The 72,089-nt window shown below is 42.8% G+C and overlaps 1 protein-coding gene and 1 long non-coding RNA gene across 2 annotated transcripts in view; one reads left to right on the top strand and one right to left on the bottom strand.

Moving 5' to 3' along the window:
- Positions 1-31,636: 31,636 nt before the first annotated feature.
- On the top strand, positions 31,637-47,832 carry LOC121526359. Its single transcript, XR_005993313.1, has 4 exons — positions 31,637-31,708; positions 31,926-32,004; positions 35,640-35,734; positions 47,704-47,832. It is a non-coding gene; the product is annotated as an uncharacterized LOC121526359 (long non-coding RNA).
- Positions 47,833-70,475: 22,643 nt separating this feature from the next.
- Positions 70,476-72,089, bottom strand: part of clmpb (CXADR like membrane protein b) — a 156,521-nt gene continuing 154,907 nt past the window's right edge. Inside the window, exon 7 of the mRNA XM_041799429.1 lies at positions 70,476-71,999. Within this exon, the coding sequence (XP_041655363.1) occupies positions 71,663-71,999 (337 nt within the window). The 3' untranslated portion in view covers positions 70,476-71,662. The remainder of the gene's footprint in view (positions 72,000-72,089) is intronic.

The following is a 72,089-nucleotide window of genomic DNA, read 5'->3' as shown; positions in this document are numbered from 1 at the left end:
AACCGGCTCACGCACACCAGAAGTCTCGCGTGATCTCGTTGTCTCAAGAGAGAAGAGGCAAGAGTCAACTGCCAGCTGGCGATGCCTGCCGCCAACTAGCGGTCAGGGGGTGAAATTACACCACAAACTACTGCACCAACAAAGTGAATAATTAGCTAATTAATAAAATATCGATCCTGCATTTTAAAATATCGCTACAATATCACACCAGGAAGTACTGCGATATTTCAGTGTATGATTTTTTGTCCCACCCCTACTGTCGACGAACATTTTTGGTCATAGTTTTAGTCAATAAAATTAACACTGCTCTGAAAACAGGGAAATATTTGCTCCAGTAAGTTTCAAGATTAGGATTTGGTTTCTCACTACGGCTGAGAAATGCATAAAAGAAGCATCGATTCTGTTGTAGTGTGGTTAAAGAAATCAGGTTTCAGCTTCAAACAGCTACTGTAAGATTAGATAAAACAGAGCACAAGAGGGCTCTGCAGTCTGGCTACAAATAAAGGAAACATCCGCCTATTAAATCATGTTATAAAAGATCATATAGAGCACATTCAGACATGTGAATAATGGGTGTTCTCCTCAGGCAAACATTTTTCATTTTGTTCTAGTCAGTGCACCAGGTTAGTTAACCACTCGTTTATAAATCCTTGGATGCATGTCTGAGGATTCAGCGTAAATATTTTAGTTTGGTCATACATTATATTTTTAGGAAAATCCTCTTTTACTTTGCCTCTCATGAATTTCAACACTACAAAGTAGAGTCCGACCGATATGGGATTTTTGGGGCCAGTGCCGATACCGATATTGGGGCTAAAAAAAGCCAATATCTGATATATTGGCCAATAACTGATATATTGGCTGATATATGATACATGATAGGATATATTAAAACACTGTATAATAATCTTATATAACGGTGGACATGTGAATTAACAGGTGCATTTTTCTGTGTGTATTTCAAAGAGGATGTAACTTAGTCAACCTTGAAATACTGTAATACGCTCTTTAAAACGTACTTAAAGAAACTAGCATGCTCTCCTTGACGTGCCCTAACAGCGTGTTTCTGCAAGGACGTTATTTTCATTGGGTACTAAAGTGTAGTGTTATATTGTTTTATACAGTCACAGCTTGCCATGGAGTAAAAAAAATGCAGTTTCTCTCGCCGTTTCTCTGGTCGTAGTCCTCTTCTCTGCTGCAGCCGGGTGACTGAGTGTGTCTGAGGGGGAGGGGCCAGGCGCTCGGGCTGAGTTCAGCAGCAAAAAAGTTAATTTATGGGCTACATATCGGCCGACGTCGATTAATGTGTGATACGCTGTAATCGGCCCGATCAATCGGTTGGGCTCTACTATAGAGGTTTAGTATGTGTTCAGACTCGTTCTAATGTAATGGTTGTAAATCAACAGCGACTAAATCCACCAGCTCTGGGTGTCCAGGAAGTGTTTTTGGCTTTGTAGTAATGAAACAGGTTCATTAGATATTTATAATTTCATCAAACAGGGAAAATTCTGGAGGCCTTCCAACTCTGATCCAGAGCAGAAGGTCAAACCTAGAGTCTGAGAAGGAGCCACTTTAGACCTCTGAGCTCATGCATCAACCTCTCAGTCACACTCATGGTTCTGTACCTGAAAAAGGTTCACCTTAAAGGTCAAAGGGACAGTGAGACCCACAGGGACCACCACTGATCTGACGGGCCACTTCGTCTGGGAGACAGGAAACCACAGCTCCATAATCTATAGCTAGAGGTATTACTTTCAGTACTGGCAGCAGAGAGGAGAGGGACCTGGGGACCTCCTGGGGATGGGATCACACATCGATCTTCATTCAGAGCAGGTCAGAGAACACTAACCAGCACGTTCAGAAGAAAGCTACAGGATGACAGTATCAGCTCACTGTGTTGGTGTAAGATCCAGCGGCTTCCTCCAGAGGGAGGAAGACTTATCCCTGTCAGTAACGTCTCCGTTCACATGTTGTGTGTTTCTTAGCTGCTTGTTCTTACGCTCATAGACAGCAGTGTCTTCTCTGTTTTAAGTCCTTGAGACAAACTGGATTGCCTCCATGAGTCCCATCTGATTCGTGCATTTTCATTCATGCTATCACAAGGTCAGAACCAGCCGTAAAAAGAGTGTATGGGCGTTTATCAATCACAGATTCTGCTAGTAAAAGCCAAGACTGCTAATTTGAGTTTGGCTTTTTGGTACAATCAGGCTTAAAAACATCACCCTCCTGCTGTGAGTAGGAGCTAGAGGACAGCAGAAGGACACAGACCGAGGGCCCAGAGAGAGGAGGTGAGTGATTTATCACACAGACACTCAGCGATTGTTTCTGATGTTAACTTCCCTACATTCAAACATGGCAGCTAGATGATGGTGGGGCGCTGTGATCTCTTTTCTAAGGAAATTAAACAATACGTTTCCAGCAGCGTCTGCTTCTTGAGAGAAGTCCAACACATTGTTTTAGGAGCATGAGTATCTAAATGAAAGACTGGCACACAGCCAACAGGTCAACTGATGTAATCCTGAGACTTAAAGCACTCCACAATCCTCATGCTCCCTGACTCTGTGTGTTTTAGACATTTCTAAGAGCCATCTAGAAGACATATGTTTGAGGTGTAACTATCATGAATGAGAGTGGCTGTCTGGACTCTGATGTCCCATTCATGAGCCTTATCCCAGTTTAGAATCCCAGTCTCTGATCACAGCATTTTATCTGCCCAGGTCCCAGTGATGTTTATTTTCCACAACACACATCTGCAGACGTTTTAAAATCTGAGCAGAAAGAGGCCATCCATTTAAACTGCAGGCTTAGTGCCAAAGCCAACACTGAACTACAGACGTGATATATGCTCCACCATGGTGGAAACCAGCTTCCTGTGGTCTGATGTAAATCCTGGTACACTGCAGGGTTCCAAACACTAATCCAATCCAATCCACTTTATTTATATAGCACCTTTTATAAACTGAACATTTCCAAAGTGCTGCACAGAACATAATTTAAAAACAAAATATTTGTTCTACCAGTGCTCAAGATAAACCAGTAAAAGCAAGAGAATATATTAAAACAATAGATGGCAGCTAAAAACAATAAATATAAATACAAAATATAAAAAAGGTAAAAACTATAGAAATAAATAAAATAATAAAAGACACGGGACCACACAACTCACACGGTGTTAAAAGCTAAAGGGTAAAAATGGGTCTTAAGGAGGGACTTAGAACACTCCACTATGGGGGCTTGTGCTGCCCTCTAGGGGCATTTAATCTCATAGCAGTTCTGTATGTATTTAGGCTGTGCCTTTTTTGGGCTTTCACAGCCACCGTAGTTCAACTCTGAGTGAAGCAGGAGGACAGTGTGGCACACTGGAGTCAGCTTGACACAGAAGTTTAATTTCACTTTACATAGTGTGGAAAATATATGCCTTTTATTGCTAACAATAACCGCAATTGTGGCGCTAATTTTCGTTAGCTTGTAAGTAGGATTTCCCATTATGTGTTAGCATTAAGCTAATGGACTTTTTTTTTTTTTTTTACCTTGCTTTAAATGAATGCAGATGTCATGCTAGTTTACTTAGCATCATGTTAAGACGTGCTGTACGGTTTGGTTTAGTGAAAATGTTGATTTGGGTCTGTATAGTGACAAAGTACGTTGTCTTTATTTTACACTTTTACAGAAGAAAAGAAAGAAATTGCCTTTGTGTTTGAAGTCTGAATAAACGTCCAAATCAGGAAGAAACGGTCTCTCATTTACAAAGATCTGTTTAGCTATCTGCTGAACTGAACCGGAACGTTTAGGGAGGCCAGAATAGGGCTGTTCGGACGTGGGGGGGCAGAGCGTTCCAGAGTTTAGGGCCGACCACAGAAAACTGGTTTTAAGTCTCGTCTTAGGCACCATGAGCTGGAGCTGGTCCTCGAACCTCAAAGCACACGCTGGTGTATAAATTTGGATGAGGTCTGGGATGTACTGTGGGGCCGTCCATTCAAAGCTTAAAATCAGTTCTAAAATGAACAGGAAGCCAGTGCAAAGACGCAAGAACTGGGGTGACATGTTCACGTTTTTTTGGTTCCTGTTAAAAGTCGTGCCGCAGAGTTCTGGACTAACTGTAAGCGGGAAAGTGCGTTATGCGAGATGCCGGTATAAAGCGCATTACAGTAGTCCAGGCGTGAAGAAATAAAAGCGTGCACAACTTGCTCAGAGTGCTTAAAAGATAAAAACGGCTTAACTTTTGATAAAAGACGGAGGTGAAAAAAGCCCGATTTAACGACTGTGCTGATCTGTTTGTTGAGTTTAAAATCACCGTCCATGGTGACACCAGGTTGGTGGCAAAGGGTTGAACATTGTCTCTGAAGGGGCCCAGGTCCATAAGGGGATCAGTGGATCCAAACAACACAGGTTCTGTTTTCCCCTCATTTAAACAAGGAAATTTTTGGCCAGCCAAGCCTTGACGTCACCTAGGCAGTTCAACGAGGGCATCTGGGGGCCTTTGGCACTCTTGGAGATGGGCAAATAAATCGGACAGTCATCAGCATAAAAATGGTAAGAGATGCTGTGTTTCTAAAAATTGGTAAATTGAAAAAAGGACTGGGCCAAGAATTGAACCCTGGGGGACTCCACAGGGGAGAGAGGCAGCGGACGAGGTAGAGTCCCCCAGCCTGACAGTTCAGGATCTCCCCGATTGGTAAGACCTAAACCAATCTAATACGGTCCCCCTGACACCCACACAGTCTTCAAGGCGGTTTAAAAGAGTTGCATGGTCGACTGTGTCGAAAGCAGCAGTCAGGTCTAAAAGCACTAAAACTACCAGAATGGGTCATTAAAAACCTTTAAAAGGGCAGACTCAGTTCTATGCTGGGCCTTATAGCCTGACTGGAAACTTTCTAAAATACCACAAACTTCACTCCCAACAGTCTCACTGTAATGACGCAACGTTGGTTTCCAGGATGTGGCTAACAGTGCTGGCGCTGCCGGCCTTCGATCCTTCCTGCAGGTCCATGCGGAGCTGAATCATCAGTCAGTGCTCTGGGTACGAGACTAACCCGACACAGCCTACAGACAACTTCATCACTGTTTTCAAAACAGAATCACACTGGGCTGTTCCTCAAGATGCTGAAGCAGCTGGCCGCTGTTTCTATCAGATTAAAGATCACTGTGGCAGTGAGGCAGTAGTCATGCAGAGCAACTGCAGTGGCCACTAGTGGCAGGCGGCTGCATTACAGTTTAGACAGTGTTTGGTTAGGACTGTGGGCCTAAATCTGGTCTGGATGACAAAGGGGGCTCCAGATTTAACAGTCAGCTTTATCCTTGGAGCAAAGCATAGCAAATGTTGCAAGAGAACGTTGACAATGTAAAGTTGACTATGAGTCTACAACAAACAATATTTTTTAATATTTGTGTATATGTGCAGTGGGGGTCAGGGGGTATTTTGGCTGCTAAAGGGGGCTGTGCAGGAAAAGTTTGGGAACCACTGAAGTAGACTGTTCATCACGGACTCCAGAAATGTCAGCATTAAGATGCTCTGTCCCATCTTCACCTTCAGATTTTAATAGATCTGTCACAACCAAAAGACCAACTAATTTCTTTGTTGCTCTTTTGCCGCCATATTTGTTTGCCGGTGGGTCTGTCGGCTGAAGCCTCACCTGAGGAGGTAGTCAGCAGCCGTCAGCAAACAGGAAAAAGGTGCAGACATACGACAGTATCTAGTCTTTTGGAGTAGAAAACTTGGCTTTTTGGGTTAAAGCTTGTCCTGGTTTCTAAAATCAGGGTAGGATGTTTCCACACCCAAACACAAAACAGGGCATGTCAAAAACCGGATCAAAACTACAGCCAGACCAAAACCCCTGTCAAAGCACTGTCTTATTTCTTTGAGGTTAACACTCTCTATATACCTGAAACAGCCAACGGGTCAAATTTACCTGTCAGTGAAGTGCCTTGATTTTCATTAATATCACCGATCAAGGACCGTTAGTTAACGCTGACACTGAACAGCTGATTAACCACAGATAGAAAACTAGATCACTGTTGGAAGATGATCCGTCACAGAAAATCATCTTTGGACGGGTGCTAATCCTGAAACTTCATCATCACCGGAATCTTCTTCATTAAAAACACCAGGATTACCTTTAGACATTTAAAAATAGTAAATGGCTTTTCCCCCTGTTGTATCCATGTTGAAGGTTGATCTATGACCAGTGTTACTCAACCCTGAGCCAAAAGAGCCAAACTGTTGAAAAATACTTTTGCAGGAGCCATTATATATGAGGTAAAAAGTGGCAAAAATGGGTAAGAAGTGCCAAAAAAATGAGTAAGAGGTGGCAAAAATGGGCAAAACATAGGAAAAAAGGTGGTATTTAATGGCAAAAGGTAGCTTAAATGGGCAAAAAGTGGCAACAAAAAACAGTGAAAAGGCGCAAAAATGGGACAAAAGTGGAAAGTAATGGCGAAAAGGTGGCAAAAAGAAGTTGCAAAATGGGAAAAAGGGGGTATTTTATGGCAAACGTTAGCCTATTTGGACCAAGAGTGCCAAAAAATGGTAAGAAAAAAAATGAGATAAAAATGGAAAAAATGGGCAAAAAATGTCAAAATAGGGCAAAAATGGGGAAAAAGTGTCACAAAGGAGTTGCAAAATGGCCAAAAATATTGGAAAAAGGAGTGTTTAATGGCAAAAGATAGCTCAAATGGATTAGAAATAGCAAAAAGTTTCTCTCTCTTTTTTTAGGTTTTCTGGGGGAATAATATTTAAAATTAAGAAGTAAAAGAGCCACAAATAATCCGCCTATAGACTATTGATTAGGCGTTGTTGCATAGAGAGAAGATATTTCCACTGCACCGTCTGTTTATTGCCAGTTTGAAATAAAGAGTGGGAAAATCAAGGCTTTCTTATGGGGTAAATTTGACCTGCATGGCGGTTCTAGATATAAACGTCCATGAAGAAAATTTGGGTTTAGGTAAATATTTAATTTTATGACACCATGCTATTTGACAAGCTTTTAGGAAAAGTCAAATACTGACACATCGAGTAAGATGCAATTAAAGAACAGTCTTGGGTAAATTTGACCCACTGGCAGTTCCAGTTTTAAACAACTGTGTGCATGCCCCGACTGCAGCCGGAGAATAACTGACAGGACATTAGGTACACGTGTAATCATCCTTGCAATCCAAGGCTGGTTCTACCATCAGACAAAACACAGCTCAATGTTCTGAGTGATAAACTCCGGGTCCAAAGCCAGTGGTAAGTTAACATCCACAGGGACGTATTGCATATGGAGGTCTGGGTTGAAAGTGCAGGTGGGTGCTGATTAGGATTAAAGAGGTGACCTTAGGTTACCTGAGAGGAACCAATCAGCACTACTAGACAACTCTGACCAGGTGCTGATGTGAGACTACACTTCTGTCCTCTCATCCCTCTTGGCACTGCCTTTTATCTTTTACACATCCTCTCAGAGATTAGTACTTTCATTCAAGCACATTCAAGACAAACAGAGCAGCAGAATGAATGTTTGAGCTTTCAGCCTTTCTGCTAGGAGCTGGCATACGTTACCTCAGCGAGTGCAGAGAGTGCCGGTCTCTGGGTGAGAGTCAAAGATCATTCTGCCAGTGCCATCTGTCAAGCAGGTTGGCTACAAAGGAAGTAGGATCAAGAGCCCCTCTAGCTTCTTCCTGTGCGCCTCTCTCGCTTCACAACCGTCCTCTGTTACGTTAGAGTAGAGAGAGCCGTACTCCACACGCGGGGGGAATCCTCCGTTAGACTGGAGCCGGTCTGTTGTGAGTTTAAATCCCCAGTGAGAAGATGCACCTCCCTTTCAGGTGGATCGCGCCTTGCTCCGACTGTCTGCCAGCACACACATCCCTCTCTTTCTGCTTCTTCTGTCTCCTTCCTGATCCCGCTCCTCTTGTACTCTCGCTCGCTCACTCTCTGGCATGCATTCTTATCCACCGTGGCTCAGGCAGCCACAAACACACACCCTCGACACACAAATGTATGAAAATAACGCTGACAGAAAACAGGAAAGCTGTTTAAAAACTGCCTTTTCAGAGGATCTCAGTGGCATTTCTACTCACAAAGAAGGGTCAGAAAAAGTCAGCTTTTTAAATAGTTCCTATTTTTGTCAGATTAAACTGGATTAGAATCTTTCTCTGAGGAAGACACGTCTCTCACACATTCATCTAGAAGTGGGTGGGTTTCAAACAGAATAGAGGATGCCTCTGCTGTGATGTAAAAATGGATTTAATGAATAAAATAAATCGTCCAGCATGAGTCACCGTACAGTAAGACTGCACTTGCAAATCCCCATTTCCTCAGGATCCCACAAAAATAGGTTGCATTCTATGTGTATGTGCTTGAGTGCATAAAGCTACCATACGCGCAGCTGGGTAGTCTCTGGAGATGTTCTATTTTAGGCTTTATGTCGTAATGACAACAGAAGAAAGAGGACAGCGAGCAGCTATGACGAGAATACCCCTTTAAACCGCCTCTCTACAACCCCCTGCCTCCATCTTCACAGTGAAAATCGCCGTGCCTTATTTAAGGGGAGCGAAGGTTGCAAGGACAGAGACATAGAGCACATCACCAAATAGCAATTAGAAGTTTTCAGGGTGAGCAGATAGAAGACTGCTGCAGGAGTTTCACTGTGAGCAATCAGAAGGGAGAGAATGTCTGATAAATGATAAAACAGTGAAAGAGATTAAAAACAGACAATAATAGACAAACAGCACACTATATAGGGGTTAAAATCTTAAATCTAAAGAAAGTGATGGGAGAGTCTGATTAGGCCGTCATTAAAAAAGCCTTGACATTCTTCCAAGAATTAAAGCAGCACAAACAATTCACTGTGATTAGAAACTGAAGCATGGCAGCTCTAATCTGTGGCTTAGCCCAACGTTTTGAAGTCTACTAGGAAATGGAAATCACCTGCCTGCCCTTTTTTTCTGTTCTTGCCAACAGGCAGCAACAGAGCAGCAATAGGAAGTTTAAACAGTGCTCTTAGGAGAACCAATCACTGTTAAAACTCAAAATAGAAACATAAATATATAAACTGGGCTTTAAACTAAGGTTGAGCATTACTCAGAATGTGCAAAAATTAAAAACCACATTCCCAGTTAACCTAACAAACTCCTAACCTTGCAAAGCAGATGGATTCGCCCGTTTCCGTGTTTCTCACTGGTGAATCCATCTTGCAAAGCTCCCGTCTGAACCGTTTGGGCCCGGTTGAGGCCCATTTATGCTCAACATTAAAATACGAATCCAGATATGGACAGAGCCTTCTGTCTGTGCTCCGCGTTCATTTCATCCATATTTCTGCAGGTTTCCATAAAACTTAGAGCAGTACCACTGGAAACCTTGGGGGCAGTGTTGCTGTCACTACCCGATACGAAGCTCTAGTGAGACACGAAGAAGAAATAACAAGTTGTACAAGTTGGTTAGAAATGCTGCCTCCGTTTTTGTGTTTTATGCAGAGGTACATCATCAGTACCTCCTCCACAGTCGCCATGTTTGTTTTTGAGTTTGTTGTTGTCATAAACTTCTGACTCTGGGCTGCCCCCTGGTGGATGTATTGGTTAACATCCACGTCAACATAAAGGACGCATGGAAGTACATGAGCAGTGACGGTAACATGGTTTGAAAAGGACGTATACATTTATATGTAAAGGGAGTGTAAACGGGCCTTTAGAATGTGACAGGACCAATCAGCAACGAGGGGCAGTACTTTAAGGCGCGGCAGAGTCGTGACGTAAACAAGCAGCAACAAGAGGCCGGTGCAGTTATGGAGGAAGAGATTAGCGTGGATGCTGCCAAAGCGCCAGTTTTATCAGAACTTGACATTTCTTCATTAAAAGAGAGCAATAGCAAAAGTCGTGTACTGACATGTCTACAGCCGCCGTTATTCCTCTGTAGCTGCACACGCGCACCTTGGTCGCAGCTACGTCAGGTGTTTTGTTGCTCCGATTGGTCCGTAAAGATGTGACAGAACGGGGTGTGTGCTTAGCCCCCTGCTGTACTCACTCTACACCCACGACTGCTTGGCCACATCAGACAACATCATAGTCTGCTGTGGTGGGTCTCATCTCAAACGATGGCGAGAGGGCGTACATGAGAGACATCTTCCGCCTGGAGGACTGGAGTCAGCTCGACAGCCTCCAGCTGGACGTCAGCAAAACTAAAGAACTGACGATGGACTTCAGCTGGAAGTTGCAGAGGAGCTACGCCATCAATGGGACACCGATGCAGAGAGTGGACAGCTGCAGATACCACGGGGTCAACATCTCAGAGGACCTGACAGCATCATCACCTGGATGGGAAGCAGCTCCAATCAGGACTTCCTGGCCATGAGGAGGGTGGTCCGCTCAGCTGAGCGCATCATCAGAACCACCCTCCCCAACCTGCACGACATTTACACCAAACACTGCAGTACCAGGGCCACCAAAATCCTTAAAGAGCCCACTCACACCTGCAATTAACTGCTCCCACTGTTTCCTTCAGGGAGACGCTACCGCTGCCTGAAGGCTATAAAATGGAGAGGATGAGGAGGAGCTTCTTTCCTCAGGCCATCCACATCCTCAACAAACCCTGAGCTTCAGACTTCCTAGGACATTCCAGCTCACTGCACATTTACACTGAGTCACATAGTTACTGTTTTCATTTTTGATTGGTTTCTGTTTCTGTTTATTTTGCTGATATCAGATTTTTTTTTATTGTTGTCCTTTGTTTTGTAGGCTGTAAACATCTGGAGTAGGTACACAAATCATTTCACTGCACATTGTAGCATGTATGATTGTGTTTGTGACAAATAAAGCTAATTTGATTTGAACTCTAAACAGCGTTTATATCTCTCCTCATTCATTCTCATTGATTCAGAGGAAGCAGAAGCCAGTGGCTGCTGAGTCCAAACCTGCTCTACTCTCCATGCATTTCATAACTTAAAGTGTGTCTTAGTTAATCCAACATACTTACTATAATACTCAAAGGAGCCTGTATTCAACGCTCACAGCAGCATTATGTAGTCCAGTTTTTGAAGGCCTTTTTTACTGTATTCAATTTTCCAGAAATTATGAAACATGTTTCCCACTTCATTAGTCAAACAGAAGACTGAGCTTTGATCAAACACACACACACACACACACACACACACACACACACACACACACATATATATGTATATATATATGTATGCATATATATATAACATATATAATATATGTAATGTTGGTGTGAGAAGAATGTGTCCATACAGGGCCATTAGATGTGCAACCATTGCACTAAGCCATAGGCCAGGTAGGACAAAAATAACTTTGTTGCTATGGAGTTTCTCAGTCTTGGTTTTATCAGATGAATTCATGTTAGTGAGCTAAGGGCACATTTTCCCACACAGCTTATAAAAGAACAGATTAGTTAACAGTGTGCTTTGTGGCTGATACTGTGTATTGATGCACATTGGACTACTGCGTTCTTCAGCCATGATTCTCCTTAATATGCATTTAAAAATGCATTCCTGCATTCCTGCTAGCAGTGATGCCAGAGTGCATGTGCATCCTTCGATTGCATAGCGATTAGAACCGTTTCCAGAGTGAACGCAGAGGTGTCTGTCTCCCTCATTATGATCAGTTTAAGAATGAGAACTTGTGAGGCGTTATTGATCAGGGTCCTCTATACATGAAGGGAACAGTGGAGATGGCAGCCCTGCTCTGTACTAGTCAGGCATGTTGTTGTTTTTTTAACTGAAATTCATCAGTCAGCGCTAGAATGACTGCTCAGTTATTGTAATGAATGAATGTGATCATTTCAGGCCCACAGATGCTTTCTAGAAACTGTTCCTCTGCAGCTGTGCTCTTCAACGCTTTTTAACCTGAATATAAACTCTCAGCTTAGTGTTACTCAGCAAATCTGATACTGCTAAATCAGACAAACGGGACGGCGTCAAAGTGAGTGCCAGCAGAAAATAACAGAGGACGGGGACGCCATAAATGCTGGACGCTTTAAACATATATGATAAACTTCACTCTGGCTACCAGGCTACTCAGAAAAGAGAAGTTATGGCAACAAGTTAGGCCTACCAAGCAAAAATGTATCTGCACCTGATGGAGGGACAGCTAATGTTAGCTCCGCTAATGTTAGCTCCGCTAATGTTAACTCCGCTAATGTTAGCTCCGCTAATGTTAGCTCCGCTAGTGTAAGCTCCGCTAATGTTAGCTCCACTAATGTTAGCTCCACTAATGTTAGCTCCGCTAGTGTAAGCTCCGCTAATGTTAGCTCCGCTAATGTTAGCTCCGCTAGTGTAAGCTCCGCTAATGTTAGCTCCACTAATGTTAGCTCCACTAATGTTAGCTCCGCTAGTGTAAGCTCTGCTAATGTTAGCTCCGCTAATGTTAGCTCCACTAATGTTAGCTCCGCTAATGTTAGCTCCGCTAATGTTAGCTCCACTAATGTTAGCTCCGCTAATGTTAGCTCCACTAATGTTAGCTCCACTAATGTTAGCTCCGCTAATGTTAGCTCCGCTAATGTTAGCTCCACTAATGTTAGCTCCACTAATGTTAGCTCCACTAATGTTAGCTCCGCTGATGTTAGCTCCACTAATGTTAGCTCCGCTAATGTTAGCTCCGCTAGTGTAAGCTCCGCTAATGTTAGCTCCACTAATGTTAGCTCCACTAATGTTAGCTCCGCTAGTGTAAGCTCTGCTAATGTTAGCTCCGCTAATGTTAGCTCCACTAATGTTAGCTCCGCTAATGTTAGCTCCACTAATGTTAGCTCCACTAATGTTAGCTCCACTAATGTTAGCTCCACTAATGTTAGCTCCGCTAGTGTAAGCTCCGCTAATGTTAGCTCCACTAATGTTAGCTCCACTAATGTTAGCTCCGCTAGTGTAAGCTCTGCTAATGTTAGCTCCACTAATGTTAGCTCCACTAATGTTAGCTCCGCTGATGTTAGCTCCACTAATGTTAGCTCCACTAATGTTAGCTCCGCTAGTGTAAGCTCTGCTAATGTTAGCTCCACTAATGTTAGCTCCACTAATGTTAGCTCCACTAATGTTAGCTCCGCTAATGTTAGCTCCGCTAATGTTAGCTCCGCTAGTGTAAGCTCCGCTAATGTTAGCTCCACTAATGTTAGCTCCACTAATGTTAGCTCCGCTAGTGTAAGCTCTGCTAATGTTAGCTCCGCTAATGTTAGCTCCACTAATGTTAGCTCCACTAATGTTAGCTCCGCTGATGTTAGCTCCACTAATGTTAGCTCCGCTAATGTTAGCTCCACTAATGTTAGCTCCGCTAGTGTAAGCTCCGCTAATGTTAGCTCCACTAATGTTAGCTCCACTAATGTTAGCTCCGCTAATGTTAGCTCCGCTAATGTTAGCTCCACTAATGTTAGCTCCGCTAATGTTAGCTCTACTAATGTTAGCTCCGCTAATGTTAGCTCCGCTAATGTTAGCTCTGCTAATGTTAGCTCCGCTAATGTTAGCTCCGCTAATGTTAGCTCTGCTAATGTTAGCTCAGATAGTGTAAGCTCTGCTAATGTTAGCTCTGCTAATGTTAGCTCCGCTAATGTTAGCTCCACTAATGTTAGCTCCGCTAATGTTAGCTCCGCTAATGTTAGCTCTACTAATGTTAGCTCCGCTAATGTTAGCTCCGCTAATGTTAGCTCTGCTAATGTTAGCTCAGATAGTGTAAGCTCTGCTAATGTTAGCTCTGCTAATGTTAGCTCCGCTAATGTTAGCTCCGCTAATGTTAACTCCGCTAATGTTAGCTCCGCTAATGTTAGCTCCGCTAGTGTAAGCTCCGCTAATGTTAGCTCCACTAATGTTAGCTCCACTAATGTTAGCTCCGCTAGTGTAAGCTCTGCTAATGTTAGCTCCACTAATGTTAGCTCCACTAATGTTAGCTCCGCTAGTGTAAGCTCCGCTAATGTTAGCTCCGCTAATGTTAGCTCCACTAATGTTAGCTCCGCTAATGTTAGCTCCGCTAATGTTAGCTCCACTAATGTTAGCTCCGCTGATGTTAGCTCCACTAATGTTAGCTCCACTAATGTTAGCTCCGCTAGTGTAAGCTCTGCTAATGTTAGCTCCACTAATGTTAGCTCCACTAATGTTAGCTCCACTAATGTTAGCTCCGCTGATGTTAGCTCCACTAATGTTAGCTCCGCTAATGTTAGCTCCGCTAGTGTAAGCTCCGCTAATGTTAGCTCCACTAATGTTAGCTCCACTAATGTTAGCTCCGCTAGTGTAAGCTCTGCTAATGTTAGCTCCGCTAATGTTAGCTCCACTAATGTTAGCTCCGCTAATGTTAGCTCCACTAATGTTAGCTCCACTAATGTTAGCTCCACTAATGTTAGCTCCGCTGATGTTAGCTCCGCTAATGTTAGCTCCGCTAATGTTAGCTCTGCTAATGTTAGCTCCGCTAATGTTAGCTCCGCTAGTGTAAGCTCCGCTAATGTTAGCTCCACTAATGTTAGCTCCACTAATGTTAGCTCCGCTAGTGTAAGCTCTGCTAATGTTAGCTCCACTAATGTTAGCTCCGTTAATGTTAGCTCTACTAATGTTAGCTCCGCTAATGTTAGCTCCGCTAATGTTAGCTCTACTAATGTTAGCTCCGCTAATGTTAGCTCCGCTAATGTTAGCTCTGCTAATGTTAGCTCAGATAGTGTAAGCTCTGCTAATGTTAGCTCTGCTAATGTTAGCTCCGCTAATGTTAGCTCCGCTAATGTTAGCTCTGCTAATGTTAGCTCAGATAGTGTAAGCTCTGCTAATGTTAGCTCCGCTAATGTTAGCTCCGCTAATGTTAGCTCTGCTAATGTTAGCTCAGATAGTGTAAGCTCTGCTAATGTTAGCTCCGCTAATGTTAGCTCCACTAATGTTAGCTCCACTAATGTTAGCTCCGCTAATGTTAGCTCCGCTAATGTTAGCTCCGCTAATGTTAGCTCTACTAATGTTAGCTCCGCTAATGTTAGCTCCGCTAATGTTAGCTCTGCTAATGTTAGCTCAGATAGTGTAAGCTCCGCTAATGTTAGCTCTGCTAATGTTAGCTCCGCTAATGTTAGCTCCACTAATGTTAGCTCCACTAATGTTAGCTCCGCTAATGTTAGCTCCACTAATGTTAGCTCCGCTAATGTTAGCTCCGCTAATGTTAGCTCTACTAATGTTAGCTCCGCTAATGTTAGCTCTGCTAATGTTAGCTCAGATAGTGTAAGCTCCGCTAATGTTAGCTCCGCTAATGTTAGCTCTGCTAATGTTAGCTCTACTAATGTTAGCTCCACTAATGTTAGCTCTGCTAATGTTAGCTCTGCTAATGTTAGCTCAGATAGTGTAAGCTCCGCTAATGTTAGCTCCGCTAATGTTAGCTCTGCTAATGTTAGCTCAGATAGTGTAAGCTCCGCTAATGTTAGCTCCGCTAATGTTAGCTCCACTAATGTTAGCTCCGCTAATGTTAGCTCCGCTAATGTTAGCTCTACTAATGTTAGCTCCGCTAATGTTAGCTCTGCTAATGTTAGCTCAGATAGTGTAAGCTCTGCTAATGTTAGCTCTGCTAATGTTAGCTCTACTAATGTTAGCTCCGCTAATGTTAGCTCCGCTAATGTTAGCTCTACTAATGTTAGCTCCGCTAATGTTAGCTCCGCTAATGTTAGCTCAGATAGTGTAAGCTCCGCTAATGTTAGCTCTGCTAATGTTAGCTCCACTAATGTTAGCTCCACTAATGTTAGCTCCACTAATGTTAGCTCCGCTAATGTTAGCTCCACTAATGTTAGCTCCGCTAATGTTAGCTCCGCTAATGTTAGCTCTACTAATGTTAGCTCCGCTAATGTTAGCTCTGCTAATGTTAGCTCAGATAGTGTAAGCTCCGCTAATGTTAGCTCCGCTAATGTTAGCTCTGCTAATGTTAGCTCAGATAGTGTAAGCTCCGCTAATGTTAGCTCCGCTAATGTTAGCTCCGCTAATGTTAGCTCCGCTAATGTTAGCTCTGCTAATGTTAGCTCTGCTAATGTTAGCTCAGATAGTGTAAGCTCCGCTAATGTTAGCTCCGCTAATGTTAGCTCCACTAATGTTAGCTCCGCTAGTGTAAGCTCCGCTAATGTTAGCTCCGCTAATGTTAGCTCTGCTAATGTTAGCTCAGATAGTGTAAGCTCCGCTAATGTTAGCTCCGCTAATGTAAGCTCTGCTAATGTTAGCTCCACTAATGTTAGCTCCGCTAGTGTAAGCTCTGCTAATGTTAGCTCTACTAATGTTAGCTCCGTTAATGTTAGCTCTACTAATGTTAGCTCCGCTAATGTTAGCTCCACTAATGTTAGCTCTACTAATGTTAGCTCCGCTAATGTTAGCTCCACTAATGTTAGCTCCGCTAATGTTAGCTCCACTAATGTTAGCTCCGCTGATGTTAGCTTCACTAATGTTAGCTCCACTAATGTTAGCTCCGCTAATGTTAGCTCCGCTAATGTTAGCTCCACTAATGTTAGCTCCGCTAGTGTAAGCTCCGCTAATGTTAGCTCCGCTAATGTTAGCTCCACTAATGTTAGCTCCGCTAATGTTAGCTCCGCTAATGTTAGCTCTACTAATGTTAGCTCCGCTAATGTTAGCTCTGCTAATGTTAGCTCTGCTAATGTTAGCTCAGATAGTGTAAGCTCCGCTAATGTTAGCTCCGCTAATGTTAGCTCTGCTAATGTTAGCTCAGATAGTGTAAGCTCCGCTAATGTTAGCTCCGCTAATGTAAGCTCTGCTAATGTTAGCTCCACTAATGTTAGCTCCGCTAGTGTAAGCTCTGCTAATGTTAGCTCCACTAATGTTAGCTCCGTTAATGTTAGCTCTACTAATGTTAGCTCCGCTAATGTTAGCTCCGCTAATGTTAGCTCTACTAATGTTAGCTCCGCTAATGTTAGCTCCGCTAATGTTAGCTCTGCTAATGTTAGCTCAGATAGTGTAAGCTCTGCTAATGTTAGCTCTGCTAATGTTAGCTCCGCTAATGTTAGCTCCACTAATGTTAGCTCCACTAATGTTAGCTCCGCTAATGTTAGCTCTACTAATGTTAGCTCCGCTAATGTTAGCTCCGCTAATGTTAGCTCTACTAATGTTAGCTCCACTAATGTTAGCTCCACTAATGTTAGCTCCGCTAATGTTAGCTCTACTAATGTTAGCTCCACTAATGTTAGCTCCGCTAATGTTAGCTCCGCTAATGTTAGCTCCACTAATGTTAGCTCCGCTAGTGTAAGCTCCGCTAATGTTAGCTCCGCTAATGTTAGCTCCACTAATGTTAGCTCCGCTAGTGTAAGCTCCGCTAATGTTAGCTCCACTAATGTTAGCTCCGCTAGTGTAAGCTCCGCTAATGTTAGCTCCGCTAATGTTAGCTCCACTAATGTTAGCTCCGCTAATGTTAGCTCCGCTAATGTTAGCTCTACTAATGTTAGCTCCGCTAATGTTAGCTCTGCTAATGTTAGCTCTGCTAATGTTAGCTCAGATAGTGTAAGCTCCGCTAATGTTAGCTCCGCTAATGTTAGCTCTGCTAATGTTAGCTCAGATAGTGTAAGCTCCGCTAATGTTAGCTCCGCTAATGTAAGCTCTGCTAATGTTAGCTCCACTAATGTTAGCTCCGCTAATGTTAGCTCCGCTAATGTTAGCTCTGCTAATGTTAGCTCAGATAGTGTAAGCTCCGCTAATGTTAGCTCCGCTAATGTTAGCTCCGCTAATGTTAGCTCTGCTAATGTTAGCTCTGCTAATGTTAGCTCAGATAGGTATGTGCTGCTTGTGGATGATCGTGGCACGGACACGCTGTCGGTGCTCACAGACGCAGCGTCAGCCTCACCCATGGTTTCACTGGAAGATTGACCGTCATGTCAGAGGGTGAATATTCCTCTGTTCCTCCCAGCATTCTGAGTATTCTCGCTACAATTCGCTCTCTTTCTCCCCATTACGCTCTGACTACAACCCCCGCTTCCTCGTTTCCTCGCCCGGGGGCGGGTCTTTCAAAACTCTCTCTCTCCATAACTTTGAATAGAAACACGCCCACAAACGCTGCTGGGATTGAAGTTACTTATGTCCGCCATCTCCTGGTGTAAAGTGGTAACAACATTAGGCACCATATTTGCAGCTGTAGCCTGTTTAATTCAGCAGTGTTGCTTGTCACAGTTTTGCGACTTTGGCGCTTAAAGGGTTAAAAGGGTAAAATAAGTCCCCTTTAAACTTAAGTTCTGTAATAAACTCTTGATCGGCCTCTGCTCCTTTATGCTGCTTCTCCTGAGCCAGAGTTGTAACAGTTTTCATAGAGATAGATCCCTGAGTAGTTTTTACAGGATCACAGGTTCATAAAGTCAGGCTGAACACTGGGACGTGTGTTCCTGACTTGATGACTTGGCTATCACAGCACTGACGGGCCTGTATTCTGCTGTTCTTTATTCCTGATTCTGTTAGAAGTACAGTATTACTGCGTTTAGCAGACGTACAGACGACCCAGGGACACAGAGCTGAGTGTTTTATGAATCATGTTGAAGCATCTTCACACACTGGCGGTGGTGCTACTGGTGGACAATCACACATATTTAAGGCATTTATTCAGAAACATTCACCGTCATAATGATGGTAATTAAAGCAATACCATGTACCCACTCCTACAAGAGTCTTTCAGTGAGACCCTCTGCTCTTGTTTTAATAAAGAAATCTGATGAAACTGCCGCTACACCAGAGCTGCTTTCAAGCTAAAAAAAAAAAAAATGTCTGTTGAGCTCTTTGAGCCTTTTTTCTTGCTTTTCATTTGCTGCTGGTCCAAATTTCAGTTTGCATTAGAGGCTTTTGGTTTCATCAGACCTTTTCAAAATAAGAAGAGCATTTGACAGACGACCACTTCATCAGTCGCTGGGTTGACACGCTATTCCTGCGTGAACTCGCAGTTCTCCCGTGATCTCTTCCTGCTGATCAGGGCTGCGCACCGCGGCGCAGCGCTCTAGACTCACTTCCGGTGGGCGAGGTCGCTCGCCGTCGGTCGGAGCAAACCCGCAGCGCTTCGGTGCGCGGCGCGGTCGGCCTATGTGGAAAAATGCAGGTTAGAAAGTCTGCAGCTTCAGATTTATGTATTTACCATCTCTGATGAAGGATTTTACAACAGACAGCTCCTCAGAGCTTCTGTGTGCAGCTCAGCATAAAGACTAAGCCCTCGGGTAAATGTCTCGTTTGATTCACATAAATGAGCCAATATTTATCCCCAGTAGTTTAACAGAGCAGCTAAAAGGCTCCAGAACAGCAAATAATGTTCAGCATTCCCTCTCTCAGCAAAGCCATGAAAGGGAGAGAAATAATCAGAGGAGAGGCCGAGGGTAGATAGTGTTCAAGGAGCGGTTTATTCACGCCGCTCCATTTACTGTAAAATAATAAACATGTAAGCAGGATGAACAGAATCAGTCTCACTTATGTGCTCTGAGCATTGAAAGCTTGATTCTAACGGTCTTTGCTTCATTGTGTGTTCATTTCAGGAAGAGCAGATAAGAGGCAAGGATCGACATTACTGAGGAATATTTCAACACAGACAAAAACAGCATCATTATAGTGGAGGGCAGGGGTCATCAGGCACCTTTCCTCAAGGGCCAGATTCAGTCCTCACAGAGACTCTGGGGGCCGGACTTTCAAACACGCAGTAATTACACCAATATTTTGGTCTGGTTAACATATTATTGTAGTAGTATTGGTATTTTCTTTCAACACCCAGGACATTTTTAGGCGTTACCAGTGAGATCTAGCCCAGGTATCTAAAATGCAGCCGGCCACAAAGAGACAACAGGACTGGCTGGACCCTGAAAATCCTGGAGAATCGGCCCTCCCCTCCCATACTGGTCTACAGAACAGGCGGGTGGGTGTGTTTGATTACACCTTTATCAGGAGTAAGAGCAGCTCGCTTACATTTTTAGCGTGGAGGGAATCTTCAGACCCATTCAGGGGCCAGTTATAATGAAAATAAGATAGGATGATGCGGGCCGGTATGACTGTTCCACGGGCCGGATTCAGACCTCGGGCCTTGAGTTTGACACCCCTGGTCTAGACTGATCTCAGAGATACTGAAAAATATGCTGAGAGCAAAACATGGTAAACTCAACAAGAGCAACAGATGGAGATATTGAGTTTAATGTGACACCACGGTGTGGAGCAGGGGTGGCAGGCTCAGTCACAGCAGGGGCCGGAGTCTGGATCCAGGTCTAACCTGAGGGCCTCACAGGGTCCGCCTCATTTTAGCCAGTAATTCATTATGGAGAACAAAAAAAGCACTGATGAGAAAGAATTTTGACATTTTAAAAGTGAAAATCATCAGTTAAAAGTCAAACTTGTTAGTTCAAGAGGTCAAAACACGATGATGATGTGAAATAATGCTTTAAAAGGGCAAATATACAAAAAAGAACGTCACAATCACGATCTAAGGCAAAAATATGACTTTAATTTAAACTGGTGCTCCTAAAAGGTCAAAATATGAGATAAAAAGTCAGAATAATAATTGACAAAGTGAAAATATGAGTTAAAAATCAACATTATGTATAAAGTTATAATTGTGCAATGCAAAATTGGAGATATGAAATGTAAACAATGAATTTCTTTTCCACATTTCTTTTTTAAATGATTTTTATTCTAAATGTGAAGTTTACATTTGTATGCAGAAATCTGCAGGCCTCATATTTTAGGGCCAGTTATAATAAGAACATGATATGATCTTGGGGGCCGCGTTTAACTGTACCACGGGCCGGATTTGGCCCGCAGGCCTTGAGTTTGACACCCCTGATGAAGAGTCTAAACTCAGACTTCTAGAAAATGAAAACTGTGATATCAGTGTAATAAACTCCTCACAAGTCTACAGTTAATTGTTTTACTTCTATTCCTTAAATCTATCTTGTTATTATGAGTACTCAGAGTTAATGTTATTCAAATACTAGCACAGGTTTACTGGTTTGTAGGGATAAAGTCTGAATTCAGGACTGTGATTTAAAAATGGAGAAGTTTTACTGTGTGGTGAGAGGACGTGACCATCCTTCACTCAGAAGAGCTGCAGGTCTGAGCTAAAACTGTTTTCTCTTCATAAATAAAGGAGACCCACAGTCTGATGATGCTGCTAGCCTGATACTCACAGGTGTCAGACTCAGTCGCAGCAGGGGCCGGATTCTGGATTCAGGTCTAACCCGAGGGACCAACAGGGTCACCTTTTAACCAGGAACTGTCAACCTTGTTTCACTGGTTATAAAATATGAAAAAACAAAACAAACAAACAAACAACAAACTTAGCACTGAGGATTTTAACATTTAAAAAGTTAAAAATATAAATTTAAAGACTCACAATCTGAGAAAAGTACATTTATTAGTTCAAGAAGGAAAATATATTAAAAGGAAAGTCCCAATCATGAGTTGAAAAGGTCAAAATATGAAATAAAATTTTTACTCATGAAATTAAAAGTCAAAATTTGGTTCAAAATTTTAAATTGTGAGTCTAAAAGGCCAAACTATGAGATTATGAAGTCAAAGTTAGGAGTTGAAAATATGAGATAAAATACAAAATAATTGGTTAAAAAGGTCAAAATATCACTTAAAAATGAGAATTATGAATCTAAAATATTATATGAGCAGTCAAAATTATGAGTTGAAATGCTCACTGTATGAAATAAGTCCTAACTGTGAGTCCTAATTAACCTGTTTCTGCCTCAGCTAACCTTTATGGCCGGTTTATATCAAATTTTCATCCCATTTCACTAAATTTCCACCTGTTGTGCCACTTTAACGCCGTTTCAGCCGATGGTTAATCTCCTTACTGCCTAATGTGCCCCTTTCTTGCCACTTCAGCCCATTTTTGCCTGTTTTGCCACTTTTATCTAGTTTTTGGCACTTGTAACCCATTTCTTCTACTTTTAAAATCCAAGTCCACTTTTTCCCCCATCTTTGCCATCATTAACCCATTTTAGCTATTTTAAACATATTTTAGTTTGCTTTTAATCTGTGTCTTTGACAAGAGTGGTTCTGATTCAGGTTAAATAGAAAACACCACGGTCTAACTTTACACTGGATTCTGATTTTGCCGGCCCCCAGTTTGGCTGGGCCCCAGAAAGCTCTCCCATTCCCCCCCGATGGACGGCCTTGTCTGAACATGACTATTGTTGAATGTGCACCGCTGTGTTCAGCCACCTTCAGGTCCGGTGGGGGTCCCGGTCTCTGGCACCTTTATTTTGAGGGTCGCGGGCTGAAAAGGTTGAGAACCCTGAGTTAGAGGATTGTTGAGCCGGTTTACTGAACACTCTCTCCACTCCTCAAGCTGGTAGGAAAGAGTCACAGCCTGACAGCGGCAGAAAACGAACACGTCTGTCCACGTGAGAGCGTTTAAAGGACGCTCAACCTTGGGAGTCGGTCCAGGACGGCTGCTGTGTGGGCGTGTGGTCTCTGTGGGTGAGAGAATTAGAAAATGTTACTGAGAGATTTCAGTCTTGAGACATCTTAAAGAAGCCCTCAGTATCTCTAAATAAAGCTGTGCTGTAGCGCCCCCATGTGGACAGTTACATTCATTACAAACATGTTAGTGAAGAGACAAAATGTCATGAGATTATTTCAGGAAGAGCAGATAAGAGGCAAGGATCGACATTACTGAGGAATATTTCAACACAGACAAAAACAGCATCATTATAGTGGAGGGCAGGGGTCATCAGGCACCTTTCCTCAAGGGCCAGATTCAGTCCTCACAGAGACTCTGGGGGCCGGACTTTCAAACACGCAGTAATTACACCAATATTTTGGTCTGGTTCACATATTATTGTAGTAGTATTGGTATTTTCTTTCAACACCCAGGACATTTTTAGGCGTTACCAGTGAGATCTAGCCCAGGTATCTAAAATGCAGCCGGCCACAAAGAGACAGGCCTGAAAAGGACCCTGAAAATCCTGGAGAATCGGCCCTCCCCAGTTGTGAATTAACGGCTGTATAAACTCATTTTAACCCCTTTTTGCTTCCTTCACCCAGCTTTTGCCGTTCTTTAACCCCTTGAAACCCCTTTTGTGCCACTCTTTATTCCATTTTTGCCACTTTTCTTCTATTTTTGCCCATTTTAACCTACCTTCATTATTTTTTTAACTGTTTTTCTCATTTGTAACCAATTCATGATACTTTGTGCCCCTTTTCCCCTCTTTCACCAATTTTTTGCCACATTTTAACTGCTTTTCAACATTTTATCTGGTCATTTTTGCAGCACTTCTGCCAACCTTAACCCTTTTATAAATATCTACTAATTATGACAGTGAATTTCAGCAAAAAAGATCAAATTTAAGTCATTCTAAAGTTATTTCAGTATGAATTGTTTGTGGGATTGATTTATCAGCTGCAGACATTTAAAGCCAAAGGATACTCCTAAAACCACAGCATCTTCTTGTCCTCCTTTTCTGAATTTAATGATCTTTGGGGGGCCGGACAGGAAGCTTTGGGGGGCCTGATATGGCCCCCGGGCCACCAGTTGATGATCAGTGGTGTGTGTGCAGGAAGCACATATTCCTGTGGAGTCTATTCTGCTGTAAAGACGGGGGTGGCCTGGATAGAACTTTTGAGAACTGAACTGTAATCTAATCATTCTGGGCTCTTAGATCATGAAGGAGGAGTTTTTTTAACTGTTTAAATGCTAAAGGCATGACCGACGATGCTCATCTGAGGGCTGATAACGCCGCCACTGCTCTCATAAACCTTTAACTTAGATTTGCGTCATGGCCGGACTCTACCACAGCTTTACCCAGTCCCATGCAGCTCACAGGTTGAATGTTGTGCCATTTGAGAGTAATGAATCAGTCGCCTTAGGAAAAAAAAGCATGGACCACAGCTGCAACTTTACAGTCATTAAGGTAGCTGCTAACAGTGCAGGATTGCATCTGCTCAATATGCCCACTAATTAGACCTGATCCTAGTTTTTATTGGTCTATAATTAATCTGGCTCCTCAGACAGAGGACAGGAAATGACTTTGGAGGGCTTTACTGAGCCGTGACTCTGGGGATTTACCCCGTTTTATCTTTGGCCTGCATGGATGGAGATAGGAAGGCGGAGACTAAATCAATTTTCCTGCGTTAGCTCATTAGCTGGGGCCCTCGGGTGAGCCCGGCTCCATGGCGATGCCCTTGGAGGAACAAAGCCAAGTCACTCTTAGCCTGTGCAGCTGGGTAAATTTCATCTGGATGGTATTAAGACGTAAGTTATAGACGCTGCTGTAGCTGCTGTAGCTGCTGTAGCTCGACATTCCTGCTCTGCATCACGCTTTAAAGAAAGGTTACAGTAATTAAACCCCAATACAGTCATGAATTCATTTCTTAATTTTTATAAAAACATCTTAAAAAGCTAGCAGCGGTGAATCCAGCAGTCTGGATAGATGAGACCATGGGTGTAGCACGGGGGGGCTGATCACCCAGGCCCACCGTAGGGACGGGCCCTTCAGAAGCCTGCAATGAAAAGTGTGTTTTGATTTATCTTTCTTAGTAAGTAGTGACATTATTAAATCAGAAGTGACTAAAGCAGTGATCCTCAACGCCCGTTTAAGCTGCCTTGTGCAGTTAAATGACCTTTACTTCTCCTTTCTCCCAGTTTAGTCACTTTTCACTCATTTTTGTCACGTTTTTGCCACTTTCTGCCCTTTTATGCCATTTTTCTTCCAGTGTTTGCTGCTTTTAGCCCATTTTTGCCACTTCTTTTTGTCATTTCTCAGCCATTTTTGACACTTTTTTCCTGCTTTTTGCAATTTTTTTTACTTTTTTATGCCACTTTTTCTCTCAGTGTTTGCCACTATTTGACCATTTTAAGCCTTTAACCTATTTTAATTGCCACTTTTCACCTCTTAGGTTGTGGCTCTTGCAAATGAATTTTTCAGCAGTTTGGCTCTTTGGTTGAGTATCACTGGACTAAATGAATCGGTCAACAGACTGAAATACAGTACTGCTTAAAAATGTCCTAATGGTATAGTCCAGCACTGTGAAATATTGCACGTAACTTTAATTTAACCATAGTAAAAATGTTGCTCACAAAAGTGGAAATTATGTTTAATTAAAATGCAGAGATATTTGTAAAAAAGACTCTACATGTGTTGCTGGTCTCACTGGTTAAGGGGGGCCCTGAGTAAATCCTTCTGGCTTCGCCCCTGGATGAGACCGACAGGGACACGTTCTCTGAGGACTGAGCCGTTAACCTGACATATGGAAGGACATGGAAGTGGGTAAACTTGTGCCTTATGATGCGTTTTATCATCTGCAGTTTGTGAACAGCTCTGCCGGTTCAGCACCAGCAGCATGCAGCAGTTTGAGCAGGATTACGGCTTTTGTTGTTGGGATTATCTGAATCTCATTACCTAGCACAGGAGCTGAACTGACTCTGCCTATCTGCCTGATTGTTAAGCTGCTGGAAGCTTGGGAAATCGATCATTTAAGGACCAGACGGACTAGCGTAATAATTCTGACAAATAATTTTCACTTAGGCCATTCTGAGGAACGTGGATGATCCACGTCATATCTCCCTCAGTGAGCAAAGAAACAGCGGAGGTGGACGGCTCCTCTCCCTGCGCTGCAGGACAGAAAGATTTAGAAGATCTTTCACACCATCAGCTGTTAGACTGTATAACTGCCGTAAACAGATGAGAGAGACTCCAGACAACTGAATTTCCCTGCGGGGATAAATAAAGGTCTTGTATTGCATTGTAAATAAACTTTAACCCTCAGGCTTTCCTCTTTCTCTGCTCACCATGTTGGCTGTTTGTGCATGTGGTCCAGTTTTTTAGGCAAGTTTCTGAGTTCAAATTTCATTTGCTCTAATAGTTCAGGGGAAGACTGTGAAACACATTTACTCCCCTTTAAAGCCATTAAGGACAAAAACATCCACTTATAAAAGACAGCTATAAAAATAGCAGACATTTATGTTTTTTCTGATTTTTTTTGTCAAATCTTTTGATCAACTTCAGTTCTCATCATAACAGTTGATTATTGAATAATTTTGAGGATTTTAACCCCAGGACTGATTCAAAAAAGAACCCCCCCCCCCCCACACACACACACACACACATTATTTATGTGTAAAATGATTACTGTTTTGTGTGGGTTTTTTAGAAAAGTATGATTTAAAGATATCTCAAACATTAGCCAAAATACTGACCTTGATGCATCATTAGTTTTGTAGCATCTGATTTAAAATGTACGGACAAAAACGTCCCATTGACTCCCATTCAAACCACATTTTTTGATCTTTAAGTGATCAAACTGGCATTTAAAGGGTTAAAACCCTCAAAATGATTGAATGTTTGGTAGTTTTGAGCAAAACTGAAGTTGTTCAGGAGATTTATGCAAAAAATCAGAAAAAAACATATGAGTCTTGAGTTTTTATAGCAGTTTTTTTGAAGTGGACATTTTTGTCCTTAAAGGCTCTAAAGGGGAGGAGAGTGATGCCTGAGGGTTCATATCATTCCAGTTAAAGCTCACAGAAGGAAGAGTGAATCTATTGCCTAATTAACATAAAGAACATTGTAAGTCACTGATTATATCAGGATTAGATGGACAATCCTCAGGAATCAACAGCAGCATTTCTACGCCTCTTCATCCACTATCACTCCATGTACAGCGCTGTGAGAAAGTAAATGTTGCTTATTAATTTATTATCATCTATGATTGGAAAATACATTCATACTCCAGTCTGGATTTAACAGCAAAAATCATTTTAGAGGCTTTTTTTCAACACACAGACCTGGTGAACGGTCCCTCCACAGTCAGGATTTATTGATGACATCAATGCATGTGTGCTGAAACCGGAGCTTTTTAACACCTTTTGCCCGCTGTCCCACTTTCAATTCACTTTTGAACCCATTTTCCTCCTTCATCTAGCCATTGCTGCAACTTTTTTCCACATTATTGGTTCTTTGGTAAACCTCTCAGTGTCTGTGAAAGGGCAGAGCCTTTAAAAAAAAACGCGGCGTGTGATTGGATGAGCGTGTCTGTCACTTCTTTACGGGCCAATCAGAGCAACAAAACACGGGACGACCAGAAAACTCCATGGAGAACTGCATAACGGTAACCATAGCGACTGTAGACGTGTCAGTACTCGACTTTTGTGGGTTTTGAAAAGAAAACAGCTCACTGCTGTTCTTTGATCTTCTTTTAATACAGAAATGTGGTCAAGTTCTGATCAAACTGGCGCTCTAGCAGCATCCACGCTAATCTCTTCCTCCATAACTGCACCAGCTCTCCCTGCCTGTTTATGTCACGACTCTGCTGATTGGTCCTGTCGCTTTCTAACCGGGCCCAAACGGTTCAGACGGGAGCTCTGAAGATGGATTCACCGGAGAGAAACACGGAAACGGGCGTATCCATCTGCTTTGCAAGGTTACCTTTTTGGATGGATGGATGAGGTCTCCTCTCTTCCCTCTCTTTTCTGCACAGTCTGGCTGTTAGAGGGCTGTGTTGGAGGCCCTGGAGGTTCTGGGACATTTGTGACTGTTCAGAGGGAGACAGACTTCTTCTCTTTCACATCATCCTCTCATTTCTGGAGACCAACCTCACCAGCATCCATCCCCACTAGAACAGGATGAAAAGATATTTTACCTTGTTAGCAGTGCTAACTTAAAGCTAGAGAGATGTCACACAGGCTGACGCCTGGATGTAAACTCAGTGTGCAAATGGTGTGGAAAAGTAATATGATCTAAAAATAATCCTAGTCTAGATCCAGGGTTCTCAACCCTGGGGTTGGGACCCCCTTGGGGGTCACGAGTCACAGAAAGGGGGTCAGCAGATGCCTTAATAAACTAAGTACTTTTTAAAAAAAATTACGCTGTTGCCATGTTACACCAATTTGACCAGATGTTAACTTATTCATCACTTTTAACACCAATTTTAACACATTTTTGTGGCTTCAAACCCATTTGTGTACATTTTTAACCCTTTCCACCACTTTTTTCTGCCTGTTTTTGCCACTTCTAAACCAATTCTTGCCACTTTCTGCCTATTGTTGCCACTGTTAACCACTTTTTACTCCAATTTTTGCTCATTTTAACCACAGTTAACCGATTGTTGCCCATTTATATCAATTTTTCATCCCATTCCTCCTAATTTTCAACAATTTTTTGCACTTTAAAGCCATTTCAGCCACTTTTGAATCCCCTTTTGCGACTATTTTTGCCACTTTATTCTATCTTTGATTATTTTTTTGCCACTTTTATCTAATTTTAGCCACTTTTAACCCATTTATCTTCTTTAAGAATCCAATTTCACCACATTTTCCACCATTTTTTCCTCATTGCTAACCAATTTTAACCGATTTTATGTTTTTAATAAAAGTTATTTTCATTTGAAGAAGGCTATATTCTACATAAATGAATAAATAAAGATATTTGTTTCTTTAATAAGAGTGGTTATTATTCAGGTCTGTGGTTTTCACAGCTTAACTTGACAATGGACCATGATTTACAGTTGAAACCAGAAGTTTACATACACTATATAAAAAGGCACATAAACTTTTTTTTCTCAACCTCTAACATTAAATCAGATTAAACTTTTCCTGTTTTTGGTCAGTTAGGATTACCAAAATTATTTCTATTTGCTAAATGCCAGAATAATGAGAAAAGGATTTTTTTAGACAATTTTTATGACTTTCTTCAAAGTCAGAAGTTTACATACACTAAGGTTACTATGCCTTTAAACAATTTGGGAAAGCCCAGATGATGATGTCATGTCTTTGGAAGCCTCTGATAGGTTTATTGCCAACATTTGAGTTAATTAGAGGCACACCTGTGGATGTATTTTAAGGCACACCTGAAACACACTGCTTCTTTGTGTAACATCATGGGAAAATCAAAACAAATCAGCCAAGATATCAGGAAGAGAACTGTGGACTTGCACAAGTCTGGTTCATCCTTGGGTGCAATTTCCAGATGCCTGAAGGTGCCACGTTCATCTGTTCAAACAATTATACGCAGGTATAAACACCATGGGAATGTCCAGCCATCATACCGCTCAGGAAGGAGACGGGTTCTGTGTCCCAGAGATGAACGTGCTTTGGTCCAAAAAGTGCATCTCAACCCAAGAACAAAAGCAAAAGACCTTGTGAAGATGCTGCTGAAGCTGGTAAGAGTGTGTCATTATCAACAGTCAAACGAGTCCTGTACCGGCATGGGCTGAAAGGCCACTCTCCCAGGAAGAAGCCATTACTCCAAAAGAAACATAAAAAAAAGCCAGATTACAGTTTGCAAATGCACACAGGGACAAAGACCTTAATTTTTGGAGACATGTTCTGTGGTCTGACAAACTAAAATTGAACTTTTTGGCTATAATGACCATCGTTACATTGGGAGAAAAAAGGGGGAAGCTTGCAAGCCTGAGAACACAATCCCAATTGTGAAACATGGGGTGGCAGCATCATGTTGTGGGGTTGTTTTGCTGCAGGAGGGACTGGTGCACTTCACAAAATAGATGGCGTCATGAGGAAAGAACATTATGTGGAAATACTGAAGCAACATCTCAACACATCAGCCAGGAAGTTAAAGCTTGGGTGCAAATGGGTTTTCCAAATGGACAATGACCTTAAGCATACTGCCAAACTGGTTACAAAGTGGCTTAAGGATAACAAAGTCAATGTTTTGGAGTGGCCATCACAAAGCCCTGATCTCAATCCCATTGAAAATTTATGGGCAGAGCTGAAAAGGCATGTGTGAGCAAGGCGGCCTACAAACTTGGCTCAGTTACACCAGTTCTGCCAGGAGGAATGGGCCAAAATTCCTGCAAACTATTGTGAGAAGCTTGTGGAAGCACATCCAAAACGTTTGACCCAAGTCATACAGTTTAAAGGCAATGCTACCAAATACTAATGAAATGTATGTAAACTTCTGACTCTCAAGAAAATAATAAAAAAATGTCTAAAAAATGATCTCTCTCATTATTCTGGCATTTAGCAAATAGAAATAATTTTGGTAATCCTAACTGACCAAAAACAGGAAAAGTTTAATCTGATTTAATGTTAGACGGTGAGAAAAAAAAGTTTATGTGCCTTTTTATATAGTGTATGTAAACTTCTGGTTTCAACTGTAGCTGACCTCCATGGTCCCCCAGTTTGGCTGGGTCCCAGAACCCTCCCTCTTTATCCCCCCTTATGGACGGCCTTGTCTGAACATGACTACTCTAGAGTGTCTGTTCAGCCACCTTCAGGTACAGTGGGGGCTCTGGCACTTTTATTTTGGGGGTCACGGGCTGAAAAGGTTGAGAACCTCTGATCTAGATAATAACCCACCTTGGCCTTAAACAGCCCAGCTTTTTATCAGGAGGTCCCACAAAGACAAAACTGCACGCAGAGAAATTTGGTCACAGAAAGGTTAGAAAGCTGCTGAGTGGATTTTAGTAACCTGAGACACCAGATGGACTGTTTCATAGATCTACCACACTCATCTGGAAAACCTCCCATACAAAGGGAGGGCATTATGAGGACTGCAGATGTTTTACTTCATAACCAACATGAAATCCTTCCATGTTAACCCAGTCATCTCTGTGCATCCAGAACTTTCTCCTACTGAAAGCTTGAAACCCTGAGTCCATTTAGAGATGGTGATCTTCCCCAGCAGGCTTAGCGGACGACCAAAAACCATGTCTCTGTCCCAGCTGTTAGCTGATTAGTGCAGGTATACACCCTCAAACCTGTTAAGACTATTATGAGTGGGGATGCTGACTAAGCATCCACACTATTGATATCCACGTCGGCCATTTTCTTTATTAAACTTCCTCCACACCGGCTATCTCCTCCTTCATACTTTGTCGTATCGACACCGTTCAAACTTCAAAAAATCCTGTTTCTCTGCCATTCGACTGCTATGACTTTTCTCATTTCTAACTTTTATAATTTTTAAAATATTTAACTTTGTTTAACAATGTTAAGCAGATGGCAAAATTTCACTAAATCTGCCCTTTTTTCCTCATAACTTTGGCACTCCTTGGTACGGTGTACATTTAGGACATCCTCAGGTCTCAGAATGAGGTATCAGTCATCAGGAAACCCTCTGTCATTTATCAGACCAAACAGACTCATTTGTCAAACTAAACGCCGTCACATGAGACGGCCTCAGGTTTCAAAATAAAAGTCATCAGGCAAAACGGCGTCAGATAAAACTGCTTCAGGCAAAACGGCCTCAGACTAAACTGCCTCAAAATTAAAGTAATCAGACAAAACGACATCAGAAAAAAACGACCCCAAATAAAACGGCCTCAGGCCGGAAAAACACGAAAGGTTATTTTATTTTGAAGAAAGCGGAAGTACACATGATGTCATCAATATTCGATAGCCGAAATATACAAAGCCCCCAGAAATAGTCTTTAGAAATAAAAGAACACCAATGCTTTCTGGGATTTTCTTCAAATTCTGCAGAAATATCTCCCTGTCTATAATCCAGATAGCTCAGATAGCAGGAAAAAGGTTTGGAAAACTTGAGATTGAGGGTTCAAGTCCCTCATGGCTCAGATATATAAAAAGTGAGTAAGTTTGTGTTTGGTAGGTTTCTTTGTTGTAACACTGCTTCTTGGTAATAAATCTTACACTGTTGGAAAGCCTATGTATTACTGTTACGTGTGGCTGGCTGCTGCGTGTTTCCTCTCTCCCTGCTCTCCCTGGTGTCTCTCCTCCCCTACCTGTGTGGCTGCAGCACACCTGTGTGTTGTTAGCGCTCAGGGTGGAGGAGGAGGAGTATTAGAGTAGCAGAGGAGAGCAGAGCCAGACACTGGCCACACTCACTCCTGGACAAAAACACACGGAGGTTAGTTTGGTTTGATTAATCTTCTCTATTCATTGATTATTAATTAATTCCATTACCAAGCGTTTTTCTTTTTCCTCATTCGTTTTTTCCCCCATGCATGTCCAGACTGCTGGGTTTTGTTATTTTAGTTAGGCTGTAGTCGTCGGTAGTCCTATTTTCTCGTTGTTTTCTTTTATTGATTAAATAATAATAATAATAATACATGAAACTTATATAGCGCTTTTCTGGACACTCAAAGATGCTTCACAAACAAAACAAAAGAACAAAGGAGCTCAAGAAAAAGCAAGTTTGAACAGGTGAGTTTTGAGTAGTGATTTGAAGTTTTGTATTGAGTTCCTGATGTTTTGTGGGACTGAGCTCCATAGGTTGGGGGCGGCTGCAGCGAAGGCTCGGCCCCCCAAGGTCCGGTGCTTTGTCCTGGTGGTGGGAGTGAGGAGGTTGGTGTTGGCTGATCTGAGGCGGTGAGTGGGGCAGTGCTGCTGAAGGAGATCGGTGAGATAGGGAGGGGCCAGGTTATGGAGGGACTGGTAGGTGATGAGGAGGACCTTGTATTGGATGCGGTATGGTATGGGGAGCCAGTGGAGTTGTTTGAGGATGGGGGTGACGTGGTCTCTGGAGAGGATGCAAGTGAGGAGGCGGGCGACAGGATGCTGGATATACTGCAGTTTTTGGAGATGGGTGGAGGGGAGACCATACAGGAGGCTGTTGCTGGAGGTGATGAATGCATGAATGAGGTAGTTTGTTTTTGGTTAGGTAGCTTTAGTTAGGGGTGGTGGCTGGTCCAATGGCCCATTGGACCAGCCACGTTAGCCACCCATGTTATGTTCTTTTTGGCCGGGGGCTGCAGCCCCTTTAAATTTCATTGATTTATTAATTTTCTGATTCATTAATGAATTACTGTTTAAGTAAAGGTTGGATTATTTTTCAAACTCAAACCCTTTGTTGGTGTCCGTCTATATGTTATGGTCTCTCCTGTACGAGCCTTATTTTCATGGTTGAAATAATTCATTTTTAAGAGGCTGTAACAATTACCCTTTTAAATGATGCCACATCTGTAAGGATCATGCATTTGTGGGATGAGCAGCAGAGCTGAGTATGTGGGTTGTGAAAAATGTGCCAGATCTTCTCTGTCAATGCCAAACAGCTGATTCTGCTGTTGACTCCTGTTTGGTGTTTGGTGGACTGGATGATTGAAGTTTGAAGAAACAAGACATACTGACAATTTTAACAATTTATTTATTTAACAAACAGGAGCCTCAGTAGTGTGTGGAAGAACCATACACAGCCACAACAGCCTGGCTCCTCCCCCTCATGCTGGTCACCAGCCTGGCTCCTCCCCCTCATGCTGGTCACCAGCCTGGCTCCTCCTCCTCATGCTGGTCACCAGCCTGGTCACACACTGCTGTGGGATGGCATCCCATTCAACCAGCATTAGTCTCCAGTCAGCCAATGTGGTTGTGTTGGTCACTCTGGCACCAACAGCACGCCCAAGCTGATCCCACAAGTGTTCACTGGGGTTAAAGGTCAGGACTGCTGGCAGGACATCCCATCCTCTCCACTCCCAGATTCTGGAGGTAGTCTCTGATAAACCCCGCTCTGGGGGGGGGGGGGGTGTTGTTATCTTGGAGGATAGAGTTCTTGCTGACAGGGAGGGAAAACAGTATTCTTGGGGTGTTGTCTTCTTGGGACGCCCACTTGGCGGCCTGTCTCTGACGTTCCCCGTTCTATGGAACTTGGTCTTCAGTTTGGAGATGGTGCTAGGGTTCACTCCAAACAATGCCGCAACTTGGTTTTGTGGAACACCAGCTTGAAGTTGCCCAACCCACGGGCCCTATCCAGACCATTAAAACGTGGCATGTCGATTCTTGAAGCAGACATCTACTGACCACTGTAGCCCCGCCCATGCTCACAGGTGCTGACAATCAGGCACCTGATTGGAGCACCTGGGGGTACCAGAAGCTCAAAACAAGAGTCAACAGCAACAGCAGAATCAGCTGTTTGGCATTGGCAGAGAAGATTTGGCACATTTTTCATGGGTGCAACCCAAATACTGAATTTGCACTGAGATGCTAGTATGCACTTTTTATCGGATCTGATCCTGTTGACTATGTATTTTATGTATTTTTATTTATTTTATCTATTATGCAATTGGTTGTTATTTGACCACCTCGGTATGAATGAGTTGATGTGCTAAATGGCCTGTATGTGTTGTCTGTGCAGCAGACCCCTCTGCCCAAGACAAATTTCTCCCAAGGGAGACCAATAAAGAAACTTTGACTTTGACTTTGATACTCAGCTCTGCTGCTCATCCCACAAATGCATGATCCTTACAAATGTGGCATCATTTAAAAGGGTAATAAACAGGCTTTACTACAGGATAAGATTTATTACCAAGAAGCATTGTTACAACAAAGAAATAATCTACCAAACACACATTTCTTTACTTTATGTTTAAAGTTTATATATATTCTGCTCCAAAGTTTGGGATCACTTGGAATTTTTCTTGTTTTCTGTGGAAAAACTCATGAAAAGAGTCTGAATAGGAAACACAACAAATGAAGAGGATATGCTGACATTGTCAGAGTTAGAAATAAGGATTTTGATGAAAAATGTTCTTTAAACTTTGCCTTCATAGAACAAAACACAGTTTGCAGCATTTGCAGCCGTGCAGACCTTCGGTATTCTAGCTGTCAGTTTTTAAGATCATCTGATGAGATCCCCCCCCCCCCATGATTCCTGGAGCATTCTTAGTCAGAAATCTGGCTGACTGCTTGTTCCTTAAATATTTGGACTTTATAGATCATACTTTGATTTTTTATGAATATTTCAATATGTGCTGTTTCAGTGATTGGGCCTGACAGGCCTGATCTGCTGTAAATCAATAATGCTACACTCAGATTGTCTGAAATTCAACTGAACAGTAACGGGGCCATAAAGACAGAAAGATTCGATTTCCATTCATGGATTTGTCACACCAGCCATTTGCCAAGAGAACCTGAATTTCCACGATGCCACTGAACGCATCACAGACACTGCCCTGTAAAATTTTGTCCATGTGTGCAACAGATTTTAAGCCTGGATGGTGAGACTGCATTTAGCCGAAGCACAGATGGCGTGACCGCAGTTTGTAAATGCATGTACCGTTTTCTCCTTCACAGATCGTTTTGCCTGTATGTTTATTGACAGCAGGTGTGTATCAATTGTGCATCAATTTAATGTGTTTGGATGTAAATAAGGGATCCAGGGTCTATGTATTTACATTAAAATAGAAGATGTTGGCTGAAAATGTTCTCCCACAAAACTATCATGTCTTTATATCATAGGATTACAATATTACATCAGTAAAGCAGGTATCCTCATTACTGCATGTTTAGATGGTGTGCAATTAAGGAGAAAGAGATTTTTTCACTAATAAAACATTCAATTAAAGAAGAAAATAAAAGCTATTTGGCAGAGAAAGAGATGAAACACATAAAGGTGCACAACAAATATTAACTGAAACTAAATTATTATGGTTTATGAGTAACCAGAGTGTCAGCAGTAGTAGCAGCAGTGGTCGTAGATTCAGTAGTGGTAATAATATTAATGAAGATGCAAAATATTGTAATGAGATTAGAGAAACAGAAATTCAGATTCAGCTTCAAACACTGATTTTTAAAAGAAGAGTAAAAGTAAAATGTAAAAAAAAAAGTAAAAAATTGAAAATGATAATTATCACATTTTCAGAAGCCATTTTTATGGTAAATAAAGTGCTCAAAGTGCATAAAAAAGGCTTTTTTAGACCCCAGACCTCCTATAGAAGTATGTGCACATTATTGTAGAAAGCTAAAATCACAAAAATTAATTTCTGTTTAATGGGATTGATAGTAGCTGACTGATGAACTTTTCACAGTTACAGTTTTGCTCTGAGTGTTTTTGCTCTCGCCTCTAGAGCCCTGAGGGGAATCTGAAACAGGAAGTGTCTGCTGAAGGGCCTAACCGTCTACCTTGGGGAAGACGTAGACAAACTGTTCAGAGAGTTTTCTGGTAAGTAGTTTTGCACTGATCAGTGAAGCTTTAGCTAATACGTTTATTTGAGTATTTCAACTTTAAAGCTCATACATGGTCTATAAAACTCCTCAGGCTTATGGAACATTCATGAACATTTGTCTGTGGAGTTCTCTGTTCTGGCCATTAATCAACAGTTGTTTTTACCACTACAGTCTTTGTGCTGGTTTATACTTAAACATTGTTGTGTAGCCACACTATATTGCCAAAAGTATTCACTCACCCATCCAAATGATGTAAATCAGGTGTTCCAGTCACTTCCATGTCCACAGGTGTATAAAATCATCACCTAGGCATGCAGACTGTTTCTACAAACATTAGTGAAAGAATGGCTCGCTCTCAGGAGCTCAGTGAATTCCAGCGTGGTACTGTGATAGGATGCCACCTGGGCAACAAGTCCAGTGGTGAAATTTCCTGGCTCCTAAATATTCCACAGTCAACTGTCAGTGGTATTAGAACAAAGTGGAAGCCACTGGGAACCACAGCAACTCAGCCACCAAGTGGTAGGCCACGTAAAATGACGGGGCGGGGTCAGAGGATGCTGAGGTCATAGTGCGCAGAGGTCGCCAACTTTCTGCAGAGTCAATGGCCACAGACCTCCAAACTTCATGTGGCCTTCAGATTAGCTCAAGAACAGTGGTAGAGAGCTTCATGGAATGGGTTTCCATGGTAACAGCTGCATCCAAGCCATACATCACCAAGGCCAATGCAAAGCGCCGGATGCAGTGGTGTAAAGCACGCCGCCACTGGACTCTAGAGCAGTGGAGATGCCTTCTCTGGAGCGACCAATCACGCTTCTCCATCTGGCAATCTGATGGACCAGTCTGGGTTTGGTGGTTGCCAGGAGAACGGTACTTGTCTGACTGCACTGTGCCAAGTGTAAAGTTTGGTGGAGGGGGGATTATGGTGTGGGCTTGTTCTTCAGGAGCTGGGCTTGGCCCCTTAGTTCCAGTCAAAGGAACTCTGAATGCTTCAGCATACCAAGAGATTCTGGACAATTCCATGCTCCCAACTTTGTGGGAACAGTTTGGGGATGGCCCCTTCCTGTTCCAACATGACTGTGCACCAGTGCACAAAGCAAGGTCCATAAAGACATGGAGGAGAGAGTTTGGGGTGGATCAATTTACTGGCCTGCACAGAGTCCTGACCTCAACCCCATAGAACACCTTTGGGATGAATTAGAGCAGAGACTGAGAGCCAGGCCTTCTGGTCCAACATCAGTGTGTGACCTCACAAATGTGCTTCTGGAAGAATGGTCAAAAATTCCCATAAACACACTCCTAAACCTTGTGGAAAGCCTTCCCAGAAGAGTTGAAACTGTTCTAGCTGCAAAGGGTGGACCCACGTCAGATTAAACCCTCTGGATTAAGAATGGGATGTCACTGAAGTTCATATGTGAGTCAAGGCAAGTGAGCGAATACTTTTGGCAAAATAGTGTGTGTGGCTGAAACGCATTAAGATTTATTACAATGTTAAATTTTGGTCCTTAGTGCAGGAGGAGCAGTGACAGCTTGAATGTAAAGTGGATTTTATGTCTAATTTGGCTGATTTTGAAATTAATGAAACTATGAAACATTATTTTATTATAAATTTTTTTTCCTGCAAAAAATGTCTGTGAAATCTATTCCTTCTCCCTCATTACAAATTCCAGAATCTAAATAATTATGCAATTTTTTTTTTCAAATAAAAGTTTTCAAGCTGGACACAAAAAGTCTCTTTCTTCACTGTTGAGTCCATTCTCAGCGTCTGTGCACTGGAGGCTCCATGTCTCTTCATCACACTTGTGTCAGTTGAATATTGGACCATGACTGGCTTCCAAACTATTAATGATTTGACAAATCCTGCTTGTAGGTCCACTCCTAAAAAATAGATTTTCAGTGAGCTCAGAGAAACTTTCCACTTCCAGCAGATCAGTGTGAAAACAGCCCTGTGTGTCAAACCCTGCACATACATCATTCTGCAGAGTGACACTCAAACAGGAACTAGAACAACAACATATTTGTGAGTGTAAAATCCTAGTGAATCTTAATTTAAGTATACAGGTGCTTCAGAGAGTCTTCAACCCTTTCACTATTCACTAACTTTTTGGTTTTATAGATTCAATCAAAAATAGATACAGCTTTTTCTCATCAATCCACACACACCACATCATAATGACAAAGTAATTATGCCTTTACAGCACTGATCATCAACGGGTGGCCCGGGGGCCATATCAGGCCCCCCAGAGGTTCCTGTCTGGCCCCCAGAAGATCATTAGACTCAGAAAAGGAGGAGAAGATGATGTTGTGGTTTTAAGAGTATCCCTTGGCTTTAAATGTCTGCAGCTATTAAAGCAATCCCACAAACAATTCATATTAAAATAACTTTAGAATGACTCAACATTTGATCTGTTTTACTGAAATTTACTGTCAAAATTAGTAGATATTTATAAAAGACTTAAGGTTGGCAGAAGTGCTGCAAAAATGAGCAGATAAAATGGTGGAAAGGGGTTGGAGAGCAGCACAGTAGGTGATACGTGGCAAAATGGGTTATGAAGCGGCACAAGAGGACAAAAATTAGCAGAAAATGTTGTAAAAAGAAGTTAAAATGTTGCAAAACTTGATAAGAGAGGAAAAGAGGGGCAAAAAGTATCAAAATTTAGTTACAAATGACAAAAAAGTGCAACATAGTGAGGAAAAGGGGACAAAAAAGTGGCAAAAATAGAAAAAGTGGCAAAAATGGATTAAAGAGTGACACGAAAGGGATAAAACATGCAGGAAAAGTGGTTTAAATGGGTTGAAGGATGGCAAAAAATAGGTTAAAGAGGCAAAGAGTATCAACAATTGGTTACAAATGACAAAATAATGCAAAAAGGTGAGGAAAAGGGGTTAAAAAGTAGCAAACATAGTGGAAAAGTGGCACAAACTGATTAAAGAGTGGTCCAAAGGGGATATATCCTGTGGTTTACTACTACTACAGTTTGCCCGTCCACCTCTGCTGTGAATGTGGCAGCAGGGAGATGGTTTGAGGCTCATTTCATACATCTGTCTGACCCCTGATGACTCACTGCTGTTCACCTGCTCCACACTGTACCTGCATCATTTACATCTGAATCTAGTCCCACCCTCAATTCTCATAGAGATCCATTCAAATGCAGAGCGGTTTTAGTGTCTGAGGGTCTCTGAGTACCAGTGCATCTCAAAAAATTAGAATATCATGAAAAAGGTCAGTGAGCCTCTAGATGGTCTCAGTCTGGGTCAGTAGGATCCACAATCATGGGGAAGACTGCAGACTGGACAGATGTCCAGAACACAGTCACTGACACCCTCCACAAGGAGGGTAGGGTCAAAGGTCATTGCTAAAGAAGCTGCTTGTTCAGAGTGCTGTATCCAATCAGATTCAGAGAAAGTTGAGTGGAAGGAAAAGGAGCAGCAGCATGAGGAAGAACCGCAGCAGAATCCATTCAAGACTTCACAAGGACTGGACTGAGGCTGGAGTCAGAGCCACTACAGACCAGTCCTAGACCTGGACTACAGACCAGTCCTAGACATGGACTACAGACCAGTCCTAGACCTGGACTACAGACCAGTCCTAGACATGGACTACAGACCAGTCCTAGACATGGACTACAGACCAGTCCTAGACCTGGACTACAGACCAGTCCTAGACATGGACTACAGACCAGTCCTAGACATGGACTACAGACCAGTCCTAGACCTGGACTACAGACCAGTCCTAGACATGGACTACAGACCAGTCCTAGACATGGACTACAGACCAGTCCTAGACCTGGACTACAGACCAGTCCTAGACATGGACTACAGACCAGTCCTAGACATGGACTACAGACCAGTCCTAGACCTGGACTACAGACCAGTCCTAGACATGGACTACAGACCAGTCCTAGACCTGGACTACAGACCAGTCCTAGACCTGGACAACAGACCAGTCCTAGACCTGGACTACAGACCAGTCCTAGACCTGGACTACAGACCAGTCCTAGACCTGGACTACAGACCAGTCCTAGACATGGACTACAGACCAGTCCTAGACCTGGACTACAGACCAATCCTAGGCCATGGACTACAGACCAGTCCTAGACCTGGACTACAGACCAGTCCTAGACATGGACTACAGACCAGTCCTAGACATGGACTACAGACCAGTCCTAGACCTGGACTACAGACCAGTCCTAGACATGGACAACAGACCAGTCCTAGACCTGGACTACAGACCAGTCCTAGACATGGACTACAGACCAGTCCTAGACATGGACTACAGACCAGTCCTAGACCTGGACTACAGACCAGTCCTAGACATGGACTACAGACCAGTCCTAGACATGGACTACAGACCAGTCCTAGACCTGGACTACAGACCAGTCCTAGACCTGGACTACAGACCAGTCCTAGACATGGACTACAGACCAGTCCTAGACCTGGACTACAGACCAGTCCTAGACATGGACTACAGACCAGTCCTAGACCTGGACTACAGACCAGTCCTAGACCTGGACAACAGACCAGTCCTAGACCTGGACTACAGACCAGTCCTAGACCTGGACTACAGACCAGTCCTAGACCTGGACTACAGACCAGTCCTAGACATGGACTACAGACCAGTCCTAGACCTGGACTACAGACCAGTCCTAGACATGGACTACAGACCAGTCCTAGACCTGGACTACAGACCAGTCCTAGACATGGACTACAGACCAGTCCTAGACATGGACTACAGACCAGTCCTAGACCTGGACTACAGACCAGTCCTAGACATGGACTACAGACCAGTCCTAGACATGGACTACAGACCAGTCCTAGACCTGGACTACAGACCAGTCCTAGACATGGACTACAGACCAGTCCTAGACATGGACTACAGACCAGTCCTAGACCTGGACTACAGACCAGTCCTAGACATGGACTACAGACCAGTCCTAGACATGGACTACAGACCAGTCCTAGACCTGGACTACAGACCAGTCCTAGACATGGACTACAGACCAGTCCTAGACCTGGACTACAGACCAGTCCTAGACCTGGACTACAGACCAGTCCTAGACCTGGACTACAGACCAGTCCTAGACCTGGACTACAGACCAGTCCTAGACCTGGACTACAGACCAGTCCTAGACATGGACTACAGACCAGTCCTAGACCTGGACTACAGACCAGTCCTAGACATGGACTACAGACCAGTCCTAGACCTGGACTACAGACCAGTCCTAGACATGGACTACAGACCAGTCCTAGACATGGACTACAGACCAGTCCTAGACCTGGACTACAGACCAGTCCTAGACATGGACAACAGACCAGTCCTAGACCTGGACTACAGACCAGTCCTAGACCTGGACAACAGACCAGTCCTAGACCTGGACTACAGACCAGTCCTAGACCTGGACTACAGACCAGTCCTAGACCTGGACTACAGACCAGTCCTAGACATGGACAACAGACCAGTCCTAGACCTGGACTACAGACCAGTCCTAGACCTGGACTACAGACCAGTCCTAGACCTGGACTACAGACCAGTCCTAGACATGGACAACAGACCAGTCCTAGACCTGGACTACAGACCAGTCCTAGACATGGACAACAGACCAGTCCTAGACCTGGACTACAGACCAGTCCTAGACATGGACAACAGACCAGTCCTAGACATGGACTACAGACCAGTCCTAGACATGGACAACAGACCAGTCCTAGACATGGACAACAGACCAGTCCTAGACCTGGACTACAGACCAGTCCTAGACCTGGACTACAGACCAGTCCTAGACCTGGACTACAGACCAGTCCTAGACATGGACTACAGACCAGTCCTAGACCTGGACTACAGACCAGTCCTAGACATGGACTACAGACCAGTCCTAGACATGGACAACAGACCAGTCCTAGACATGGACAACAGACCAGTCCTAGACCTGGACTACAGACCAGTCCTAGACCTGGACTACAGACCAGTCCTAGACATGGACTACAGACCAGTCCTAGACCTGGACTACAGACCAGTCCTAGACCTGGACTACAGACCAGTCCTAGACATGGACTACAGACCAGTCCTAGACCTGGACAACAGACCAATCCTAGACCTGGACTACAGACCAGTCCTAGACCTGGACTACAGACCAGTCCTTGACCTGGACTACAGACCAATCCGAGACATGGGCTACGGACCAATCCTAGACATGGACTACGGACCAATCCTAGACCTGGACTACAGACCAATCCTAGACATGGACTACAGACCAGTCCTAGACCTGGACAACAGACCAATCCTAGACATGGACTACAGACCAGTCCTAGACCTGGACTACAGACCAGTCCTAGACATGGACTACAGACCAGTCCTAGACCTGGACTACAGACCAGTCCTAGACCTGGACAACAGACCAGTCCTAGACCTGGACTACAGACCAGTCCTAGACCTGGACTACAGACCAGTCCTAGACCTGGACTACAGACCAGTCCTAGACCTGGACTACAGACCAGTCCTAGACATGGACTACAGACCAGTCCTAGACCTGGACTACAGACCAGTCCTAGACATGGACAACAGACCAGTCCTAGACCTGGACTACAGACCAGTCCTAGACATGGACAACAGACCAGTCCTAGACATGGACTACAGACCAGTCCTAGACCTGGACAACAGACCAGTCCTAGACCTGGACTACAGACCAGTCCTAGACCTGGACTACAGACCAGTCCTAGACCTGGACTACAGACCAGTCCTAGACCTGGACTACAGACCAGTCCTAGACATGGACTACAGACCAGTCCTAGACATGGACTACAGACCAGTCCTAGACCTGGACTACAGACCAGTCCTAGACATGGACTACAGACCAGTCCTAGACATGGACTACAGACCAGTCCTAGACCTGGACTACAGACCAGTCCTAGACATGGACTACAGACCAGTCCTAGACATGGACTACAGACCAGTCCTAGACCTGGACTACAGACCAGTCCTAGACATGGACTACAGACCAGTCCTAGACATGGACTACAGACCAGTCCTAGACCTGGACTACAGACCAGTCCTAGACATGGACTACAGACCAGTCCTAGACATGGACTACAGACCAGTCCTAGACCTGGACTACAGACCAGTCCTAGACATGGACAACAGACCAGTCCTAGACCTGGACTACAGACCAGTCCTAGACCTGGACAACAGACCAGTCCTAGACCTGGACTACAGACCAGTCCTAGACCTGGACTACAGACCAGTCCTAGACCTGGACTACAGACCAGTCCTAGACATGGACTACAGACCAGTCCTAGACCTGGACTACAGACCAGTCCTAGACATGGACTACAGACCAGTCCTAGACCTGGACTACAGACCAGTCCTAGACATGGACTACAGACCAGTCCTAGACATGGACTACAGACCAGTCCTAGACCTGGACTACAGACCAGTCCTAGACATGGACTACAGACCAGTCCTAGACCTGGACTACAGACCAGTCCTAGACCTGGACTACAGACCAGTCCTAGACCTGGACTACAGACCAGTCCTAGACCTGGACTACAGACCAGTCCTAGACCTGGACTACAGACCAGTCCTAGACATGGACAACAGACCAGTCCTAGACCTGGACTACAGACCAGTCCTAGACCTGGACTACAGACCAGTCCTAGACCTGGACTACAGACCAGTCCTAGACATGGACAACAGACCAGTCCTAGACCTGGACTACAGACCAGTCCTAGACATGGACAACAGACCAGTCCTAGACCTGGACTACAGACCAGTCCTAGACATGGACAACAGACCAGTCCTAGACATGGACTACAGACCAGTCCTAGACATGGACAACAGACCAGTCCTAGACATGGACAACAGACCAGTCCTAGACCTGGACTACAGACCAGTCCTAGACCTGGACTACAGACCAGTCCTAGACCTGGACTACAGACCAGTCCTAGACATGGACTACAGACCAGTCCTAGACCTGGACTACAGACCAGTCCTAGACATGGACTACAGACCAGTCCTAGACATGGACAACAGACCAGTCCTAGACATGGACAACAGACCAGTCCTAGACCTGGACTACAGACCAGTCCTAGACCTGGACTACAGACCAGTCCTAGACATGGACTACAGACCAGTCCTAGACCTGGACTACAGACCAGTCCTAGACCTGGACTACAGACCAGTCCTAGACCTGGACTACAGACCAGTCCTAGACCTGGACTACAGACCAATCCTAGACCTGGACTACAGACCAGTCCTAGACCTGGACTACAGACCAGTCCTAGACCTGGACTACAGACCAATCCTAGACATGGACTACAGACCAATCCTAGACATGGACTACAGACCAATCCTAGACCTGGACTACAGACCAATCCTAGACATGGACTACAGACCAGTCCTAGACATGGACTACAGACCAATCCTAGACATGGACTACAGACCAGTCCTAGACCTGGACTACAGACCAGTCCTAGACATGGACAACAGACCAGTCCTAGACCTGGACTACAGACCAGTCCTAGACCTGGACAACAGACCAGTCCTAGACCTGGACTACAGACCAGTCCTAGACCTGGACTACAGACCAGTCCTAGACCTGGACTACAGACCAGTCCTAGACCTGGACTACAGACCAGTCCTAGACATGGACAACAGACCAGTCCTAGACCTGGACTACAGACCAGTCCTAGACCTGGACTACAGACCAGTCCTAGACATGGACTACAGACCAGTCCTAGACCTGGACTACAGACCAGTCCTAGACATGGACAACAGACCAGTCCTAGACATGGACTACAGACCAGTCCTAGACCTGGACAACAGACCAGTCCTAGACCTGGACTACAGACCAGTCCTAGACCTGGACAACAGACCAGTCCTAGACCTGGACTACAGACCAGTCCTAGACCTGGACTACAGACCAGTCCTAGACCTGGACTACAGACCAGTCCTAGACATAGACTACAGACCAGTCCTAGACCTGGACTACAGACCAGTCCTAGACATGGACTACAGACCAGTCCTAGACATGGACAACAGACCAGTCCTAGACATGGACAACAGACCAGTCCTAGACCTGGACTACAGACCAGTCCTAGACCTGGACTACAGACCAGTCCTAGACCTGGACTACAGACCAGTCCTAGACATGGACTACAGACCAGTCCTAGACCTGGACTACAGACCAGTCCTAGACCTGGACTACAGACCAGTCCTAGACATGGACTACAGACCAGTCCTAGACCTGGACAACAGACCAATCCTAGACCTGGACTACAGACCAGTCCTAGACCTGGACTACAGACCAGTCCTTGACCTGGACTACAGACCAATCCGAGACATGGGCTACGGACCAATCCTAGACATGGACTACGGACCAATCCTAGACCTGGACTACAGACCAATCCGAGACATGGGCTACGGACCAATCCTAGACATAGACTACAGACCAGTCCTAGACCTGGACAACAGACCAATCCTAGACATGGACTACAGACCAGTCCCAGACCTGGACTACAGACCAGTCCTAGACCTGGACTACAGACCAGTCCTAGACCTGGACTACAGACCAGTCCTAGACCTGGACTACAGACCAGTCCTAGACCTGGACTACAGACCAGTCCTAGACCTGGACTACAGACCAGTCCTAGACATAGACTACAGACCAGTCCTAGACATAGACTACAGACCAGTCCTAGACCTGGACTACAGACCAGTCCTAGACCTGGACTACAGACCAGTCCTAGACCTGGACTACAGACCAGTCCTAGACCTGGACTACAGACCAGTCCTAGACATGGACTATAAATGTGGCATTCCTTGTGTCAATGCACTCCTGAACCAAGAGTCTTACCTGGGCTGTGTAGAAAAAGAACTGGACTCTTGTGGTCTCAGTGGTCCAAAGTCCTCTTTTCAAATGAAAGTACATTTTGTAAATCATTTGTAAATCCAGGTCCCAGAGTCTGGAGGAAGAGAGGAGAGGACCAGAATCCACGTTGCTTGAAGTCCAGTATGAAGTTTCCACAGTGATGATCTGGGCTGCCATGGCATCTGCTGGTGTTGGTCCACTGTGTATTATCGGGTCAAAGGTCAGTGCAGCCATCTACCAGGACATTTCAGAGACCTTCATGCTTCCTTCTGCTGACCAGCACCATGGAGATGCTGATTTGTTTTCCAGCAGGACTTGGCACCTGCCCACACTGCCAAAGGTACCAAAAGCTGCTTCAGTGACCATGGAGTTACTGTGACTCTGAGCTGAACCCCATAGAGGATCTATGGAAGATGAGAGACACCAGACCCAACAATGCAGACGACCTGAAGGCCGCTATCAAAGCAACCTGGGCTTCATTACACCTGAGCAGTGCCACAGGCTGATCGCCTCCATGCCACGCCGCACTGATGCAGTAATTCATGCAGAAGGAGGCCCAACCAAGTACTGATGCATAGAAATGAACAACAGCCTGACATTTCTGTCTAAATAACCTTTTTTAAATTGATCTTCTGTAATATTTTCATTTTCTGAGACACTGAATTTTGGGTTTTCTTATCTGTGAGCCATAATCATCAACATTTCAAGAATTAAAGGCTTGAAATATTTCCCTCTGTGTGATGAGTCTATGTAATATATGGGTTTACCTTTCAGAAACAAGTGACATAAAATATTGAACTTTTTCATGGTATTCTAAATTTTTGAGATGCACTAGTATAAGACATAAAAGCTGTTTTTACACAGAGATTCCACAATAAAGGTGAAAAGGAATCCCCGTCTCTGTTCCGCAACGAGCAATTCACACAAAGGTGTAACAGAGCCGTGCACGCCCGAGGCTACACACACACCCCGGCATGCTGTAATCAGATGGCAGCCATTGCTTGAGCTGCTGCTTTCAATAAAACTCAAAATTCTGGATTTCTTGGTTCAAAACTTTGTATTTTCTAAATGAAATATGGGGAAAATAACATGAACATGCATTTTGATTGATTAGATCCAATAGACTTTTTCCCTCCATGTTTCTGAGTTGCAGGTCCGACTTTAAGCAGCGTCACAGCGCACTATTCACGTCGGAAACTTCAGAGTACCGAGCTCCTTTGAACACATCTCTGCTGTGAGCAGAGATGTCTGCTCTCTCCTCTCCCGTACAGAGTGTGATCAGCTCTCTAACCTCAGTCTCTCCAGTTAATCCACGTTATCCATTAAATGCCGCTCGATTAAACTGCGCTGGTTTTTAAATCTCCTGTTTATGGAGACAGCGGCACACTCGCGGTTGCAGGATGCCGTGACGTCCTTTCACACTTGTTGCAGAAAAGTCTGTTACAGCTCTGATTATACCTCTCGATCCGGATCAGAGGTGGGGCGAGATCGACACGGAAAAGAGAGGCGGTGTGAAAGTAGCTAAAGAGTCTGGTGATGTTGATGGGTGAGGCGAGACCCAAGAGAAATTACTGCCAAACATGCTTCAACAGCGTACTGAGTACAGGCTGTGAAAACTCATGCCAATGTGATACTTCAGTTTTTTATTTCTAATAAATCTGCAAAAAATTCTAAAAACCTGATTTTTGCTTTGTCATTATGATGTGTTGTGAGTAGACTGATGAGAAAAAAGATGAATTTTATCCATTTTAAATTGAATCTACAACACAACAAAGTATGGAAAAAACTAAGGGGTCTGACGGCACCGTGAAGCCACTGTTTACTATTTTATTGTTCTATTTAATCGTCTTTGTCACAGCAGATGTTAACTTTCTGGAATACTTGTACCAGTTTCTTGTAGCTGCCAAATGTTTGCTATGAAGAAAATATTCTAGGAATCCACAGTTAACCATCGGCTGGACCATGCACGTCACCAGATTTTCACATTATTAGAGCCCCAGATTTAGTTTTTTAAATTTTAGATTTGATTGGGAGAAATGTTTGTGTGGATATTTTTTTATATTTATATTCTGAATCACTCTCTAATGAATGTCTTGTCTTTTATCAGGTTGGAAGGATGAAGCAGAACAAGAGCTCGTCTGGCTGCAGAATTATTCTAATTCATGATTTCTGCTTTGAGTCCATGAAGGTGGGGCATATTTTTAAAAAGATATCATAATAAACAAGGCCCTCTGAATACAAATTTCCTGTCTTTATTGATTATAAGTTAACTAAGCACTGACTGTAAATGTCAGCGCTTGTCCTGATGATGCTGGCCGCAGAGAATCTGCTCACATTGGGTTGGACTCTTTGTCCTGCTTCTCTCTTTGCCATCCCACGAACAAGGACGTGGTGAACGATAGTTCCCCGAATTTCATCAGGGATGATTGCTCTTGGTCTTCCTCCTCCACCTCTCATACGAACTCCTCTGCCTCCCTGTGTGTTTCTGTTGTAGATGGAAGCACCTGTGCACCTGTGCACTGTGAGCTGACTTTTATCCTGCCCGGTTGGTCTGATCACATCATTAGAAACGTGTGTGTTCAATTTTGAGTTGTGTGTAAAAGATGACAGTTGTGTTGGAGTTGTGTTCACATTTTGCTGCCAGTGTTTACAATTTTGCACCACAAGTGTGTGTCAGTGTGAAATGTGTTTAGTGGCTGAGAACGTGTTTAAGGTTTTGTAAAAAAGAGCAAATGAGTTTTGCGAATTGAGTCTAAGTACCTGAACAGTGTTTAAGTTTGGTGAAAGAGTGTTTGATTGGAAAAATGAGTTTAGGCCACTGAGAATCTGGTTCAGAGAAATGGGTTTAGTGTTTTAGCGAGTGTGAAAAACTGAAAAAAAAACTGCATGTAACAAAATTACGTAATTTTTTTAAAAAGTTATTCCAAAGTAAAAATTTAAGTTGTAACAAAGTAAATATTTGTGAATGGTCTTCATATTAAGTGATCTTTTTAATTTAAGTGAATGTAATTTTTTTCTTTGCTAAATACAATTTTTTGATTTATATTAAATCAAAATTTTAACTTTCTACCAAATCATTAATATAAACTAATACATTTAGGTGTAACAAATTACATCAATATTTTTTAAGCTAGTCCAAAGACAGATTTTTTTCAGTGTGGATCTCTTTGGTCTAATTTAGCTGAGAGCTAATCTGACTTGTATGCTCCCATTAAAAGATATTATATCATTAATTGCCTCATTTTTCAATTAGATGGACAAACAGCATTCAAATGTAAGATTCTAGCTTATTAGGTTGATATTTATGCGTCCAGTGTGTAATATAGGAGAAATCAAATCCTCTTATTATTGGATATTTAGGAACCTTGTTGCTGTGCAACCTGAAAAGGCATGGCTGTGTGACTGGAATTTTCCCGACACTCCGACAAATCTCCTGAAGCAGCTTCGTTAAACTCTCAGCGGCCACGGTTACACGATGGTTTTTAATTTGGAATTAATTATTCAGAATTAAATCATTTGGATTAAAGCATTCTTCTTGGTGTTTACATGGAAATAGTAATTCCGAATTGAGGTTTACATGGAAAACACGTTTAATCACCTTTACTCAATGGGCTCTATGCACGCCAGGGGGTGGCGTATTTCGGTGGGAAATAAGGCCGCTTCACAACTTCCACCCAACGATATGTGCCAAACCCTAAATCTAAACCCTCCTACACTGCCTTAATTTGTCCGTTTCACTGTTTTTTTGTTTCGATTGTTGTGTTTACTCTACCATCATTGCTTGGCATCCAAACATGCTAAAATGACGTCTAAAAACAGGTTAAAGCACCTCTGGACATCGTTGCCGGTGCTGAAATGAACATCTTCAGCTAAATTTAACTCGCCATTGACAGTCAGCTCAGGTAACTCATGCAAACAGCGAGTAAATCGCAACGAATTTGCCATCAAACGCCATTCTCTTCTCCCGACTGGAAGTGTGGGAGTGGTCTAATGCCAAATGCAGAAGCAGTTCATGCATAGAGCCCAATCCGCTTAAGGTCTGGGGTTGGGAAGGGTTCTGATTGGACAAGGGTTGGACGTGATGTATTTACGTCTACCGGAAGAAAACAAACTCCAATTCCTGCTTCTTTTCTTTTCAGCTACAACATGGAAAACCACATAATAAGTACATAATAAGTATGTCTGCATTTTTATGCTTCCGTCCATCCGCTCTTTTCATTATATCCACATCTTCTAAGGCTCTCGTTAAATAACAAGTCTCAGCTCGAGTCCAACGCTTGCTTCAGGCGGCTGTCCAGGAATATGTGCCCACCGGCGTGTAATATGTGCGTCATCGCGACAGGACAAGGGAGCGAGCGAGCGCAGAACGACCGGAATTAATTTAAAGCGGAATGAACGTCTACATGATCGAGGAATTACTCAAATCAGATTTAAAACCAGAATAAACCAGCCACTTACTTTGGATTTAAGTTTAATTCAGAACAGTCATTTTCATTCAGAATTAGGTGTTTACAAGGTCATTTTTAATCTTTCTACAGAGGATTTAATTTTTATTCTGAATTAATGCTGTCATGTAAACGTAGCCAGTATGACACATGATCGTTGCTCTGGTGAAGCTACTGTTGTTTTTGTCAGAGAACCAGAAGGTAAATGCATGAGCATCCTGCTGTTTCCATCACATCTGCTCCTGCAGACGGTCAGTTAGCAGTGCAGCATCTGCAGAAGAAACACGTCTCATACACTATCAGTGGTATTAAATCATTTTAGGTAACATCATAGCAATGAACACGTGTCAAAAATAGCATGCTATTAACCTCTCTCTGAATTCATGGCAGCACTAATTGGTGTAGTTATCAGAGTGAATATATTTTCTGTGCAGGCCACAGAGCAGCGTTCATCAGCCAGAGATAATCAGTTTAAACAGTCTGCATAAAAATGGGCAGAATAGAGCTGACGTTTTAGTCCTCTGTGGTTTGGTTGAATATTGGGCTTCTTGTACTTTCTTTTAAAAACAAAAAGTTAAACGGATATATTATTACTGTAGAAATGAAAGCACAGAGAGCAGCTGTTCATCTGATACTGTGTGACTCTTAGACTAACCGTGATCCACCAGAGGGAGCTTTAAGCACAGAGACGTCCATCCAGGACTCTCCAGTGAGACTAAAAGTGTGTCACTGTCTTGTTCTTCATGGAGCTGTGTAGGAAAACCTGCCTGCTTCATATTAACATTCCTCTAAACCAAAATTGATGCTGAAATATTGTTTTGGTACTCCAAGGAACGAGAAGATGTAATCACATGATAAATATTCAAATATGTTTTGGAAAAGGCAGAAAAAAATCTTTAGATAAATTAGAGGCAATTCAAACAAAAGTTAATCTGCAGAATTTAGACTGCCATGATCTGCTACCCTTCTGCTCATATTAATTGCACAACCTACTAATTATTATGACTGATTATGTATATTGTGTGACTTATGATTTCTCTGATCTCATTAAGAACCTATCAGCTTCAGAGATAACAAGAGAGCTCTCCCCAATTAACACCAGGGGGTGCAATTATATAAGAGACTCCAGTTATGAAAGCCTTGTATGGAAAACTTCAAGTATTTACTTTGCAGATTATACAGAGACACCACGAGCAAAATATAATTTGGATTTAATCAGGCCACAAAACCTGCTTGGAGCTAAAAGATTCCTTATCTGCGTGATGACATATTTTATTAATTTTGTACACGGGCTAATTAGAGTATGAGGCTCGGCATTAATTCATTGTTGTGACACATTGTGCTATCTGGTTTGTGATGTCCTAAATAGGTTCCAAACAGGCAAATGCTGGATCTAGTTATTTTAAAGCATAAATGACACACAGCTGAAATCTGCACGTTGAGCTTTCTACTGGTCTGTGTGAAACCCCATGACATCAGTGCAGCCTATGCATGCATTGAAAAGTGTGTGCATGTGTGGGTGTGGACATCCCAGTGAGATGGGTTTATGACGGAGCCATCACACATGGCTAATCATGTGGAACAGTGGGCACAGAGGCGTGGAATGGAGACTGGAGGAATGGGATCAGGCCTCGAAAATTTCATCTTGCTTAATATGGATGCTGTGTTTGAAATATGTAAATTAACACGCAGTCTCCCGTCAACTCCTCAACAAACAGATGTCAGAGAACAGACTGCTAATCGTATTATCCCCATGGCTCTTTTATGTGCATTTATTCAGAGCATTCTTTTACTTGTTTAACACATTTTAGTGACATTCTTGTCAAATCTTTTGTGTGCATCCTTGAAACCGAGATAAAGTCGCCTCTGCTTCTCTAACCAGGGTTGCCACGGATACTCCATCCTGGCAGTTCAATAGATTGTCAACATAAGGGAACTTTTCAGAGGGAAGAGATGAATGCCAGTCAATAGGTGCCTGACAGGTCAGTAGATACCACTGACCTTGTTGCTGCAGACTTGAGTGTCACATTGAAAGGCTGGAGACCAAGAGGAGGAGAAAGGAGCAGAAGAAGCCCCTTCCCTTTAACACGGCAGCCTCAGAAACGTACAAGACAGCAGATCAAGATGGGCTCAGCTTAGACAGCATCAGAGGTATCAGCCCGTAGAGGCCGGCAGCAGTTCTGTAGGTTCAGACAAATAAAGCTGTAAAACCCAGTTTTTATCATCGTCGTCTTTTATCCAAGGTCAAGTCCTTTTCTCTTTTAATGACTTTGAGAAGGTTATGCATGCTTTATCACAACTGGTCTAGATATTGTAATGCACTTTATTTTGGTGCCAGTCAAACCGCTCTTAATTGTTTACAGCTTGTTCAAAATGCCGCAGCTCCTGTTTTAACTGGTCGACGCAAATTTGACCACATCTCCCCCATTTTAGCATCTCTTCACTGGCTTCCTGTGCGTTTTAGATTGATTTTAAAATTTTGTTGTTAACTTTTAAGTCTCTTAACGGGCCGGCTCCTCCCTGTCTTTCTGACCTTTTAAAACCCCGTATTTTATCTCGGACTCTCAGATCCTCTGATCCGTGTCTTCTGACTGTCCCAAGGTCAAGGTTGAAGCTCAGGGGCGACCGAGCCTTCTCAGTAGCTGCACGCTCTTCCTCTTCATGTCCGACTGTCCCCCTCTCTGCCTGTCTTTAAATCAAACTTAAAAACGCTCTTTTACTCCCTGGCTTTCAGCTCTGCTTGGTTATAGTCTACTATAATATTAATGATTAACGCTGCTCTGTTATAATAGAGCAGTGTTTATCATTAATATTATTATTATAAAGGTGTTAGGGTAACTCTTCATCATAATAAGTTCAGTGGTTATTTATTCTGAATAAATATAGCTGTGAAGCAGTAATGTTCTTGGATTCAATGAAGCTGTTCTAGTTATTATTTTAGAAAAAAGAATGATGTTAAAAGATGAAGCAATGGTCACTGTAATACTGGCATTAGTCAGGAAAATGGTGGTAAAAAGAAAGATGCATAAATATTACTGCTAATGATAATAATCATAACGATAGTACTACTACTAATAAAATAATAATAATATTCTAGTTGACTCCGCCCACTCCTGTCGCCTGGAGCGGGCCAAGACAACAAAAACATGCTTCATAAAAGGTGCACGTGTGCCCCACACATGCAAACATCAGTAAAATCATCCATACAGACAGAACCGTAGTCTCACATCCATAAAGCAGGAGTAATATATCACTGATGCAGCACACATGCGCTGTACAGCACAGAGAGATTATTGTTGTTTTCCTATTCAGCAAATAAAATAATGAGCTGTAATTTTCCGTCAGTATTGCCCACTCCTACCTGAGTTTAAAGGTCTTTATAAATGTATGTGTGCTCTCACATGCTCTTGTAGTTGAAGCTCTAATGAAAACACTATTTTCCACGCTAATATTTGACATTTATCATTTCTTTCCCTGCAGGTCTTCAGAGACGTGGCGTTTTTGACGGGAGCTGAGGAAAGTGTAGGGAAACACCAGACTAAACACCAGTGGCAGGGTTACCGTCGCCACATTAAGATTATCGATCCATTTCCTGCGTAGAGCGAGGCAACTTGCTGAGTCGTGAGACTTGCTGGGAATAGTAAATCCATTTCATTGCAGTTATAGTGGTGTACTGTATAATCACTGCATTGTCATCACTTTGTAATGCAACTGAGGCTTTGTTTGGAAAGCTCTTCTGCTTTGACCCTTCCACACAAACATTTCCAGACTTTTCCTTTACTGCTGAACACTCAACCTCTGAGGGCTAAACCAGAAACAACTGTAGGATCAGTGTTTCCCCCTGGGCTCTCAGTCACCATGCTGCAAATCCACACCGGCTCAGAGAGCACCGTTATATAAGACACCATTATAAGTTTCTGCTGGTGAAGTCAGATGTTACTGAGTAATCCGTTACAGTACTCAGATTACTTTTGTGGCTGCACTGAGTACCTTAACAAGCTAGTTCTGGTAATCTTTAAGCCCATTACGTTTTCATCAAAGTTATATATAGTTGGAAAAATGCTTTAACCTTTTCCCCCAAAAAATAGCAGAAGAAAGAAAGAAAACGCCTGAAGCTGGCTGAAGCAGAGAAAACTGCAGCAGATGGGCTTTACTCTGTGGAAATATCTTTACAAACAGAAGTTTAAGCTGAGGAACAGCTACGTCTGTCGGCCGGAGCCCGCTGAACTTGGCAGTTGTTGGTAAATGGTCGACCTTTAACTCTGCACATGATCGTCGGTATTCCCTGAATGTTTACAAGTGTCCTGAATATGAAAATGTTATAAATGTTTAAAAAGAAATCCAGAGTTAGAAAATCAGCACGTCCACCTTTGAGCTGCGCCACAATATTCCCGCCATTTTAAATATATATTTCTATTTTAAAATACGTGGTTGGAGTATGGATTCTGAAATGAACGGTTCATGTTGGGCGTAGTGATGTGTGACCCCACTGAGGTAAACTCAGGCTGGTATCACCCATACTTGCCGTGAATGCTTCATCTTATCTAGAGTCAACTCTGCATGCACGCTACAAGAATTACGTTTTCATACACTTGCCATTTCATATAAAAAACTATGTGACTCATTGGAATTGCCAGTAAAATACATAATTTAATGAAAATAAATGTCACAATAATTGCATAGGTTTGTCACTACCTACATTTTAAAATATTCAATAACCATCAGAAGAAATGAGACCGACTAAAATAATACAACAGAAATATTTCATAGATACGTTATTATCTGTCTTATTAATAAAATGTTTTTCAGTTGTATCTTTGTTTTATATTTTTTTCGCCCACAATGGCTGTTGTATTTCAAGTATTCTGTATATTTTAGTAACACCTAGCCTTTGTAATCCACTTAAATGTTACCTGACTGAATCTAGGCCGACTGAATGGATGTGAGTCGATCTCAGGGACAGAGATTTTTACTCCAAGCTGAACTCATGCAGCTGTTTATTGTGGCATTTATTTATCTTATTACTGATTTAATAACCATATTTATTAATGAACATTTGAATAGAACAGGCATCCGTAGTTAAGCATGCAGGGACCTGCTGTTGTTTGATCATTAAAACAAAAACCTAAGTCTAGTAGACAGACGTGTGTCACCTTCCCCAAATTCAGGGGCAGTGCTTCACATCGCCAACAGCTCCTTAAGCCGGATTTATGCTTCTGCGTCACGTTGAGGCTGTACCTACGCCGTCGACACGATGCCGTCGTTGACCATTCAAAGCTCTGCGCCACTCTGTAATTCACCGATATTTCAGTATCGAGCTGCACATCACTAGCTGGAAGTGTTTCTGTGCCTTTTTTCTGTGCATGCATGAGAGAATGTCTTTCTTGAAAACAACTTTTTTGACAATACCCCTACGGTGATTTATTTTCTACAGGCCCTTCTCTCAGATTATCCTGCTGCTATTCTGTAAACCCAGCACATTTTTATAGGTTTATTAAAAGGAACCCTGCAGGATCAGACCAGTTCAGCTTGTCAGATAGTTTAGTATACAGATATAGAGATACAAAAACCTAAGATATCTGCATTTTGACTAAATTTGAGTTTATAAACTCACCAGGAGGCCGCCATGTCGTTGGCGGTGCTGGTGGTGTGGCGCTCCTCGTCGTTCCTCTGCTGTAACCTGTTTCAGACTGGCAGTCAGTGTTAGGGCTGATCTCAGATGCTGCACGTCTCGCACAAGGAGAATTTTAAAATCTCAGGTCTCTTCTATTTTATATTTGCACCATGTTTCTTGTGTTTCAAATACATGGGCCAGATGTGGCCATCGAACAGGCCGGGTGGATCTGGCACCGTGTAGTTCCTAGAGCCTGTCCATCTAGACAGGAAAATGATAAATACAGAGCCATATTTACCTTCTTGTAGCAAATATTTACGTCCACCTTGGAAGAAAATGTTTGAAATCAGTTTCCTGATGAACCAGATGAAGGCCACGAGCTAAAATGCGTCTGTTTAATAAAGTTGTTCCCCAAACCTCGACTCTTTATGAAGCTCTCTGTTTCCACACGGTTCAGGTAAAGGTAAACACAGAACAGAAGCACTTCCAGTTTGCACCTTTCAAAGTAAAAGTCCACTTTAGCATTTCTTTGGAGAAACTCCTTTTGTATGTACATAAAACTTTTATTTTGAAAAGCTCCCGTCATGCTTCCTCTATAGACTGGATCCAGTCACTTGTAGGAGGTTTATTGAGGTAAAACGTAGGAGGAACGTCCGAGCTTTAATGGCAGGGAGACCAAACCAACACAGCAAACTCATGTCAGCAACAGCTGCAGGCAGAAACACGGTTACTGCATAGGAACGGCGAGGAGCGCTGCAGAACTGTGATGTCACACTACCAGAGTGGACCAAAACATGGCGGCTTCCTGCTGAGTTTATGAGCTCTAGTTTACTTAAAATGCAGATATCTAGTGAGTTTTTTAGTTCAATATACATTTGAGAGATACAAATATCTGTCCAACTAGATGAACTGGACTGATCATGCTGGGTTCCTTTACATCTCCGTACTGTAGCTCCATGATTGTTGTCTGTTCAGTGATCGTACACGTTCTGTGAATCCTGATGGTCTTAATTGCTGGTGTTCATTTTATGTGCAGAGACAGGTTTGTGACTGGTAGAGGAGGACTAGGGTGGATGAGGCCTGGCTGGACTGGTAGTTTTTGATAGAGAGCTGGTGTGGAGCGAACGAGGAGCACTGGAGCTCCAGTAGGTGTGGCGCAGTCACAGCTGACAGTGACCATTTATATTTAACAAATGCACGGTTTCCCAGCCACTACTGGCTCATCCTTGAAGCACACATCCTGTCAGGATGCTACAATGCATCCAGACCAAGTGCCCTGGTCTGTACGTTTGTGGCCAATTTTAGCTGAAAATTCTGCCCCATTTGACCTAACTGTTAAAACCTAAATGAGCCAGTATCTAAAGCAGTGGTTCTGATGGTGTGGCAGGGCACACCGGACCGTGAGACCAGTCTAGGTGTGCCCTGGGGATCTGGCTGGACCCCTGATAAACCCAGAGAATGGCCCCTCCCCAGTAGTGATTTATTGATGAGTGTGTGTGTTGGATCAGTAGCATTGGTGCTAGCATCCTGGCTAACAGTTAGCTCATTTGGCAAGCTATCATTGAGCTGAAATGATCATTATTCATGCTACTTTTAAACAAGTTCACCAGTTTTTCCACCCATTTTGCCGCTCATTTTGTCAGCTTAAACCATTTTTGCTGGGTGCTTTTTTTTTTTTTGCAATTTTTTAAAAAAGTTTTGACAAATTTTTGCAACTTTTTTGCCTGCTTTTGCTATTATTTTGACTTTTTTTGCCAATTTTTTCATCACTTTTTACCTCGTTTTAGCAACTTTAACCCTTTTCTGCCACTTTTCTGCCTCTTGTATCCTATTTTGTCTCCTTTTTGTCACTTTAAACCCATTTTTGCCACCTTCTTGCTAATTTTCACTCACTTTGCCTTTGTTAGGCCACTTTTTTGCCTAATTTTGCCCATTTTTAAATCACTTTTTAAGTATTATAAGCACCTTTTTTTTTTTTTTTTACAACATTTAACCCTCATGTTTTGCCACTATTAACCCATTTTTTGGCCCCCTTTGTGAACCATTTTTGACTTTTCCACTTTTTACCCAGTTTTCCATGGTTGATCATCACTTTAACCAATCTTTGCCACCTTCTGCCCTCTTTTGCCACCCCCAGTTGTCTAGGCCCCAGAGCCCTCTCCCCTTCACCCCCCTCATGGTCCACCTTGACTGTTCTATTATTTAAAAGTCTGTTTGTGTTGATATGAATATGGTGTGCCTTGGGTGAAAAAAGTTTGAAAAGCACTGATCTAAAGACATAGAAATCAAAGTTTCATCTTTTTATAGCAGTTAATGATTCTTCATATTTTGCTTTGTTTTTGAACTTGATAATAGCTGCTCTAAATCCCTAATGAGTCCGTTTCCAGTGCCATGCTCATAAATTACAACATTCCTCAGAGAAATACAAACTTTCAACGGTCTGAAGTCCTAAGCAGTGATGCACTGATTGTTAAAATGAGGGCCAATAGAAGTTAAACACCAGTATAAACAATAGTTTTTCAGTCTCCATGGAGCGCCCACCTCTAAATCCTCCTTGACACTCATCATCAGGAGTAGCACAACAGTTTCCTGTCTGTCCATACTATGGATGTACCAGGACAGGTGGAGCTAAATAAAGGAATTTGGCACAACAAAAAAATTTCAATGCATCAAAATCAGTTTTACTACTCATCAATGACATGGCCAAGACTGTATTTATTGAAAAAAACGTTTTTTTAATCTAGATAATTTTATGTGGGAACTATTTTTTGTGTTTTTTTTTACAGTGTACAGTAACTGGCATTAAAAGGGTGTAACTTTTTTTTTTTTTTAGTGGTCAGAGTTGAAGTTGTTGAAGAGATTTGAAGCAGTAAAAGTTAAAAAAAAGTTGAAAAATGATTATTTTATTAACACTTATCTGCATGTCCAATTTCTGGACATACTGGCCTCAACCATGCTTAAAATTACAAGGGAGCGAGGGTTATTGGATTTTTTTTACCCTTTAGGACAGAAACCATATTTTGTCCCATTGTTGGCCTGATTTTCACCATAATAATAAAAGCATAGCAACTTTTAATAGTTGTTAACACACCCAAAATGAATTGTTAGCCAAAAATAATAGACATGTTTAAACTGAGCAAACTCATCAGCTATGCTAAATAATCGGTGCCACTCCAAAACATTACGTTGTCATTGAATATTTTATTTGCAAATGAAAGAGTAATAACTCAGAAGTCGTAAAAATATACATTTTTTACTTGTGATATTTACATGGATTGTTTTCATCAAACAAAAAAAAATATATGTACTGTTTTACAAAACTGAAAAGAAGCCACAGCAGAAAAACTGATGAGAGTAAAGAAAACCAAAGTGTTTCTTACATTTCCCTTTAACACGCCGCGCTGCGCCTCCCTGACGTACGAACAACGTCGTCTAGAGGAAACGGCCCACCGCGCAGATCCACACAGGCCGGTGTTGAGCACAGCACACAAAAAAGTGCAAAGTACATGGATGATAAATTTGGAATAAAATTAAGAAGAAGAAAATAAAGCTTCATAAAATTCTGTGAATATATTTACAATTGCAGATTTTATACCTTTTTTTTTTATAACTTTTTAAAAATATTTTAGCCGAATACAGTTATGTTACATCAAAGCAAAGCATTCCTGTTCGTCTGCTCAGTCTCCTTTGACATGCAGGTTCCTTTGCTTTCCTATTTGAGGTTGACAACAGCTTCATCATCTCCTCTCATAACAATACACATTCCCCTTTACTGATACTCAAGGCCAAACACAAAATCTGAGCATTCCTTCGTCCTGCTCACGGCTTCAGTGAGAAAAGAATATAAAAATGTGGCTACATGAGATTCATATTCCTATCATAACTCCAGAAACCATGAATGATTTCATGTTGACTGCACCTTTGAGTGTTCATAATAAGACCATATAGAGTGCTGATGGATACTGTTGTAAAGGATGACGATACACTCTGATGCACGTTCACACACTCCTTCACCCCCCACAGAACAGACAAAGGCTCCTTCAGATTCACTTGTTGGAAGGAGCTCAAGTGTATACGGAGCCGCAGACATCACATGGTCAAAAAAAAAGAAAAAAAAAGGAATTGTGGCCACAGTTTAGTATTTCGTGGCCACAATGTAGTATTTCGTGGCCACAATGTAGTATTTTGTGGCCACTATTTAGTATTTCGTGGCCACAATGTAGTATTTCGTGGCCACAATTTAGTATTTCGTGGCCACAATGTAGTATTTTGTGGCCACAAAGTAGCATTTTGTGGCCACAATGTAGCATTTTGTGGCCACAAAGTAGCATTTTGTGGCCACAATGTAGTATTTCGTGGCCACAATGTAGTATTTTATGGCCACAAATTAGTATTTTGTGGCCATAAAGTAGTATTTCGTGGCCACAAAGTAGTATTTCGTGGCCACAAAGTAGCATTTTGTGGCCACAATGTAGTATTTCGTGGCCACAATGTAGTATTTCGTGGCCACAATGTAGTATTTCGTGGCCACAATTTAGTATTTCGTGGCCACAATGTAGTATTTTGTGGCCACTATTTAGTATTTCGTGGCCACGATGTAGTATTTCGTGGCCACAATTTAGTATTTTATGGCCACAAATTAGTATTTTGTGGCCACAATGTAGCATTTCGTTGCCACAATTAAGTATTTCGTGGCCATGAATTAGTTTTTCGTTCACATGTTATAGCCATATTATGGCCACGATTTAAATTGTTTTTTTTGTTGACCATGCCATGTCCGGGGCTTCGTAACTCTGCCACAGCGCTGCACATATGAGAGGAGAGATGCAACCTGAGCGCTGATAAACCGGGGGAATCTGCCGCCTGAGACTCCCGAGTTGCTTGGAAAGCAAATCAAAAGCTTGGAGGAATTTAACAGCTGGAAGACTTGCATCCCATCCTCCACCTCCACTGCTACATGGTGGAGGGAATTTCAATGGCAAGAGCCTACAGCCCTGGCTCAATATCAATCCTGTTATAGCTCTCCTGATTCCCAGTGTGACACTCAAAGATCCACATGAAAAAACTGAAGAAGCATATGCTATAGAGACTGTTAAAAGGCATAGCAATGTCTGTCTCTCTGAGTGCGTGTGTTAAATTGCATTCATGTGTGTATGTGAGTCTTTTCTGATACAATGGCTGCTCTTTGTGTGTGTGTGTGTGCGTGCGTGTGCAGATATCTGCTGGGTGATGGAGACTGTCCCTTTTGGTAATGCGTTGAGAATCCTGCTTCCATTAGCCGGCTGAAATGCCTCCAAACATTCGATCCATCAAATTGATTCTGAAGGAGCAGAAATAAGAAGGATTTCTGTTTGTGCACACTGTCTGTGTTTGAGTGCAGACGTTTACATGTGCAACTATGACTGTTTATGTTTGTGTATATACAACTGTTACCTGCGTCTATTGTGTGTGTGTGTGCCTTGAGATGCCATCAGTACTCCTGGGGCTAAGAGCATTCCATGTAAAGAAACAGCAAGAGCAGGAAGGGAGCTTACAAGCGGCCTCCAGAGCTGACAATTGTTATGAATTATGGACGTGCTTTCTCTGGCGACACCGCCCCCACAAGCCAAACACGACTGCTGTCTGTAAAGCCAAATGCAATGAGCACAAACGTCAAATAAACGCTGCCAATCTGCCGTCGTATCTGTTCGCCTCACTGGATCCTTCTCGCTCGTTGAATGGCTAACATGAGAATGTGTGGGTGTGGCCCAAGGGCTTAAACTGAATTTACATGCACACACCCACACATACGCATTCATACACATTCACAGACATGCATGCATGCACGCAACCACGCACGCCCTTCACTCACAGTAAGCTTCCCTGCTCAGATAAGAACCCCTGTCTCTAGCTGAATAAAAAGGCATTTTTTAAATAAACTTCCCTCACAGATAAGTCACAGGTGAAGTCAGACAGATGTTGGCTCTGCACATTTCTGAGGTACTTGTGGAAATCTTGATTTATAATTGGAACTGAGTAAGGCACAACTACCAGTCTGGAGAGGAGCAAATTTCAGTGGGAGCCACACTCTGTACAACAGCAGTTACAAAAAAGTTGGGACAGTGTGTAAAATGTGATTAAAAATAGAAGGCAATGATCGCCAAATCTCATAAACCCACATTTAATTCACAATAGAACAAAAACAACATATCTGATGTTGTAGCTGGGGCATTTTACCGTTAAACTGGAGCACAGCAACAGGTCAGTCACATGACTGGGTATAAAAGGAGCATTTTAAAGAGGTAGAGTCTCTCAGAAGTAAAGATGGACAGAAAAGCTGAGTCTGAGTGAAACAATGTCAGAAAAAATGTTCCTAGTGGCCAAGACTGTAAATCTCCCTCCATCTACAGTCTGTAATATCATCGACAGACTCAGAGAATCAGGAGAAATCTCTGAGAGCAAGGGACGAGGCTGAAGGGGCCCTCAGGGGCCCTCAGGGGCCACGTCATTAAAAACAGGCATGATTCTGTAGTGAAATCACTGCATGGGCTCAGGAACATTCCAGAAATCATCGTCTGTCAACACAGTTGGCCGTGCCATCCACCAATGACAGTTAAAGCTGATCATGGAGAGAAGAAGCCATATGTGACCAGGATCCAGAACCACCGTGGTCCGTCTTCTCTGGACCAAAGCTCATTTAACATGGACTGAGGAAACATGGAAAACTGTTCTGTGGTCAGAGGAAACATGGAAAACTGTTCTGTGGTCAGAGGAAAACTGTTCTGTGGTCAGAGGAAACCACAGACGCCGTGTCCTGAGGACTAAAGAGGAGAGGGAGCATCCAGCTGGTTCTCCTGGCTCAGGTCTAAAGCCTGCATCTCTGATGGGATGGGGTTGCATTAGTGCCTATGGCGTGGGCAGCTCTAACATCTGGAAAGGAACTATCAATGCTGAACAGTAGAGAGAGCTTTTAGAGCAGCATATGCTCCCATCCAGACAACGTCTCTGTCAGCACAACCATGCTAAACCACAGACCACATCCATCACAACAGCATGGCTTCACAGGACAAGTCCAGGTCCTGAACTGGTCTGCCTGCAGTCCAGACGTTTCACCAACAGAATACATTTGGAGCATCAGAGAAGGACAAATCCAGCAAAGAAGACCCAGCTAGAATCCTACATCAGACAAGAATGGGACAACATTCCTCTCCCAACTGTTGTTAAAGAAGAGGGAATGCTGGGTAAATATGGTTCTGTCCCTACTTTTTTGAGAGGTGTTGCTGCCGTCAGCTTAACATCAGATATGTTGTCTCTGTTCTATCAAACATGGGTTTATGAGAATCGACAATCATTGCATCCTGTTTTTATTTACATTACACAGCGTGCCAGCTTTTTTGTAAGTGTGTGACCTATGATGATTTGCTCCTCTTAGAATCAGTAGTGAAATTAAATGGTTAAACTCATGTGAGATTAAGGCCATGAAGTCATTAAAATTTAAAACTGGATTTCTTTTGATGACATAAACACCCTTTTAAAAATTCATGGCCATTTGCTTTAGATTTAGCAGGAACAGCACTAAAGGCTTAAGCAGGCCAAACTACCCTGACTGTAAATAATCTCAGCCTGGTTCATTTAAGAGATCATTTTACACTGCTGTATTTCTAAGAACATGTGTGATGCTTGAGTAAAGGTTGCCGGGTCACTAATACAGAGGGGTTTTTTCTCAGTAAGTCAATAAAATCAATCCAACAGCTGGTGAGAGACATGCCTGGACTTGTGAGGATATCTCACTTCAGTGAGGAGGGGGTTTCAGGCCTTAGTTCTGCAAACGAGCACAGAAAGCACAGGGTTTAAATTCATCCCTGGACAGGGGCGTAGCTGAGGATTCTGGGCCCCCAGAAAGAATATTACACAGGGCTCCCCTCAACCAGCTAGCCAAGCAACAAGTGTCATGTCCTTTTTACAAATATCTCTGCATTTAAATGTATTTCTGAACCATCATTTCCCAATATAAGAGCTTTTTTTATTATTTTTTTTTTTTTTACTGTGCTTAAATTAAATTTACTGGCATCATTTCAGGTGGCTGAACTATACCATTTGGACATTTTTAAAGGAGGAGCAGGCCCCCAGCATTTTATTTTAATCTATTTGATATAAATTTCAGTCTGTTGACCGATTCATTTAGATCAGCGTTACTCAACCAAAGAGCCAAACGTTGAAAGATGCCTTTGCGAGAGCCACAATGTAATTGGTGAAAAGTGTCAAAAACGGTTAAAGTGGCACTAAAAAAAGGTTAGAGGTGGCAAATAATGGTCGAACAGCGGCTAAAAGGGGCAAAGTAGGCATAAATGGCAAAAAGTGGGTGAAAAGTGGCAAAAAATGGTCGAGAAGTGGCAAAAAAAAAACACCAAAAATGGGCAAAATATTCACAATAAGCAAGAACTGGGTGGAAAGATGCAAAAACTGGCTCAAGTGGCAACAAAAACAAGTTAGAGGTGGCAAACAATAGTCAAAAAGCAGCTAAAAGGGGCAAAGTAGGCATAAAATGGCAGAAAGTGGGTGAAAAGTGGCAAAAATGGGCAAAATATCCATAAATTGGCATCAACTGGGAGAAAAGTGGCAAAAATGGGGAGAAAAGTGGGCCAACAAAAGGTCAAGAAGTGGCAAGAAAAGGACAAAAATAGTAAAAATATTTATAATTGGCAAAAACTGGATGAAGAGTGGAAAAAATGGGGAGAAAGATGATTTTAAAAGTGACTTAAATGGGCAAGAATGCTGAAAAAACAAAGGCATTTAATGCCTAAATGCGGCTTAAATGGGCAAAAAGTGGCATAAAGGGGAAAAATTGCAAAAAGCTGGTGGAAAAATGGGATAGAAGTAGAAAAAATGGGCAAAAAGTGGCAAAATGAAATGGCAAAAGTGGGCTAAAAGCAGTAAAAATGGATAAAAAGTGGCAAAATAATGAAAAAAAATGGTAGAAACTTGTAAATAAGAATTCAAACTGATGAATGTGACCTGCAGTGGATAATTTCTGACGTCACAGTTCCCCTTCATAAAGGTTTTGTGGGGAATAATATTTCAGATGAAGACGTTAAAGAGCCACACGTTGAGTATCGCTGATTCGGATGCTTTTGATTCAGTAATGACACTAATTACAAAGAAAACCAACAAAAACACACTCTAGGGCCCCTCCCTGCTGTGGGCCCCCTGTGCTACGCCCGTGCCTCTGGATCACGGGTGACTCCTCTGTGAGGGGCGTGTCCCCCTCACGTCTCCTTACTGGTTAAACTAAATGACATCATGTGCGTATATCTATCTGTATGTACAATATAAAACAAGACTGGTTACAGAATGTACAGTACATTGTCCGATGGCAGAGGATTGCTTTCTCACATGGATAATTCCCTCGGCTTGGCGCTCCCTGGGCTGCTCTGTTATTTCTAGGCCAAGTTTGAGGCTGTCTGTCAGTAGCTGCTGCTGCTGCTGACCTCAGAGCCGGACGTGAACAGAGACTCAACCACTGGTGTGCTGAAGATAGGGACAAAGAAAAAACATCAAAGGGAAGAGGGATTGCAAAGGCACGCTAGATAGGCTACTTGCCCCGTTTTTCATACTTTCAGTCGAACTGCACTGGTCCCGTCTCCTGGTAGAGAAATAGGGGTTTGGCTAGTAGCACAGAACGAGCGATAACCAAGCAGGATGGCGGGTCGGTGAGACAGCAATCAAATGCCACTGCATGTTATGGATCCAGAGAGAGCACTGAACAGTAGGAGACTCTACAGAGGGTACGCTGGTGACGTCACAGTAGGCCAGTGTCAGGGTTCCTGATGGCGACAGGAAGCAAACCGCTTCAAATCAGCGGAAAGGTGCCGCACTTTCACTCAGCTGCTAGCACAAACTAGGGGTGTCAAACTCAAGGCCCGGGGACCAAATCTGGCCCAATAACAGTTCATGTTAATATGAGGTCTGCAGATTTCCTCCAGTAAATGTAAACTTATCCTGATGATTTTAGATATTCCTGGTAAGTCATAAAATCTGAAAAAGTAAGGAGTAAAAATATTCAGATAAGTCAGGAATGTAGGAAAGAAATTAATTTGTGTTTTAATTTCATATTTTCAATTTTGCATCTCACAGTTAGGACTCAAACTCAGGATTCTGGCTTTTTATTTCCTGCTTTGAGGATTTCACCTCATAATTTTGACCTCTCACAATATTTGTAGCTTTAAGATTCATCATTCTAATTTTTTTTGTCATATTTTGACCTTTTTAACCAGTTATTTTGTATTTTATCTCATATTTTCAACTCCCACCTTTACCTTCATAATCCCATAGTTTGACCTTTTAGATTGACAATTTAAAATTTAAATCAAATTTGACTTTTAATTTCATGATTACAATTTGATTTCATATTTTGGCCGGCTCACTGGGCTTCTCTGAGAAGTCAGAAATGAATCAAGCATAACATTCAAGCACTAAAACTCATTTTTCTCTTCAGGAATGACAGTAAATAACTATAATCTGACACATTCATCAGAAATATTCATGTGCTTTACTATTTTAGTTTTTTTTGTAAATCAGTAAATGTGAAAATTCATGGATAACAATAATAATTCTATTTTAGCATTAAAAATATCATTTTGGTTAAAGAGCTTCTACATGTTGGTGTATTAACCATTGCAGAAACGTAACAGTGATGTTGGTAATTACCAATGCTGTTAATTTAGAGCAGCTGTGGCAGAAACCTGACTCTGGGTGGTGGTCTAATAAATTTATTAAGCACTGTATATCCCATAGAAATGATGCAGCTGAAGTCCAAAAATCTCCAGTAGGCCAAAGCACCACATTTTGACATTACCTCTTTCAACTTTTACGCCACTAGAAGGTTATCAGGACAAAATAAGAGAGATTTTAGTAAAAAAAATATCCAGGCCATTTGAGCACAATTTGGCACAATCTCTGCCATTTGAAAAATCTCAGGTATGAAACTTTTTTTTTTACTCACTGCATCATGGGATTCTTTTTTCTCCTCAGATCACCCAGACCTCCATATAGTTCCCTTTCAAAGGAAGTCCTACGAAGGAACTAAAGTTTGACCACAACAGGAGCAGATTTATTTTCAATAAATCAGAAAACCAACACAAAATAAAGTGCAGAAAACTAAAAGAAACCGTTGAAACAAAACTGCACAAACATGACTAGAATTTTCAGCAGAGGCTGGACTTTCAGGTGAGACCATGTTTGTGTCTGTAGTACCAGGAACCATCCTGTAGGGGGCGGAAGTGTCTGACTACACGGCACTACGGCCACTTTGATATGTGGTCGCTGATTTGAGTCCTTTTTGAGTTGGATGTGGGGCAGGTAAAAATGCTTTATTTGGGCTTGTAGCTGAGCGTCTTCTGTTTAATTTGGTGTGTAATATTGGTCCCCTTTAAGAGGTTAAAGGTCAGGAGAATCACAAAAACACCAGAGGATGTTTTTTGTGCTTTGATGTAAAAACCTGCTGAGTCTGACGGTTTTATGGAGAAGTCAAGTCCATGAATATTTATCTCAGATCAATCAAATCCATAAAGCAACTTCAATTCTATTTTGGCCAAACGTTGAAGGTTTTTCCACATGTCCTCCTGATACTGGGGGATTCTGAGCCCCCAGAAAGAGTACTACACAGGCCCCCTTAACTGGCTAGCCAAGCAACTGAAGTTGCATCATTTTTGTAAATATCTATGCACTTTAATGCATTTCTGAAGCATAATTTCCCCATTTATAAGCAATATTTTCACTGTGGTCAAACTGAATTGACTTGCATTATTTTGCAGCGCTGCACCATTTGGACATTTTAAAGAGAGGAGCAGAGGCCCCTCAGTATTTATTTTAGTCTGTTGACTCATTCATTTTGTCACTTTTGATTTAATAATGTCACTAATACCTGAGAAAAAATAGATGAAAACACACTTTTCATTGCAGGCCCAGGGACCCTGCCCTGCTGTGGGCCTGGTAATCAGCACCCTTCTTCCCCCCTGTGCTACGCCCCTGCTTATACTACAAAGAATATTAGAGTTGCCACATTAGAGCTTAATAGGAGGCAACAACGACATTAGTTAAAATCAAGCTAATTCAGCGAAAGCCTGGGTTAGCTGACTCTGGTTCATACCGCCCCCCTTTGTGGTCTGATGTACTGAGCAGACCACCAAAAGCTAGAGTATAAAGAAGCTAATGGACCAGAAACCACTGAGATTATTCAGATTCTCTCCCATCACTGATCATCACAAACATGTGACTGACAGGAAACACCATGCTGGCCTTCACTGGACCTTTAGGCCCCGTTTACACGACAACGTTTTGCTTCGTTTTCCGTTTCCAGAAAGTTCCATGTTCAGACGGCAAAATGGTCACCATTCACAGAACACCAAAAACGATGTAGTATACACGCCAGGCCAGTAGATGGCGGTGTGATTTTGCATTGTCCAATATCGCCTTCAGGCTGCCCTTCGATGGCGTATGGGTGGAGTCAGAATCTGATGCAGGCATGGAATACGTCTCCAAGTGATGGTGGAGTAAATCAGCGCTTTGTTGGAGAAGTACGGTTAAATTCAAAGAGCGTCGGCCATCTTTGTTTTGTTTTGGGCTTCCCATCTGTGCACGCGTTATAAAGGCCCATTTACACTCTCTTTACGTATAAATGTATACGTCCTTTTCAAACCACGTCACCGTCACTGCTCACATACTTCCACGCGTCCTCACTAGAGCTACGTATCGGGTAGTGACAGCAACACTGCCCCCAGCGTTTCCAGTGGTACTGCTCTGTTTGGCCCGTATCCGTGAGCTTTATGAACGTGCAGAAATACGGACGAAATGAACGCGGAGCACGGACAGAAGGCTCCGTCCGTATCCTGATTCGTACTCAACGTTGAGCATAAATGGGCCTTAAGCCTACTCGCACATGGATATTTACTGCAGCCGCAGTGCGCGTGCCCGTTTTCAGAAAGTGCCGGTTTCCCTGTTTACAAGGAGACAGGGCTAGTTTTGAAAAACTTTCACTCTGGAGCCCGTTTCCAGGCAACAAAACGCCGTTGCCGTTGCATTTCCACTCGAAAACGTCGCCGTGTAAACGGGGCCTTAGTCTGGTGGTAGGGTCTGTTGACTCCAGATGACTCTAACCAAAGCAGATATCTGTTTACTCTGGTAAACAACACTCGGCCTGAACAGTGCCGTCAGTGCGTGCCCTCTGTAGAACTCTCTAGAATCACACTCGGTGTAAAATTGAACTTCAAGGTTGGTTCTTTGTGCCCTCGGTGGAATATTGATTCAGTAACTCACAGGGTGCTAAAAGTAACGGGTTCTACCATCTTTGTACATCACACATTCATGCTGACAGATTTTGGTTTTAGTTCTGAAGTGTTGCAGGTGAACAAGTAAAAAAAAAAGCAACAGAAACAACCCATCCTGGGGATCGGTGGCACTTCTAAATATGGATGAATTGACGTCTAGTTGTCTGCCACCCTTCAAACCTTTTCAGAGAAAGAGACACAGGAGAACAGAAACAAAAGTAAAAGTCAATTCAAGTCCAGCTGGTCTAATAGATTCTTATTCCCTATGTTTAAGTACTGACTTGCTATAGGTCTAATACATACTATTAATTATTCAAGGAGGATATTCAGTACCAGAAAAAAGGGCGTCCATGGATGCAGACGGGGCGTGGGAGGGGGTAGACAGCTCCATTGATTTGACTTCACTGTCACTGCTACATCCTTGTACCTGAAGTTTCCCCTGCTGATTGGTTAAGGAGATGAGCTGTTTGTGAGCCACCTGAGGCAGATGATGCACACGCTGAGCACTGGACCTGCGGGCGCCATCGGCCCGGCCCAAAGGGAGTTTCAAAGTAGGTTCATAAAGCAGCAACTCAGAGGTGAAGCGCCACGTTTATTGGATTATCATTCACCCCCCTTCATCCCAGAAAATAAAAACCCTTAAATGTCCGGAGCCCAGTTCAGACCAAAGATTCACCAAAGATCAGACCATTTTTGAAGGTTGCAGCTGTGTGAGCCGGGCCAGCAGCTGGTTCAGAACGTAAGGCACGCCATCTGTTTTTTAACGGCCAATCAGTGCCTCGGAGCCCGGAAGTCAGCTGGTCATGCCGCATTAGTATGTTTTAAGGCTAAATGTTGATTCTACCCCTGATGGCCGTGCAAACAATCAAGCACAGAAAGCAAACAAAAGCAGGCGTAATCTTCCAGAACCAGGCGGAAGTCTAGTCTGGCTCACTCATCATAAGAAATACGGCACAGTCACCAGCAAGGTCTATTTCTGTTCGTCAGAGTTTGATCTGCTTCTAAGAGGCCAGTTCCTCTCAATGACCGAACCCAGGGATGTCAAACTCAGTCACAGCAGGGCCGAAATCTGAATCTGGGTCCAACCTGAGGGCCGAGCAGGGTCAACGTTTACCATAATCTGTCAACCTCATTTTCACCAGCAATGAATTATGGGGGAAAAACCTTAGCACTGATGATAAAGGATGTTGAGATTGAAAAAGTCACCACAATAAGTTTAAAGGCTCAGTAAAAATCCAAACATGGCATTTAAAGTCAAAATAATGTTTTTAAAAGGCAAATATATGAGATAGAAAGTTGAAATCATTATTTTTAAGATATAAATATGATATAAATTCAAAATCATTGGTTAAGAACGCCAAAGCGTGAGAAAAACATTTACATTTTTAAATTCAAAGGTCAAAATACTACTGACTTTAAATTTAAAAGCTCAGATTATGAGATAAACGTCAAAGTAAGGAGCTAAAAAGGTCAAAACATGAGAAAAATTCATAATCATGAGTTTAAAAGGTCGAAATATTGATTAAAATTTAAAATTGAGGATCTTAAAGGTAAAAAAATAAGATAAAAGTCAAAACTGTGAATTGAAAAGGTCAACATATGAAATAAAAATTCAAAACCATGACTTTGCATCATAACTGTGAGGTTCAAAATTAAGAATATGAAATGAAAACAGAAATGTATTTGACCACATTCCTGACTTTCTACTCATTATTTTAACTTTGTACTGTTTCTAATTTTTCTGACTTAACAGGAAATTCTAGATCATCCTTGTTAAGTTTACATTTTTAAACTGGAGGAAATCTGCAGACCTCAAACCAGCGGGCCAGTTGTAATAAAAATATGATCTGATATGGTGGGCCGGGTGTAACTGTGCCACGGGCCGGATTTGGCCCCCGGGCCTTGAGTTTGACACCCCTGACTTAACTGCTCCAGAAATAACGAGGATAAACTCACAGAAAAGGGGATATGTTCAGCCTCAGGATGGCACAGGTGCCGGGGGATTTTCATAGAAACATCAGCTCCAAAGTCTGGATCTTATGTTCACACCAAGATGACCAAAGTAGAATTGTAACTCAGTATTGTTGATCTCATTCATATTTTACACTAAAATTTTTATGGAGCTACAAGACAAGCAGGTGGAAACTAAAGGATAGACTCATCGCTATGGAAACGTGGCAGAGCGTCTTTGGTCTGACCTGGGTTTCACACTCCAGCACTTTACTCCTTCAGCTGTAAAAACTCTGCTGGTTCTTGGCTCAGAGTTGGGATCTATTCATCACCCCCCCCACAGCATGCCTAACGTTTGATTTGATAAATAAATAAAAGCTCTACTAGGGGGGCTCCTTCAACCTCACTGCACACAGCGCTTCCCTGTGTCTGCCAGAGCCACAAACAGGAACTTAGAAAATAAGTTCTGCCTCTAGCTATGAGACACAGCGTTGCATCTCAGCTCTTGTTTTCTTCTTTTGTTTTGTTGGTTTATGTAATTCATTAGGGGGCAAGCATGTCGTATTTTCCCTTTTAAGTATGCATTCATTTTAAGTACTTTTGGACTTATAGTATGGATTCTTTTAATTACATCCTTTAACTAGTTGCATTTCTTTGTTTATGGTAGAGTCTCAGTCTTTGGGGTGGGGGTTTGTAGGGCTTGGGCTTGGGGGGGCGGGGTCACATGGCTGCAGAAAGGGCTATCTTTCAGTCCTACACAGTCTGAAAGGCCTTGGTCTGGGCAGGGACCATGAGGGTTGGAGGTGTGGGCCCAGACATGTTCCTGGGGTTGAATTTGGGAGTGGTGGGGGGCTCGGGGGTCTTGGGGGGCACCACAGCAGTGTAGGCTGGTGGGGACTGAGGATATCCCGGAGGCTGTCCATTTTCCTTGAGAGCTGCTACGGCAGGCGGGCGAGGGCGATGACCACGCTGGATGCTGTTGTGCACCATGGACTGGGTGGAGGAAGCGCCGGAGCGTGAGCTGCCAGAGCGAGATGAAGACAGAGAGTTGGGCTTCACTAGCTTAGCCTTGGGAGCTTCTGCATCCTCCCTGTGGTGGAAATACACACACACACACACACACACACAGAAAACAATGATTACTGCAGATCCTAGGGGAACGCCGACAAGCACAAACACA

Source organism: Cheilinus undulatus, linkage group 2, assembly GCF_018320785.1.
Source record: "Cheilinus undulatus linkage group 2, ASM1832078v1, whole genome shotgun sequence".
Classification (NCBI taxonomy): Eukaryota; Metazoa; Chordata; class Actinopteri; order Labriformes; family Labridae; genus Cheilinus; species Cheilinus undulatus.
This window is presented reverse-complemented; position numbering and strand designations above follow the sequence as displayed.